The sequence below is a fragment of the Dipteris shenzhenensis genome, chromosome 1 (genome assembly GCF_047967505.1).
Source record: "Dipteris shenzhenensis isolate YYH24624 ecotype China chromosome 1, Dip_SZ_1.0, whole genome shotgun sequence".
In the NCBI taxonomy this organism is placed as follows: domain Eukaryota; kingdom Viridiplantae; phylum Streptophyta; class Polypodiopsida; order Gleicheniales; family Dipteridaceae; genus Dipteris; species Dipteris shenzhenensis.
In genome coordinates this window covers 54,975,827-55,047,915 of record NC_141596.1, presented here as the reverse complement: position 1 = coordinate 55,047,915, position 72,089 = coordinate 54,975,827, and the positions used below count along the sequence as shown (strand labels likewise).

Here is a 72,089-nt window from a genome sequence, read left to right as displayed (position 1 = left end):
CTATAAGTTCTACATGCAATTCCTACATGTAATTCCCACATGCAAGTTGCTACATGCAAGTCCTACATGTAACTCCTAGATGCAACTTCTACATGTGCATCCTAGATGCAAGTTCTACATGTAGAGAGAGAAAGTCCTATAATTCCTACATGCAAAGAAAGAAGCTTTCCAATTTGTATAAATACCCCATGATGGAATGAAGCCCACACTCTTTGGGGCATTGTGTTGAGTTCTATTTTGATGTTGTATGCAATTGCCTCCACTTGTCCATGCTCCCTTGCACTACATGTCCAACGCATGTCCTAACCTTGTCTCCTACAACCTTGCAACTCCTCATCTCCCTCTCCTCCTCTCTTCTTCTCTATCTCCCCCATTCCCCGCTCTTACACCTCCTCTCTCCCACTCCTATGCTTCCCCTAAACCCTTACCCTCTTAAATTAGTTCCTCAACCCTTGACCTCCTTGATATATGAGGGAGACGAGTTCTCTAGCATGTATGCTTTTATGAACCCTGGATTCCTCTTCTAACCTTGATCCCCCTTCTAACCCTGAACTCCCTTTTGAACCCTAAACCTCCTTCTAACCTTGTACCTCCTTTTGAATGCTAAAACTCTTTCTAAACCTTAAAACCCCCACTGGAGACAAAAGCCTCCATTACCCCAACCATGTTGATGAATGCTCCTTTCACACAAGCATGCTCGATGTGTGCTTCCCACACTTGAGCCTACATCTCTCATCGGAATATAGCCCAAGGTCCTAAGCTACACTTATACTACAAATGACGACACCAATATATCTATAGGTGACAAAAAGCCTCAGAACCCTGCACACACTGCTCATCCTGCAGAAGTGGTGGGATAGAGTAAACAACCATAAGGAAGTGGCATGGAGCTAAGATCTAGTGCTTGAGTTACATGAAGAATTTTTTTGTCACAAGTTCATCTACCATCTCGCAACTAACCTCAATTGGCAAAGTGTCTCTAAGGGTAAGTATTCCAGAACATGAACCAATAGAGGTGAGCATAGGTCACCCCAAATGTGGCTATCCATCTCCGGCAATGCCATCTCACCCTACAATAGATGCCACCTTCTCTTCAAAGTCTTCTCCATATTGCAATGATACCTATTTTTAACTCAATTGAACCTCTAGTGATCCAAGCTACTGATAGACTCAAATGGACCTCTGGGATCCAAGCTACTCACTCAACTAATAGATCTTGACCACAATGAACATACAAGCACCAACACTATTCACCACTACTCTAACAAAAGGCACCAAAGCTTTTGCATCGATTGAAGCTCCCCAATGGACAAGCTAGAACACAGAGGCAGTGATTAACTCTCTTGATCCCTCACACAATGGTCCCCATAGATTATTAAGAGCCTAACAATGTCATCATTCCATCTTATTAAACTCATCCTAACAAGGTTCTCATCAAGGTCATCAAGTCATCCTTACAAGGTCATTGGATGTGCCCTAAAATTATACCCTTTAGCAAGTCACATCAAGTCATTATAACAAGGTTGTCATTCAAGGGGGTATTGGTATTGGGAGTGATGAGTTCATCTAACCATCTGGAGCTCCATAGAAAGATGATGCAACTTAGTTCCTAATTGCTACCACAAGAGCCACCACAAATCGACACTAAGAAGCGAATACATGAGATAGCCACAACCCATATGGAATTGACACGAGCCACCACAAGTTGACACTAGGAAGAAAATGCAAGTGATAGCCACAATCCATATGGAATTAACAAATGGACCAGAGAATTCACCTACACAAGAAACACAAGTCGACAATGTCGTTGACCTTGCTATTCCATTGACACATCTACAAACAACTCTAGTGGTAGTCAAGATAAAACCTGGGTGTAGGGGACCAAATTGTAACCAATACAAACAAGGAAATCCCACATTTCAAATCATACAGCATCAAAGTCTACAAGTTCTACAATTGTCCAAACTATTTGCTATTATGGCAGTAGAAGAGTAGCAATATGAAATAGAAAAGCACACGATTCCATCAATCCAAACAAGGATGTATGAAGCAGAGAAAGAGATTCAAAGGTTCAAAGAAAGCATGATAGAGAAGATGCAGCCACAAATCCTTTTACAAAATTAGTAGACATCGATGCCAACTATACCGAAATTGCTAGGTAACAAGGACAGTAACAAACTCCAATTGCATAATCAAGTATAGCCCAAGTACGGGTAATCAAATTGGTCTGGGGGATTCGTTGACCCTATGGCAACAAGGGCCAAAGCACAGTCTAGAGCAACCAAGATGAGATCATTGTGTTTGTGGAGTAATGACAAAGTTTTGCTTATAATATCTTGAGCATGTGTGTGGAGTAGCAACAAAGTTTTATTTGTAATATCTTGAGTTTGAAGGTAGATTTGGTGGATCTAAGAGATGGGAATAGCCAAAGGACTCTCTAGAAAAGATCTAGACATATTTGCAAAATCAAGCCTTCTAGAGAGAGAAATATTAGAATCTACATTTTGTGTTAGAGAGAGACACTCTCACAAGAGAGACAAACTCTCATAGGAGAGAAAAACTCTCACAACTTTGTGTTAGGCATGAAAAATCAAGAACACATGTATATATCTATTAGTGCAAAGAAGCTCTCACTCTTGGGCCTCAGTGTTCAGTTCACTTTTGTGTCATGTGTTTGATCTCGTGGCATCCATGTTCCCTTACACGATCAACATGTTCTAGCATGTTCTCACCCTTGTAACCCAAACTCCTTCATCTTCCTCCTTCCTCCATCCTTCCTCTTCTTCCTCCTCCCTCCTCCTCCCTTGTCTCCTCCTCCCTCCTCCTCCCTTGTCTCCTCCTCCCTCCTCCCTCCTCCTCAACCTTACTCACCCCTTCCTAGCCCTTAAATTTGTGAATCCATGAAGGAGACTAGCTCTCCACTCCTTTACCTTACAACCCTCTCTGGACCTTGAAACCCTAGATAGATTGGTCAACCCTATCCTCCTTCTAAACCCTGCAAACCTTGTGTAAACCCTTGAACCCTCCTTGTAAACCCTACAAACCTTGCGTAAACCCTTGGAACCCAAAGGATGTGAGAACCCTTATCAAATTTTCTGATCAACACCTCTTTTTCACCTCATAACCTAGAAATTCTTTCCACACTTTAGCCTACACCTCTCACTAGAATGTGACTTAAGGACATGTGGTACATTTGTGAACACCTATGCTACAATAGGCAATGACATAAATATAGGTCACTGACACCCTCAAAATTGGAAAGAAGATAGAAAATGATAATATTTTCTCTCACAGAGGAGAGAAACTCTCAAAGGACAGAAACTCTTACAAGAAAGAGAAACTCATATAAGAGAGAGAAACTCTCACAGGAGAGACAAAATCTCACAACTTTGTGTTAGAAATGAAGACTCAAGGACATGTATAAATATCACTTAATGCAAAGAAGCTCTCACTCATTGGGGCTTAGTGTTCTATTCACTTTTGTGTTCACGTGCTTGATCTCCTAGCATCCATTCTCCTTTACTGTATTTAGGTGTTCTTACATGCTTCACCCTTACAAACCAAATTACTCCCTCCTCCTTTCTCCCACCGTCATCATCCCTTCATCCTCCCTCCCTCCTCCTTCTCCCTTCTCCTCCTCCTCCCTCCTTTTCTACCTTTTCACTCCTTCTCAACCCTTAACCTCGTGAATGCATGAAGGAGACTAGCTTACCACTCCTCAACCCTGCAACCCTTTCCCAACCTTAGACCTCTAGATGGGATTTCTCAATGCTATCATCCTTTTAAGCCTGCAAAACTTTTGTAAACCCTTGAACACAAAAGAAGGTGAGAACCTCCATAAAACTTTCTTCACCTAAAAGTAACCCAAAAATGATTTCCACATGTTAGCCTACACCTCTCACTAGAATACGGCCCAAGTACCTATGCTCCATTTGTGAACACCTATGCTACAATGGGCAATGACATAACTATAAGTGATCAACAAATTCAAAATTGGAAATAAGAGAAAAAGTGACAACAAGAGAAACTCTCATAGAGAGAGGGATCTCATAGGAGAGAGAAGCTCTCAGAAGAGAGAGAGACTCTCACAGGAGAGGGAAACTCTATAGGAGAGAGAAACTATCACAAGAGAGAGAAACCCTAATAGGGGAGAGAAACTCTCACAACTTTGAGTTAGAGATGAAAAATCATGAACATTATAAATATCTCTTAATGCAAATAATCTCTCACTCTTTGGGGCTTAGTTCACTTTTGTGTTCTTGAGCTCGATCTCTTGGCATCCATGCTTCCTTACATTATTAGCATATTCTAGCATGCTCTCACCTTTGCAATCCAAACTCCTCCATCCTCATCCTTCCTATCCCCCTCCTCCTAAATCCTCCCCCCTTTCTCCTCCTCCTTCCCTCTTCTCCTCCTCATCCCTCCTCAAATTCATTCACTCCTTCTCAACCCTTAACCTCGTGAGTCTATGAAGGAGACTAGCTCTCCACTCCTCAAACCTATAATCCTCTCTCAACCTTCAAACTGTAGATATATTTTTCAACCCTATCCTCCTTCTAAACCCTATAGACCTTTTGTAAACCATTGAACCTAAAGGAGGTGGGAACCTCTATCAAACTTAGTGATCACTAGCTCTTTCTTCACCTAAGCATAACCCAAAAATGATTTCTACACTTTAGCCTACACCTCTCACTAGAATACGACTTGAGGACCTATGCTACATTTGTAAACACATATGCTACAATGGGCAACAACATAATTGGAGGTGACCAACACCCTTGGAATTGGACATGAGAGAAAAAGTGACAACAGTTAGTGAAGAGGTACATTTTAGGTTTTATAGAAACGTTACAACTTAGGTTTGAATGCACAAAAGCATAGAAGGCTTACTTAAATGGTCGTGCATGCTTCACAAGATCTAAGAGAGCCATCTGTGGACTTTGGTTAAGGCCACATAAGCGTCATCTAAACAAGATGTGATCAATATTATAATGTTGAAAATAGATAGGAAGAGTACACCACAAGTAGACAACATGAAGTAATAGCATGTCTTCAAGCAACATAAAGTTATGTACATAGAGCCTAGGGCTGATCATTAGAGATGCCTTGGAGCAAGCTAGAGTGCCCAAGAAAACGAAAGGTAGTTAGAGTTGCAAGAGCTTTTTCCAGAAAGTTTGTGAATAAAATGGTAGAAACATTTCCAATGCCTTTAAACCTTGCTAAAGGTTTAAAGAGAATTTGAGTTGTTCTTGGCAATGAGTGTTTGAAGTTAGGGGCACATGCTTATTTTAGTGCTCTATGTCTTTGGTGTGTGTCAGTGGGTAGGTGTATGTGTCTAGTTGTGGTTGGTCTTGTTATATGTGTTTCTTTCTAATTGGTTGCCTAAAATTGTTCATTTCATGCATTCATTTTTATTGCCTTGTCTATGTAGGTGGTCTTTGGCTTTCGTTCCTAGTTCATTTTGTGTGTGTCGTGTCTTTGTTTCATTGATTGAGAGGTTTTTTTGGTGTCTATTTCTCTATGTTTCTCCTTGCATATTCATGTGATGGATCTAGTTTGTGACCCTCCTTTTTTGCTGGGTCTTTCTGAGTTTGGTGAGGTCGAGGCTGTGCGGTCTAGTTTGTGTTCATGATCTGGATGTTTCTTGTGAGGCCGGTGGTGATTTGGTTATGTGTTTGGTAGAGGATAATACTATTGTGAAGAAGAATGTGTCTAGCAGCTTGGGTGGTATTGCATGTACCATGGAGGAGGATTTTCATGATCGAGGAGGTATTTATGTATTTTTGTAGTTGTTTTTCTTTGTGCATGTATTGTTTTTCATTGCTGTTGCTGATGTTCTTGCATTTTTAGGTGCAAAGGCAATTTTTTCAGGTGATGTAGGATCTTTTGTTTGCTTTATTTCCCTTGGATGTGTCTTTGGAGAGAGAATTTGAGGGGGGCGGTATTATTTTTCATTGCTACTGTTGATGTTGTTATTGTGTTTTTAGGAATAAAGGCTATTTGTTCTAGTGATGTGGGATCTGTTGTCGATTTTATTCCCTTAGATGTGTCTTTGCAGAGAGAACTTGAGGGGGGTGATGCTAATCACAGTAGTGATAAGAATAACTAGGCCATGATAAGGTTTCATGCATCATGTGGTAAGGAGGGTTTGGATGTTTCTATCTCCATAAAGGAGTTGGATCTAAAGGCTTTTGGTGAGATCTTAAGTTGGTTGATTCTTTAGCTTTGGAAGAGTAGGGTGAGGGAGTCTTGTATCGATTGGTGACTCTTGTTGCCTTGTTTAAGAGTTTCAACAGAATGATTCATAGGTTGCAATTTGCCTTTTCATCGATTGAATGAAGCCATTCAGGATTAGAATTTTCAATTCAAAACTCGGAAAGACTGTCATGTTGCTTCTATGGGCATTGTGAGGGCTACTTTTGACATCTTTAAGAGCCGTTTGTTTGCAAAAGCTCACTCTTCTATGATGAGTGCCATGAGTCATTTTGTGTGGGTGGATGGTTTAATGCCTATGATAAAGAATGATGTAGTTGGGTTGAAGGATGATATATTGGTTTTGAATGATGTTGATTCTACTACCTTTCATGCTCATGGGCTACATAAGAGGTTTGCTTTCTCCTTGCTTTTCTGTTTTGCTATGAGAAGTAGGAGTGAGATATATGAGATTCAATGTGGGCAGTTGGTGCAAGGTTGATATGTTTCTGGTGAAGATTGCAATAAGTATTGTTTTTGTTTTCTGAGGTGTAGTTGTTTGTTTTGTTTGTAGTGTTATTGACATGTTTTCATTGTTTTGTAGGTTTGATGAGCGGTTTACTAAGAACCATGCTATGAGTATCATATTCCTAGTGCAGTTGCTGGTGATGACAATCTTCTTTACACATTTCTTCATTCGATAGATAATCCTCATAGTCTGGTATGTATTGTTGTTTTTGTTGTTTGTCTTGTTTTTTTAATTTTGTTGATTTGTGTGGTTCTATTTTGAGCTTGTTTTTTACTTGGTCTCAATGTGGTGCAACTAAAATCAAGTGGTTGTAAAGACTCTGAAGGGTCTTGTATGTTGCATGGTCGATACTGTGGGTGGTGATAAGAAGGGCAAGTACACAAACAAGAGGCTGCAGTCGACTACATTTAGCAAACTTGCCTTCATTGGAGTGCCAACAAAGGTTTTAACAAAGTTTTTAGGTCATCATTGTGTCATCATTTCAAATCTATGATGCAAGATTTTGAGGTTCTCTGCCTAGAGTAGTACTCCAAAAAGAATGTGTTATGTAAATCACCTCTAGTCACCATATGATGTATCCAAGCTATCATCATATATATTTGCATAGGAAACATAGTTTGGGATTTGGAACTGACTTCCTAGTAATGTGGATGGTGGTTGTGGACTTTTGAAGTTTTATCGTAGAAGCTTGTCTAATGGTGTGCATTCTTTTGGTTCTACCAATGGAGGTTCATTGTGTTCTGATGGTGTTGTTTCAAATAGATTTGCTGGTAGTTTTGTTGGTGGAGCTTTGTTGTGTTCTAATGGTGCTATTTGGATGCGTCTAGTTCTATTTTTGGTGGCTATTAGGTGTGTTCCTATTGGTGGTTCAACAATTGGTGGCTATTTGTTCAAGAGTTCTATTTTAGTTGGTGTTTCTTCGATTGTAGCAGTTTGTGCTAGCTCACCAGCCATAGGTGTTCCACTTGTGAAGATTTTTAAGGATGTACTAGATTTTGGCAAAGCACTCGAGGACGACGATGATTTTTTGAAAGATATGATTCTGGGTTTTGTCCTTATGGTTTTGATTCTATTGTTAATGGTATTCGTGGAGGTCGTGATTTGTTGAGCTATAGTGTAGCCAGTTCCTTCAAGGGTGTGTGTGTGTATTCAACTTTTACAGTGGTTTAGCGGTGATGGTAGCTTTAATAAGAGGTTATACGAATATGCAACTAGATTTGGAGACTATATTTTGGTGATGGAATTTAGTGGGTTTTTTTAAGAACTGGCCTTTAGGCCTTTGATTTTAATGTAACCTACTATTGTAGGTTAGGTTTTGTTTAGGGGGTAAGAAACTAAGAACTTTACACATGTTACTGTATTATTGGTTAGTTTTTTAAGGGAATATACGGTGTCAATTGGAGGTTCATTCTCCCAACTTTTTTCTTATAGGAATGTGTTACATGTCACTGTGTACTTGTTTTGATATTTGGCAATGCACTAGGGTTTGTTGTGATAATTAATTCTATAAAATAATGTGATTTGATCCGATGGTTGAGATATTTTTATCACCAACCTTGGACTTTGACAAAGTTGGCATACCATTTCCTTTGTCCAAAAGAAAGCTTATCCTAGGAAACATACTAGAATGAGGAACTCTTTGTCTTGTCCTGCATGACCACCCCCTAGACTCATCCTCGGATTCATCCAAGTTAAGCTCCTGTGTGACCTCACTTTCCTCCCTATGAATCCTCTCGATGGTGGCCCCTCACTCTCTTCATCCATGCTCAATCTCCATACATTCTCTAACAACTCCTCACCAATTTAATACCAATCTTAAATGCTTGTGTCATGGCTCACATGGCTGATGGATGCTTTAAATGTGAGTGCATCTCTCTTAATCATGAACAGAGTTGGGATAGTGTGCTCATGGCTAACCTGCTTGTGTCATGGCTCACATGGCTGATGGATGCTTCAAATGTGAGCGCATCTCTCTTAATCATGAACAGAGTTGGGATAGTGTGCTCATGGCTAGCCCGTTGGAACATATTGACACCACATTACTGGTCCTTCCTAACATGTACCTCATAAGCTTGTGAAGGATTTTGAAGCTTGATACCAATGTAACAGACAAGAAAACTCCCTTATCCTCCCACAAGTCTACCCAGCCATTAAATTGCACGTGGAAATATAATTGAACGGGAATGACATAACATATTCTTTTCACTCCTTCAAAACTTGTTCTAACCGTGTAGATGTCAATCTTAATGTGAAGTTCATCTAGGATTGCTTCTTAGAGTTTGTGGAAGAGGGTTCTGAAAGTAGTATACATAACTCATTGAAAGGTTGCTAGTGCATGGCATCATCTTGGATCTTACCACCCTTTCTAACATTGTTTCTAATCATGATAAGGGATAATGAAATTTGATTGTGGTGGAATTTACGTCTTTTATGTTTAAACATATTTGAAGCTTCTGGCCTTTTGTGGCACTTCATAGACTAAAGTTCCATCCTTTGGATTGCTCTTTGATTGGATAGTATGCACAATACTTGAAGTGATATTCCTTTCATTTACTTGTAAGACTATGCTAGGGAATCTTTATGTGCCATTTATATATTCCTCATTATTTTCCTTCATCTTAGGTTAATAAATAACTGGTGGATTCCAGCTCTTCCTCCTCATTTTCTCGTCCAAGATTCATCTTTCTAGCTTTGCTTAACTGTCATAGATTGGCGGTTCTCTTTGGTGACCTATCTCTTCCACATTTGACTCTTGGATAGTTTGGGTATTGCAATTAGCATGCTACTAGATGTGAAGTTCTTTAAGTAAATACCCTCAAATCTTCCTCAATGTGAGATGTGTTGGCTACTCATTGGCTACATATTCTTTCTTTTAGGATTGCCCTTGTCTAAGGGACTTTTAGTATGAGTATTTGAAGGTTGGATTTCCCTTTTTTGGATTCCCTTATTCCTTCTTCATTTTAGTATGAGTATTTGAAGGTTGGGATTTCTCTTCTTTTAGATTCCCTTCTTCCTTCATCACTTTAGTATGAGTATTTGAATTTTGGGGTTTTTTTTTGGGGATTCCCTTGTTCCTTATTTGTTTTCATAGTTGGATTGAACTTTAGCAAAATATTCCTCTCTTTGGATTTATTGCTATTAGCATTGTATGTTGGAGGATATTCGATGAGAGGTTCATGTGCAATGCAAACTTTGCCTCAAGGCCCTATACATCCCATTCAAGTATGGTCAATTCTAGGTTTGGAGTTGGTCGTTGACACATCTACAATTCTATCGTTCATTATTGCAGGCACTTGAATCATTAAAATGCTCTACAATAGCCTCATTGGGTGTCCTCCATCTCTTGTTTTTTTGAACCTTTTGCTACTATTACTTGGAATCTAAGCTTGGAAATTCTACTACCATGAGCGCTTGTAGGATGGCCAGATCATTTTCCCATACTTGTCCTTACAACTAGACATTATTGTTTTTTATTTTTGGATCCCATATCACATATGTTCTATATAATTCTATGATGGCCTCCTCTGGGTCAATGTCCCATTCAACTTTCTTCATGAGTGTTAAAACTATGTTGACAATAATAATCAAAAGCACAACCAAGGGCAATCAACATGAGAACATTGTGTGTGTGGGGAGGAGTAGTGGCAAAGATTTTCTTTTAATATCTTGAGCTTATAAACATATTTAATAGATCTAATAGGGACCTAATGGACAATATAGTCTCTAGGAAAATTTGGCCATACTTGTAATGATCATGTCTAGAGAGAGAAATACTTGAATTATGAGAGAAAGATGCTTACTTTGAGACTAGTAGAAAAAGGATGAGGGCACTGTAACAATGACTCTATTTCCACATATGTGGAATGGAGCATGAATTTTACATCAAGATCTTGGATTTCAACACCAATCACATTGTAAAGCTAGAGAGAAAAAGACTAAGATGAGAGAGAGAGAGACAAAATCTTTGATACATGAATTATGTAACGATAGAAAATTCTTGATTCATGATTCATGTAGGGATTGAAAATCCTTGATATATGATTTGTGTATAGATAGAAAATCCTTGATACATGATATAGAAATTCAAGAAGATGTTTAAATATCTCTTAATGAAATGCAGCTCCCATTGTTTGGGTACTACTTATGCATTCTCACTCTTAGTGTCCATGCTCCCTCAACCCTATTAATGTGTGATAGCATGCTCTAACATTTCCATCTCCCATCCTCTCCCTCTCTTTCTTCCATCCTTGGAGTCTCCTACTCTCACTTGATCCCTCCCTTCTCTTACTTTCTCATATCTAATCTTCATCCCTTCTCTTACTTTCTCACTTAACCCCTTCTCTTACTTTCTCATAGCTACTCTTGCTCTTACCTCCAAAGCTAATTCTACTTTCACAATTCCTCTTTCCACTCTCAGTCTATGCTTGCAATCATTAAACTCCTGGATTAGACTTCTTAAAACTGAGCACCTTTGATCCTTAAAGAAGACAAGCTCTCTACTCCTCATCCCTATGCTCATTGTAAACCCTGAAACATTTTCTTGACCTTACAACTCCTTAAACTTAAAACTCTTAAAGGAACTAAAAACGTCCATTAGCCTTCATGAACAACCATTCAACTAATCTAATATGAGAACTACTTTCCATGCTTAAGCCTAAATATCCAACATAATATGACATGAGGACCTATGCTACAACTATGATCAACCTACAAAACTTGGAAAGAAGATCAAAAGTGACAACATTTTGGCACCATTGTCGGGAAGACTATTTCCTTGAGAGGATGAGTTAATATTAAGCTTGCATGAGGATGAAACCCCTAAGAAAAAAAATCCATCGATGAACTAGTCAAGGTAAGGAGATGAAAATGCTTTCAAATTTAGTTGAATTCTAGCATAAACTCTTCTAGTGTCTTTGTTTTACCATACTCTTATTGTAATTAATATATTTAGGCCAAGTTATGTAAATAACATGGAAGAGCTTATAATTCTAAGAATGTATCTATTTTATTGCTAATCATTCTAATATAGCCTTTTAAGTTATTATGGCATTAAGAAACATCTCTACAAATCAAACTTTTCAAGTACAACAAAGTTGCATAAGAATGATATTCTATTAGAGGTAGCATAAGGCACCCAACAAACTCCAATAGTGCATTTGGACAATTGATAAGTGAAAATAGGAAGCTGCTAAGAGTGCAATGGGTGTCATCAATAACAAATCAACATATGAAGTACTTACAGGTGGTTCAAAGCATACCAAGGTCAGAACAATGGGTTCAAAGACTATTCATGCAAGCCCTAAGCCTCATCATGGACAACCACATCCTTATCTCTCTAACAAACATACCTCTCATCAAACACTGGAATCTCCTTGCTCTAAAATAAACATAATATATCAAGTAACAAAAAGTTTTAATGAGACAAAACTGATCCCAAGCAAGAAAAATTAAGTGTAATGCTTATCAAGATGAGAACATGTTAGTTATAGAAGATGGAGAAAAGAGTGTAAAACTCATTATCAACATGAAAAACCTTGTATACACAAAATTCAATGCTCTCAAGATTGAGTACACAACATTGTGCCACATTGCCAACCCAAAAATCTTTTTAGTGCAATCAACAAGATATGAGGGACTGTGGAAGCATTCAACAAATGGCAAGGAATATTGACAAACCCTCATAATTGTAGAACTCCATATTAAGCACAAGGTGAGAATACTTACAAATTAAAGCACCAAATATCTAGGGATGGGTAGTCAAATCAATCTAGTAAAGTTGTTAACCTTGTGTTGACAAGGGTTAAAACATAGTCAAGAGTAGTTAACATGAGAATTTTGTGTGTGTGTGTGCGTGCGCATGCATGTGTGTGTGTGCGCACATCAATAGAAAAGCTCTTCTTGTAATATATTGAGCCTAAAAACATATCAATAGATATAACATGATAGGTATAACCAAAAAACTCTTTAAAAAAGAGCTATACATACTTGCACAATCATGATATAGAGAGAGAAATACTAGAATTAGTAAGAGAAAGATGCTCACTGGGTGACCAGTAGAAAAAGCAGGAGAATACTCTAACCATGACTCTATTTCCACTTATGTGTAATGGAGGATCCATTTTGCATCAAGAACCAGGACTCCAAATCCAATTTCATTTTGAGGCTAGAGAGAGGAAGATGAGAGAAAGACTAGATCCTTAATACATGAATTATGGAGGGATAGAAATTCCTTCATACTTGATTTGTGTAGAGATAGAAATCCTTGATTCATGATTTCTATAGAGATAGAAATACTTGATATATGATTTGCGTAGAGATAAAAATCCTTGATACTTGATTTGTGTAGAGATAAAAATCCTTGTTACATGATTTGTGTACATAGAGAAACTCAAGAGCATGTATAAATATCTCTTAATGAAATGAAATTCACTCTTTGGGTAGTGTGCACTCCACTTTTGTTTTCCTGTGCATTCTTACTCTTAGTGTCCATGCTCCCTCAAACTATCAATGTGTGATAAAATGCTCTAACCGCATAATCTCACATTCTCCCTCCTCTCCCCTTTCATGCTTGAAGTCACCCACTCTCTCTCCCTCTCTCAGATTTGCTCTTCCCCTTAACTCCATACCTCATTCTACTTTCACAGTCCTCTGCCACACTTGCTCTAAACTAATAGATTAGGACTCCCAATCCTTGGACCCTTAGCCATACCTGATCTAAACTCCTGGATTAGAACTCTCAACCCCTAGCCCCACAACCCCTAGTTTCTCTCACATGCAGGTTTAGCCTCTACATCAAAACCCCTTCTTTTGCATTTTAAGCCTCTTAAACCCTATCACATTAAAATGAACATAGAAAAAGAAATGATTTATTGCTTTTCTTCACTTCGATGGTTGGTTTAGCATAGATTAGATTGCCTTAGAGGAGAAACAATTCTCCAAGTTGCCAATCGAAGCCATGCCCAAATTTTTTCAACTAGTTCCTAATCATTGTCAGTCCCTTTGCTCACATGTAGTTTCACACTCGTAACATGCTATTAAATAAGACCTTTCACCATTTACCAAGAAGTTTATCAGTGGGCATATTGCATGAGCAGATAGCAGATATCAGTGGACAGATTACATGTCATGGGGCATATTGGAGCTTGATAAAGGAATATAGCCCCAATGGCTTTGTTAGGTGGACTCGATATCACATGGGAAGAAGAGCTTGGTTTCTTGATCAAAAGGAAAAGAGACTCTTTCTACTTATGTCAAAAAGGGAGTTCAATGATGGTGATGATCCATGGGATGTTACATTCTCTAAGAAAGATATGACTTCGAGCCTTGTAGTAGGCATAACGATAGAGCCAAAACAGAATTTTATGGACATTTTCACAAAGAGTTTAGATCCTGAGGTTGGTGGTCTTCATTTTGTTGTGTCAAGGAGAGACTCAAAGACCTTTGTGATGCCTCCTCAACCATCAAAGTTCCAGAGCTGCAAAGTGCATTGGAGGCTCTTGCATATACTTGGGAGCGATTTTCGAGTGTGGGTGCAAAAAGGATGCATGCAAAGATTATGTTTGAGTACTTTTAGGATGCACAATATGCACCTTAGATTCAAGGATCTTCACATGAAGGAGATCAAGCACAGACTTCGATGCAGGGGCAAGAAGAACATGCACACCGTCATGAACGTGTAGAACATGAGCGCCAACTTCTAGAGCAAGAAATGGTGGATGTCACTAAGGATGATGACATGGATCTAAAACTTTTAACCTGTATATTTTGTTCTTTCTTTCTATGATTGCATTTTATTGAGGTTGTTTGCACATGTGAATCCTTTATTTCTTTTGGAGAAATAAATTGTTTTTATATGTTATATGATTTACATTGTTGTTCCAAAAAATCAACCTTTGAAGAGGTGCAGATGTTAAGCAGGAGTTTTGTTCCAAGAACTCATAATAGGTACAAAATAAGAGAGACTCTTCCTAATTGTAGTAAGAAAAATAGAATCTGTTTTCTACTCATTCTAATTCTTCTTTGACTTGATTGAAGCAAGGCACTGACCCTCCTAGGCATGGGATTTTTGAACTTTAGGTTTATGGGCCTCCATCTCTTTAAATAGCTGATCATGAGCTCCATTATAGTGAGATTGTAGCTCAGCACAACTTGTTCTAGCTTGCACTATTCTTGTTAAACCAATTCATGAAAGAAGCTTCACCGTTAGTAATTAGATGGTTGAATTGAAACTTGTTTATTGATATCCACATATTCCATGGGGCATGAGCTCTAACATATGTCCACACACCCTATTTGACATGTGATGGTTCCCAAGAAAAATTTCCTTCACAACTAATTGGCTCCCTTTAATGCATTTATTTTAATTTCCACACTCTTTTAGCATTGGGACAAGCAACAAAAAGATGATAGATGTCCTCCATTTGATGTGGGCAATGTTTACATTTTCTATATCCCTTTCTAATTCTTGTCCGCCTAGCATTTGTCCAAACTGCCTTGTGAAGAATGAACCATAGAAGAGAGAAACATTTTCTCTAGCATTGATTTAACCCAAATCTTTTCAAATTTGGAAAGCCAACAAATTTTGCTATCTTCCAAATTTCATCTATAATTTAACACTTTGAAGACTAAATCTTTATCATTTGAGGGGGTATGGATGGGAAAAAAGCGGGGAGACTGCACCCAACTAAATTCTTTATTATAGACCAATAAAGAGCCCACTTTTATTATATGCTTCCATACCAAAGATCAATTCTTCCCTTGACTATCTAGGTTCATGATTAGAAAGCCTGAGTTGCCTCATTGTTTCTACCCTTGGTTTCCATTTGACTTGTACTCTATGCCAGAAGTGCCTCTAGATTTTGAGTCCCTTTCTAAACAAAAGATTGGCTGTGGTAATGTCCCCATCTCCAAGAGATGGAGCTTATATGTATGGCAAACACCCAAATAGAATCTAGGCTCATAAAGGTACCCTTCTTAGAGAAAATAATTGCCTCATAGGTAGTCCACAATGGCCTCCAAAGTGTACTACCTTTAGTGCAACAAGGCTTAGGATTGAAGATGGTAGACATGATAGCATAAAATTTCCAATTATGAGCCCTTATTGGACGTACCTATAAGAAGTTTCTTAGCAGTAATAATTTCAATTTAGGGGTGAGTATGGCTTGATATCCAAGAATATGCAAGCTTAGGTACCATTGGCTAGATGCCTATTTACCCTACCACACCTTCTTGCCTAGGAACCTAACCTTGGACATTCTTTTGTTAACATCCCATGGAAAAGACATGCATCTACTTATGAACTTGTCAAGTCCTATTTTAGAGGGGGGTAGAAGATGTTAATCCTCATTCCTACAAGGTTTGCCGAGAACCATCCATTCCAATGTCTAACAAAAGGTCACTTTGATCCTTGTTGAGTGGATCAATATGATTGCTATAGCATTGGTGGTGCTCATTCTGCACAAGCAAAAAGAGAATTGTAACTTGAGTATCTCGACTCCCCATATTTTAATAATCATGATGTAAGGTCTATGTATGTCTTCCCACTATGGAGGCAAATCTCTTAGCATGGGACCACAATAACGATAATGATTATAGAATGAATATGATGTTAATTTAATGGATCATATTTTTCGTAATGAGTATGTGCAGTGGATAACAAAAAATGCTAGATGTTCCAATGAATGGAGGAAACTTTATTGCCTAGAAATTGGCTTTGGTGGCTAGATAAGCCATATCATTTGTGGAAGACATGTCTCCACCACATATAGAAGACTAAATTTCTTCTTAAGAAATGAGTGTTCTTTTGGCATTGTGCTTGGTTAGTGCTCTACTAGTTGGTGTGGTCTTGGCTACAAGGAGTGTTGTGTCCTCGGTTGTCCATCCTACTCAAATCCATGGGAGACTATCATCCACCTCTTTTGGACATGACTTGGGACATGCCCAGTAGCTCATGATTTCCTCTATTGCTTAGTGATGCTACTACATGTCATTTTCTAGGCTTCTCTTTTGGTAGGCAATTCTGGTTGTTTTGAAATTTAATGCAACCTCCAATTAGGCTCACTTCTTTGATTGGGCTAAATTTTGGCCTTATGGACCTTATATCATGCACACAACACCCATTTGTTTGTGCATACCTTAGTTGATGTTAACTCTTTCTTTTGGCATTCCTTACATCAGTCACCACAAGATGCTCACTATCTTGGAGAGCTTCATTGGCCTAGTTGGAGGTGTTCTATTATTGTTTTAAGAGTCTCAGTAGCATGGGGTAGCTATGAATGTACATTACATTTATAGTGAAAGTTCTCAAAATGAGAGCCAAAAGAGGATGCCTTAACCCTAAATACACCAATCCTATAAAAATCTACACACACACACACAAAAAAAAAAGAAAGAAAGAGAAAGAGGGAGAAAAGTTTGGAGATCACATGCCACCTATTTATTTTTGAAATTAAGAAAAACAAATGTGGGTTTTTTAGCTTCTTAGAGCGTCACCTTTACTTAGTCCTCCCCTTCAGGTAGGCCAAAAACTAAATTCATTAATTAGTATTGGGTATCGAATAAGAATGTAAAAGTGAGGGGAATAAGAATGTAAAAGTGAGGGGTGTAAAGGCTCGTAGAGCTTTATGTTTTTGTTTTTTGATTTTGAGCTTCATCTTATCATTGTCAATGAAACTCAATAGCATGTGAGACTATGAAACCTTCATTGTGTAGTAGAAGCATGATTTCGTTTGGTACCCCAACTCTTACAATACAATTAATGTATTATTGCATGAGATAATTAATATATCGCATGGGCCTTGCTTAGATGTGATATCTTAAAGACTCTTTATCACATGGAAAAGGTATGTATCATATACATACCTCAAGCCTACATATGGTACTTCTTGCGGCTATGACATCATTTGCAATAGCAGCTATAGGAAAGCCCAAATAGACACTCACAATAAGAGGAAAGATAAGTTCAAATACAAATGGTTGTGTTCATTGTTGGCCTATGTCACCTTGGGTGTGTTTAATATGTTAAGCATATGCATGTATGCACTATAACCCTTAGAGACATGGAGAGTGGTTTGTCCATGATAATGTGTAGTGCCAAGAGAGAAGCTCAAATGGAATTGTCTATTTAAACTTACATATGTAAACCTTTTTTGCTAAAATCCAACAGGCAAGTGTCTAGCCATTACAGTAGTGTGCATGAATATTATCAAAGCACAATGTTCCAAATGATCATAATACAACGGTTGATTGCCTGAGATCAAGAAATATCTAGAAAAGGGTGACATTGCCATCCCCTACCTATGATATATAGGTACATTATGTCATCCATAATCATTCAATTATGTCAAGAGGGGCTAAGACAATTGGATTATTGTTTAATATTGCTTCCTCCATGAGAATCCAAGCAAGAAGCACCAAAGCTAAACACTTTTAAAAAAGGCTTCATATTTGTAGACATGAAAAATAAACAAGACTAATGAATGATTGGAGGAGAAACTTTAATGGAAATAATGGTAATATATTATAGAGTGTATTATATCCACAATTAGTGATAGTTTATGAGCATTCTTCTTGACATGGAAACTAGAGTCCTGGCAATAATAGAATACATTATGAAAATTTCAGCACCAAGAGCCAATAGATGACTAGTTCACCAAATCATCTAGGTTGTTTTCACAATTACCAACAGCATAGCTATTGTATTGTTGAGACCCATAGTGGTCTATCTTTATGTGCATACAATACAAAGTTTTGAAACATGCATGCTCATTACAATGATGTGTACTGATTTGTTTACATGACAAACCAAAGACATACTACGGGAAAAATACACATTTGAATTGTAAATTTTCTAAGTAATTTTCTTGTTTCATTCAACAACTAGCTTTTAATTTTTGCAACCATCACAAAAAAATTTAATATCTATACAAGCCAATATCAATGGTGATGCCATGAGAGCATATGCAACAATGAGGTAAACAACCTAACAAGGAAGGCAATCAACACATTAAAGGCAAAATTTTATTGCTATCCTCATGCTATCTTTGTTGTCAACACACCAAGGTAGAAAAATGTTAGAGAGTCTAGAAAGGAATGATGGCCATTTTTACCACATTACCACATTGAGCATATTCTACCAGAGCATTCATAGATTTGTATTTATTGTTTGTGTTACATTTTAGGCACAACTTAGTAGGTTATTCAATCATGTGTTAAACTTCTACAAACCATCAATTAAGCTCATCACCTTTTTTGTTATTAAAATTTTAGGAAATATTGCAAGCAAGCTAGAGGGAAATACTAGGAAAATGAAGAAAATTCATTCAGTTATTATACTTCTATGAGCCACGACTAAATTCATCACATTTTTGTTATTTGAATACTAGAAAAAGAAGAAAGCAAAAAGAGGATTAGATTCTTCACCACAATAGCATAGCAAAATACAATAATCTTTTACAAAAATTATGTTTTTTGACAAATATGTAACCATAAAAGCAACTCCAAAGATTACCTCTACAAGAACATATTGATGACAAATTAAGACATTTAAATAGTCACAATCTACTAGGACCCAAGCCACAAACCATGGAAACCAAATACATGTTCCAATAAGACAACGATAAGGTGGAAAAACCAATATAAGCCCTGCTTAGAGAGAAAGGAGAGAAGAGAGGGGGAAAAAGGAGTTAGGAGACATGCGTAAGAGGGAAGTTGTTAAAAAACTTATTTTTCTTGGTAGAGACAACCATAACCATAGTGCAAGTGTTACATAGTCAAATAGTAATTCTAGTAATCTAGAATGACATGATAGTATTAAGCTATAGGTAGATGAGAACTACCTAATGCATCGTGTGAAGGAAGACATGTTTGAGAAATTGAATTGTTGAACCTTCTCAACAACTATTTGCATCATATGATAGGGTTCTTGGAAGGACCTTATCATATGGAAGAAATGACAAGCCAAAGAAGCATTTCCATCATTTAATGCTATACTTGAAGCTACATATTTTTTTAACATTTTCACATTTTTAGTAATGCTTTATTCACAAACGTCATGCTCATTCCAAAAAATCATGAAAATAATGTGATCACATTGATAAACTTACAAATCCATCAATGAACAGGATAAATATACCGATGATAATAAACCACAAATATCAATGCTTTTCTGAAGAATACTACTGGTACACTAATAAATACCATTGGTATAGTTACAAATACAAGTGATATCATGTCATGTACCGATGGTATTTTTGACTAGTTTTTCTGCCCATTTTTACCTCTAAAAGACTTGTGAGAGCCGCGAGCGCTCTACATTCAACAAGATTGTAGTCCATAGCTTCTTGATGGCATAAGGTGGCCATGAAATTAATTTTCTTTAAAACTCTTTAATTAAGGAAATTCATTGGATTTACCTATAGCATCCATTGTTGCCTCTATATTCCTAATAGGTGACACATTATTTATAGAAAAACTAGTGACATTTGAGCACTTCCTATCCCCAAGGTGGGTGGAATCAAAATCCTCATTTGAGGTGTGATCACAACCTAGCAAATAATGAGCTTCACAAAAGCACATTAAAATTTCACCAAGTATGCCATCAGTTTGATATGAAGACACCATCAAATATGCCAACTAATTGATAGGAAAAGATAGAGACCTCCCTATAATTACTCTTAATATTGTATGAAGGAATCAAAGTCTCACTGGATTGTATGAAAAGGTTGAAGCCTCCCTAGGGTCAATGGATTTCATGAATCTTATGTCATGTGATGAGATTGAGGGAGATACACCATTTGAATTTAAAGGTAACGGCATATTAGAGGGTCCACAACAATAAAATGGAGACAAAAAAGAACTAGCTCCCGTACATTGCAATAAAAAAAGGTCCACGAACATTGGATTTCATAAAGAGATGACACTAGAAATACTTGACATTATCGTAACCTAGAAAAGATTTGTCGTATTGCCTTAAAACAAGGTCGAAAAGCATGCCTTCACCTAAACCTAAACGTGAAACTCAAAAAAATACTAACGTAGCCCTTTTTTTTTGGGGGTGTCCTTTAAGTCGGTGGTAATTATAAAACATAGATCTTGGATTTCAAAGCATTTATGTACTTTAAATTCATATTATTTATACAAAATAAGACTTGCACTACAAAATTTTATTCTTATTAACTTGATTAATCATCTTAAACACGTGATTTGATGTCCCATTGTGCATTTCTTTGAAACTAAATGTGCTCTCTTGCTCTAACATGTGACAAACTTTGCAAATACTCAACCACAATAAAACACGATGTCCTACAAGAAAAAGAATCTAAATATTCTTGCAATATGCTTTGATAAATTTATGTCTTTCACTGTTTTTCAAATTTCAAGATTTCATTTTTGAGGAGAAATCATAATGCTAGTGCACACAAATCCAATCCTTGAGATTAAATTATCATGTAAGCTAATCTAACCTCGAGAGTTGGATTTGTAGAAATGGATTACATTAACATGTAGCTTGCAAGCCAAACCAATATTGAGGGTTGGATTAGCGCAAATCGATAAAATTAGAATGTGAATTGCAAGCTAGTTTGATTTTGAGAATCATATTTGTAGGCATTGCACAAATCTAATCACAATACTGCAATAGCCAAATGTAGCCTCCATGCTAATCCAATCTTCAAACCATGGTAGAATGCAGGTTGCATGCTAATCCTATAGTGGGGATCAAATTTGTGTGCAAATTTACAAACCTAGTCCTTAGAATAGGATTAGCATGCTAGTTATGGATTAACAAATTGGTGCGTATCATGTTTTTTGTGTTGGAGTTTGTTTGAGAGTTTTCAATTTTGAGGAATTAGCAAGGCTAGCTATGGATTAACATATACGTGTGCATGATGCTTGGTGGATTAATATATATTGGTGTGTATGATTTTTATGGGACTACTTTGGCATGTTTGATGTTTGTTGCATTTGAGTTTGATTAAAAATCCATTTTGAGGTTGATTTGAGTGTTAGGTGCCATTTTGTTTGCTTGAACTCATTGCAAACAAGTAATCTTATACGGAAATCTTCTCCTTATATTTATGATTTAGAATTTTATTATATCTAGTCCTATTTGTTGTCTTTTTCTTCATTCTTTGATTGGTTATTTTTGTTTGCTTTGGTCTTACAAGCCTCCTAAGTTGAAAATTCTAGATAAGAAATCTCCTTAACCATAGTTTGAGAGGCTCTCTTCTCGAATGAAATACATTAAGAAAAAAAGGACAAATTCTAAAGAGAGAGGTAAATGCTCTTTTCCTCTAGTGGCTACCAACTTTTCTTGATTGACCCTTTGAAGCCTTCATAAAATATCATGGCCCATTGAGTAATTCATAGGGCCTCTAACATTGCTCATTTCACACACTAATACTTGGAGTAGGCAACTCCCTTTTTCTCTTTGGGCTAGATAATTTTGTATTTATGTTACTATCAAAAGTTTTATACAATGATGTCACTAGTCAACCAAAAAACTCTCAAAGGAGAAGATCTATAAGTATCAAAAAATCCACCACTGTTGGAGTAAACATAGGGATCATAAGAACTTTGACAACTTGATAAGTAGCAGCAGAGAAAAGCTTAAGGGATCTCTTCCTTGATAGGGAACATGGAGGGAATAACTTGAGCCGTTAGGTTCTATGCTAGTTTGAATGGAAGCATAATTTAGGGCAAATGTGGAAGCATAATCTAGGGCAATTGTGGAAAGGCAATATTAAAGTAAATACGTGCCCCCAACCACATCCAAGGATGTGATGGTCAATTTCCACATGCACATGGAGGATTAAAAAAGAACATATTTTAAACCAATAAAAAAAGAGCTATTTATTTCAAAAGAATTTCCTTTCAATCGAAGGTGGATGTTAATTTCCAATATGGGATGATCAAGCTCCTTTAGAACCTAGGGGAGACCAAGAGAATCTTGATGATCTTTTTCTCTCACCCTAAGTTGACTTTAATCCATGTGCCCCCAAATTGGTGCAGGTGTGTGTTCAACTTAGCAAGCAATGCTTGTTCTTGCAGTCCTAAGATTGCTTTGTTGGGTTTCCTACTCTGCTTGAGGTGCAAAATTAGATGCCAATAATAATAGACTAATAGATGGGATTTGTACTATGTGAGAAAACCCTATGAAGATGGGTGATTGACCAATAAGAGATAGAGATACAATTCAAGTATGGAAGTGGTAATTGTATTAATCCCGAAGAAGTTTGTAATCAATAAAAATGGCTCATGGCCATAGAATCAAAATCACGAGATTCACACACTCAGACTAATACAAGAAGAGCACATTACAACTCACACTCTACTCCTATATACCAAGACACTCTACTTGTACTACTGCGGTGGTCAAGCTAGGTACCTTCCTAGCATCAACCATTCCTTTTAATTAGCCTATAATCACTCCTGACTCTTCACTCTTCATGAATTCTGAAGATGCATTGCTTGCCCATTGGTGTTGACCAAATCACTTTTTCGCTTGCCTACATGATCTTGACTGAGAGCTGGTGCAACCCAGATCCAAGTGACTTGACCAAAATTGCTTGTTAGCAAGAGATTAACAATCACCTTGATAGCTTATGTTGTGTCCTCATAGCTTAGTTTGCACTTGTTCTAGCCTCTGTTAAAAGGTGAGAGGCCCACTAGCAAAACACCATTTGCAAGAACTATATCTACATTATTTGCAAGGTGTACCCTACTCTTGTTGTTGCATCAGCATCAAGGAATGCCTCTTCAAGGTTGATGAAGTAGAAGGTCTATGTAAATCTTTTGATGTGTTGATGAGAAGCATAGGTTGTGCAGGAACCACTATAAGCAACAATGGAAAATTGCTTTGGTTCCATGGGGACAGTCTTCGGATCTACCATGCTTCTTCCCACTCTCTAGTCGACAGGGACTTTGGCAGCCAAGGATAGATTCCCTAGTGGCTTGGCATGAGGGTATCTATACTAAGCATCTATCCAATCTCTCACAAGTTGGCTAACGCATGGAAAAATCCAGTTCATGTCCTATAAAATAAGAACTATACATATAAACTACATTACTAAGTGACATCATCCACTTCTCATGGGAGGGCTGACACATGGCATAATAAGTACCAACCTCAGTCAGGGTAGTACTATGTAATTGCTCCACTAGGCGTAATAACTATGCAAATTCTAAAGGAAACTACTCCATTTTCCGAGAGCAACCTATTTACTAGGTAGTGAGTGATCTTCTCACTTGGCTATAAAAGCCTCCATCTGCTTAGCTGCCTTGTCCAAACTGCCACATTGAATGCATTGGTGGCCCACTCATAAATTGACACCTCTAAAGCCACATTGAATTCTAGATCTAGGATGCTCATGCAAACTAGATAGATTCTGTAGGCCAATGTCCATCTGGTGGCGGTAGTATGTATAAAGGCATAGGGGGGGTGACTCAATAAGTGCCTGCATATGCTCTAAAGATTTTCATTTTTTTGTCAAGTTATCTTGCTCATTTGCAATATCTCTTCCCTACTCGTTTATGCTTTATTCCCTAAAATTTGTGCCTTTGAAGTGTAGCTAATATTTAGTCTCAAAATGGTGAAGGGGTGAAGTCTGCATGCCCTTATTGAAATAACTTACCATGATGAAGTCCCATCCAATGTTTGAATGGAGCTCAAGATCCAAAATAGATAGAGTTTGTGCCATGGTTTGGTCTTCAATATCAACTCCCATTCCAATTGAACATTCTGATTCTCCCACTGAATTGTCTACTCTTGTTATTGGGACTATCGTGGCTATGCTAGATTGATCCATCTACTTTGCCACCTGAGCTGAGCCTCCTTGTCCTATAGTGTTTTCATCATTTTCTAAATCCTTTCACTTTGGAGGACACCTGGGTGCTTTGAAGCTTGGTCAAGTTCCTAAATCAATGCCTATATCTATTTGAGAGTTGCCACCTCCTATCAAAGTGTCTTTTTTTTTCTACTTGCTCTAAAGCAACTCGGCATTGACATTACTCGGAGAATTTAGTCTCTCCTCCTGGTGCACCATGAGTTGCTATTGGGAAGTGCTTTTTTGCTAGGCAATCCTAAGTGGTGCCATGGCCTCATTATATTGATGAAGTAAGGTCTCATGGTTGGTTGCTATCCTGAAAGCATGGTTGAGTTCTCTAGAATAACGGTTGTGCTCTTGTCGCTTGTACAACAAGGCCTGTGGAGGCACCCAATTGGTCACAATATGTTGCCCTATTGGTGCTACCTTGAGCCCTACTTCTCTTAGACATTGCCAATCAACAATGCTTCTTTCTGGGGGCTGCATTATCTTCAAACCAAATAGGGGTTTAATATCCTCACATACTAGCATGCGACATGGAGGAGGCGAATTCAGGGATCTCTCGCACATGAAGTGGGGAAGGACACTAAAAATTCTTCTGCTCTATTGGAGTGCCATCCTCTATATACAATTTCCTAACTGTAGCTTCTTTGTTTAGGTCAGTCACCTAGAACTCCATGCAACAGGATCCTGCTCTGTATCTCACAGGGACACCTGTGTTGTGATCAATTGAACACCTGGGCTTGCTACTTCATTATCAATGCCCTTGCCTTTGTGGTTGACTGCATTATCAATGCCCTTGCCCTTCATTATCAATGCCCTTGCCTTTGTGGTCTCCTCTTTTGATTGCAAAAGCATATGGCCAATGTCAATTTTCACATATTCAGCTATTTGAACTTCTTGCTTGGCCTTAGCAATAATCCTCTTAATTTTGGCCACGGCCTCGCTAACTCTGTAGTGGCCTCCTCTATGGTAGTTGTGGTGATTGTTGGGCCCTCTAGAACAATATCCCCAATCTCTCCCGTGGCCTCTATGTGTTCTTTGAGGGCCATCTGCTTGGTCTCCATATTGTTTCATTCTTCTATATTTTGTAGTGTCTCTCCAGGAGTGCTGACTCATCTTGGCTTTGGTGACTTCTCTACCACTACCCACTTGGTGTCATTGTTACCATGTCTCTGTTTTTCTTAGGTTGCCTCTTAGTGTTAACTCAAGGTGTTTGATCCACACTCCCCATGTTGCTGGTGTCTCCACCTATGGTAGTGTTGGCTCCACTTGCCTTCTCACCTTGTGGCTACTCAACAGCAAGTCGGATGGGTGCGGATAGGTGAGTTTTGGGTTCTAGGGGGAGAGGGCTATGGCTTGGAATAGGGTGAAGAAGTAGTATCATGAGAGACATGAGGTGTTAGAGGAGGTAGGTCAAAGATGATGTTGGGGGGGACACCTTGGCTCAGGAGTGGAGGGAGTAGACTCAAGGGATTTGGGAATAGGTGGGAGGGACTTCTTATGCAACCAAAGGATAGTAGATCAAGCTCGTTGGAAAATTTTACTTAGGAGAGGAGGAGGTGGGAGAGGTTTGGATAGAGATTCCAAATTTTGTATCTTCTTTGAAACATCAGGTTCTTTAGCATTTGAACTCAAGCCTTCAACTGCCCTTAACCCACTAGCTCACTTAGATCCACTTCGTGTGTTAGTCAGTAGGAGTTGGGGTGTGGGACTTCCAATCAAGGTATCTCTAGCCATTTCAAACCAAAGTTTTTAGTGAAGACTTCGAGCCAATTTATTTGTAAATTTGTCTTCATATGCTAAGAGAGTCTTCGCTACATACATCCTTTGGAATATAGCCATGGATCTTCTTTAGTCTAATGTACTCCATAAAAAATCAAAAGAAGGATTGAATTTTGGCATTGAGAGCCTTACTAATCAAGTAACCTTGTGATTGATGGAAAGTCTTGGCTTCAAAAATATTGTCACAGTGTACTACACTCAGCACGGGAGTGCTCCACTACAACTAGCTTGTAAAACTTTTTGAGCAGTAAGCTCACCACCAAACTAACCTCTTGTAGGGCCTGTGTGGGCCTCATTAAGTACTGTAGCTCACCCATGTAGCAAAAACAACCTACATAGGATGCACTAGTCGAGCTGTACTTCCAATCCTTCAAGGTCAACTGCCTACACTTGTCCTTTGGCATGTGCTCAAGAAAAGTCCCTTGAGATAAGTAGTGTAGCATTTCACCATACCTGGGTTTAGTGAAATCAATAAGAAAATAGATGTGCATTTGGCAACTCAATAGCACTCCCTTTACTGGCATCTGAGGTTGGTAACTTGGATACACAATCAACTCCTACATGTGACTTTCTAGGTTTATGAATGATCCTAAAATCAAACTCTTGTAATAACAACAGCCATCTCTCTTCGACTTGGAGATGGTGCAAGAAGAACTCTTTACCATATCTTTACTAATTCAATCACTGTCAGGTTGACCTTCATATTTTATAATATCTCCCATGGTTTTGCTATTTATGGACTTGGGGGTCGGCTCAATTCATCCTCTGACTTACTAGTAGAAGTATCAACTAAGTTATAAATGAAGAGGCAAATCTATAGCTAGCACTTTGCCCTTTAATTCTTGAGATATCCATGTTGTGAATTGGTTTTATGCTTTGACATCTGATGATGAAGGTGGAGGATCCCTTTCACTATCCCATTGGACCTTGTGACCAAGTTACTACATTAGCATCCACAAAGTTTGGGAGTTCTACTAATATGACTTGGCATCTATGATCCACTTTCTGTCTTTCCATATTACGCCACAATGGATAGTTAGTCTTGGTGTCGTTACCATTGCAAAAATAACACCAAATTTGTGAACGACCTTGGTTCTTGTCCTTAGCATTACTACCTTTATCCTTGCCTTGCTTAGGTGGACATCCTTCCTTTGCCTTGGGCTCACTACCTGGTTCACATCTGCAGTCCTTTTCTTTGCGTGCCAATAGTCAGACTCGTCATGACAATATTTGATGCACGTTTCACAATACTTTGTTTTGTAGTCATTCTCTATATGTACTTTCCTAGAACACTTAGTGCACCATTTTTCATTTGAATTTCGTTTCTCATGGATAACGATTTCCTTCAAAGCCTTCTTCAATGTTGACTTCAACTTATCTATTCTTGTGAAGCATCCTCTTCATTACTTCATTCTGTGGGGTTAAAGGTCACTGTGCCTTAACCCCAGTTATGTACAATACTCAAACACATATATATAAATGAATGAAAAAGAAGATTAGGGTGGTTCTGCACCCACCAAACTTGTGTGGCTCTCTGTCTCTCTCTCTCTCCTTCTTCTGTTCTTGCTTCCGTTGAGAGCACTCTCAACTGGTATCAGAGCCCGGGTGATCTAGCTGAGCGTGCGTGAATGCTTGAAGCTCAGTAGCTCTGTGGGAGGAAGGAGAAGCTTTGTGGGAAGCTTTGTGGGTGACTTTACTTGCATCCGAGTGTGCAGAGACCTTGGAGGAACATTTGGAAAAGTCACTTTGGCTTTGCGAAGTGGTTTTGAGAGCCTGTTAAGAGCTTTCAAAGAAAAAGTCGTTTTTTGAGCTTTTCCCTGTTCCGTTCGATGACAGAGACTCCGTATTGACTTGTAGAGGCAACTATTGCTTGCTTTTGGTGTCCACATTACTTCAGGAGCTTGGAAACACCTTCATTCTTGAATCTGGGATCATTTCAGTGGATTTCTGACTCACTGTGTCAATTCCTGCGTTTTTTGCTCGGGTGTTGGAACTCAAGTTTGGAGCAACCATTTGCAGATCTGTTAGTTCCGGTGGATCCAGGAGGTCCTAAAACTTCTATGTTGCTCATCATTCGCACTCCGGTGGAGTTTACAGATAGCTCTGTTTCCAAAAACGTTTTTCAGTCCGTGTGTTGGACCCAGTGATTGAGACCACGGTTTCCAAAACCGTCTGTCCCATTGCGTTCCGGACGCCCAAAAACCCCTACCTGTTAGTTCTTGCACGATTCGGTGGAGGATTTTCAGAGTTATAGATCTCTGTGTATTCGATTTCGTCTCTCTGTTATGCATTTTGCATACTAAGGTTTTGAAACCTTAGATTTATGCCACATGGCAGTGGATAAGTGTTGACTTCCATTTCTCATTCATCGGTTGGGATTTTGGAGTTCTGGCAGAAGAGAGATATTTGTAGATTTTCTTACTGAGTCCGATTATGCAATGGCGCCCATGTTTTGAGGCATCTCAGGTTCTATTTTCAGTAGCGCTCATTAACGTGGGACTATGATTTCTTGAGCATACCTTATGCAGATCACTCTGGTTGCAGTTTGAGCAGTGTGCGCTCATTCGTGGTATGCATTGGGTTGCAGTGGATGATTTAGGATGACGTGTCGGGAGGAAAGTAGCACACTACAATAAAGATAAGTTGGGCATTTGCAGATGGACTCGTATCCATATGTGTCGTGCATGCTCCTCTCTTCGTACCACAAATGAGTGGTGATTTGAAGAGGACAGCTATTCCCGCAGAGCCTTGTACTCCACTATCTCTCCTCAACTCCCTCCTATGAGCTGACTCCCATGTGTATCTTGTCATTGTGGGCAATTGTCACGAGGACGTGAAATTATGGGACTTAGAGAAAGGTATTATGATGCTTGTCATTTATGTTGATGAGTTGATCATCACAGGTGATAGTGATGAAGATATCCTTCATGTGAAAATGCTATTGAGGCAGAAGTTTGAGATGAAGGATTTGGGAGAGCTACGTTATTTCTTGGGCATTGAGGTGATTAGTGTTTTTACACACACACACACACACACACACACATTTCCCATTCTTTTTTATATTCACACACACACACACACACATACACTTCTGATTCACACACATACACACACATATTTCCCCACACACACATACTCACTCACTCACACACACGCACTCTCTCTTTCTCTCTCTCTCTCTCTCTCTTTTGTTCTCTTTCACATACACACACATTTCCCATTCTTTTTTTATATTTTACATTCACACACACTATTAGCTGGAAAAGAAATCAAGACAAGAATGAAGGTTGATGAACCTCTACCTCAGTCAATCCAGGTAAAAGATTTTATCTTTGGATTGAATGATCGGATCAAGATGGAAGTTCGGGCTAAGTATGCGAACACGCTAGATGAAGCAATTGCCATAGCCCTGAACTATGAGGATGCAAAAGGAAACGGACCAAGTGGGTTTGTGCAGGTTGGGACTCGGTATGAGTACCCGAAGAAAATTGGGTTTAAGAAGAAGTGGATTGGTAAAGGGAGTGCCTTACAGCCTAGTGGTCAAACCAAGCAGGCGAAACCAGTTGAGACTCCAAAATCAAGTACCACCATTGGAATGAAAAGAAAAGTAATACCAATGGCAGCCCGGGCTTGGTCGAAGTCTTCTTTGAACCCAGAGCAAAGGGAAAAAGCGAGGAGAGAAGGCTTGTGTTTTGGATGCCTTCAGCCTCATCAATGGAAAGATTGTCCACGAAACAAGGATCGTCGGATGGCTGAGATGGTGATCTCAGAATGCGACGTGGAAATGGAGGGAAGTCCCAGAGCAGAACAGATGCAGATTCAGCTAGCGGGATCTTCTCAAAGGTCAGTACCTTTTTTGTTGTGTGTGTCTGTTGCTAAGTTAGTAACTAGTGCACGTGATAATATCCTGTCAAAGCCCGCAACAACGGGATAGACAGCCTTTAATGATACGGAGTTAATTAAGACGAAAGGGCAAGTAGCTAATCATGATGTCATTGTGTTGTTTGACTCAGCGTCAACGCAAAATGTAATTGACTCCAAGCTTGTAAAGAGGTTGAAACTAAAGACTAGCCCATCTGACTATGCATATACAGTCAGAATGACAGATGGAAGTTCAACTGAAGTATGGGACCAAAGGGTTACCCAGATGGAGCTTCGAATTCAGGACTATGCTGAGAAGCTTGATTTTGAAATGACTAAGCTTGCTCATGCAGACATAGCCCTGGATAAGGCTTGGCATTCTAGAAAGAATCCAGCCATAGATTGGAAAAAGCACATTTATCAATTCAAAATGAATGATGTGCTGTATGTCTTATGAGGTGAAAAGGATATACCTCAAGGACCGTTGGTTTCTGCAATGGAGATTCGAAAATCTCAAGAAGAGTTTTTGTTTCTTTGTACAGCATCGGTAGAGCCGATTGATGATTCTTCGGCTAGCACTGGCTCCTAGTGGGGGTGGGGTACAACGAAGACATGTATCTGCGAGACAAAGGCTAGTAGGCCTAGTAGGTAGTCCATAGTACTTGACTCACCGCCATGTGGGAAACAAGTGAGTCCTCCAGATAATGGCCATCTTTGAAGACCATTATAGATGATCAAGTCATGGACTACCCCCAGCTCAAGTAGATGTCGTCCATATCCTGTCACCAGTGAGACATATAAATCCCTAGCTCAGTTGCATCTAGCTTTGGGAGTATGTGGGCATCTTTGTCATCTGTGAAGTCAAGCAAGACTACCTGTCTATCACCTGTCCATGCATTGCACGTGGTGTAGGCAATATCAGGTTTAGTACCTTCAATGGGATGGATACTTCATCTAAACATGAATTGCAAACATTTGGATGCATTGCGGTCCTTGTTGGATGCGCTGATAGGCCCAAATTGCCTTGTGGGATGCTATTTTTTATGGACGCTTTGCACATGGATGCTATTTTATGCTGAGGGACAGCTCTGACACATTGCGAGTGATGCACTGATAGTGCTATGCTCTCTTGGATGAGACATTATTGATGCATATGCCAGTGGACAGTGTTTATGCTTGAGTCATTTAGCACTTATTGGCATTTTCTTGTGGGCCAGATTTGCTCATATGGATGCATAGTATATGCACATGAGTCAGATGCTTTGAGTTTTGAGTTTTGGTGATATTTCACTCTATTGTGGCATACACATTTGGGTGCACCTGGTATTTGGTGTGATTCTCTCTTGCAGGCACTAGCATTTGGGATTTTGCTTTATTCGCATCATGGCATCCTCTTCCATGTCTGAAAAGGAGTTTTTCAGCATTAAAAAGTTTGATGGGACAAACTTTTCTTTGTGGAAAGAACAAATAAGGGATGTGCTTATTTAAAAGAAGCAGATTAAACCCTTGGCAGGGATTGAAGCTAAGCCTGCAAATATGTCTGAGGATGATTGGAATGAGTTGGATGCATTAGCAAAGTCTACTATTAGACTTCATCTTGCAGAGTCAGTTTATTTCACAGTAGTAAATGAGCAGACTACAGAAGATTTGTGGAAGAAACTGTGTGCCACTTATGAGAAGGAAACTGCCTCTAATAAAGTTTACCTCATGAAGAGGTTGTTTGAGCTGCAAATGAAGGAAGGGGTCTCCATTGCTTCTCACTTGAATGAATTCAATATTATTTTCAGCCAGCTTCAGGCTCAGAAAATGAATTTTGATGTGGAGACTAAGGCAATATTTCTCTTATGTTCATTGCCATCCTCATGGGATACCTTCCGTACAGCTGCCAGTAACTCTGCACCTGGTGGAGTACTGAAATTTGATGATGTTGTGGGTAGCTTGTTGGCCGAGGAGATTAGACGGAAGTCTATGGATGGCAACAAGCAGGATGCAGCCTTAAATGTGCAAAGGGGCAGATCACAGTTCAGGGGGAAGTCCCAAGAAAGAGGGAAGTCTCGTAGCAAATCCAAGGCACGGAACATTGAGTGTTACCATTGTGGCAAGAAGGGCCATATGAAAAAGGATTGCTACAAGCTGAAAAGAGAGCAAAAGGATAAGAAAAAGAATGCAAATTGGGGTGCAAATCATCAAAAGGAAGAGAGTCCAAGGGAGGACAAAGGAAAAGTGAAGATCGAGGAGATCAATGCAGTCACACGTGATAGTGACAATGATGTTCTCTTCATGTCTAGTTTATCTGCAGAGTTGCTTACCACTTCAGATGATGCATATTCCCAGGATTGGATTTTGGATTCTGGTGCTTCATTCCATGTTACTCCCCATAGGGAATGGTTCTCCACTTATGATAGTGGAAAGACAGGTTGTGTGCATCTTGGAAATGACTATGCATGTGACATAGTGGGAGCAGGTGACATAAAGTTTTCTCTTGCAAATGGGTCTGCATTTGTTTTGAAACATGTGAGACATGTGCCTAAGCTGACCAAGAGTCTTATTTCAGTGGGTCAGCTAGATGATGCTGGTTTTCACACCACTTTTGGCTTTCAAAGTTGGAAAATTCAGAAGGGCTCTATGCTTTTGGCCAGGGGTGCCAAGTGTGGGACTTTGTATCCCTTACATGTATCAGGGGTATTTGATCATGTTGTTGCAATAACCGAGCAGCCAAGCACTTCTTTGTGGCATTGCAGGTTGGGGCACATGAGCCAGAATGGAATGAAACTCTTATGCCGTTTGGGTTATGTACCGCATTTGAGTTTCTCTGATTTTGAATTTTGTGAGCACTGTCTCTATGGGAAGCAGACTAAATCAGCCCATAAAAGAAGGGGAAAGAAAGAGTTTGAAATGCTTGATTTGGTGCATTCAGATGTATGTGGTCCCATGCCTACACAGTCATTAGGCGGGGCTGAATACTATGTGACATTCATTGATGATGCAACTAGGAAAGTGTGGGCTTATGCTATAGCTCGGAAGAGTGATGTGTTCCAGGTATTTCAGAAATGGCTGGCCTTGGTTGAGAATCAGTCAGGTAGAATGCTTAAATGCCTACGGACTGACAATGGTGGAGAGTATCTCTCTCATGACTTTCAGCATTTCTATGATACACGTGGGATTAAGAGGGAGCTCACATCCCCTCGTACTCCAGAGCAAAATCCAGTTGCAGAAAAGATGAACCGTACCATTCAAGAAAGGTTGCAATGCATGCTTTCCAATGCAAGTCTTTCTGGTGGTTTTTGGGCTGAGGCAATGAAGACTGCAGTGCATGTGATCAATAGATCACCTAGTAAGAGTTTGGATGGTGGTATTCCTGAAGAGGCATGGAGTGGAAAGAAGCCCTCTTACTCTCATTTGCGTATATTTGGGTGATGCACATGTGCCAAAAGAGCTTCGAAAGAAGCTAGATCCTAAGTCTAGGAAATGCATCTTTCTAGGTTATGGTGAAAGTGGAGAGATGGGCTATCGTCTCTGGGATCCAGAAGCAAAGAAGATCATACGCAGCCATGATGTGGTCTTCAATGAAAAGAAGATGCATAAGGCACCCATGAGGGATGTGGAAATGAGGAGAATCACTTTCTAGGATGTGAATCCACCTGCCTGTGTCGATAGACAGCAAGCTGTCCATGCACCAAATGTGCAAGAAATGGTATCACCAAGTACTCCCACAGGTATACAATCAAGGGTAGATGATGGATCATCTATTGGTGGAAATGATGAGCCAAATGTGGCTGATATGCAAGTGGGACAGCAAGCTGAAATGCCATTGAGAAGATCATCTAGAGTGTCTAGACCGCCTGTGATAGGTTTGTTTCAGGGGTAGACTATGTGATGCTTACTGATTGCGGGGAGCCTTCTTGCTACAAAGAGGCTATGATGCGTGAGGATCAACGCAAGTGGGAGTATGCTATGCAATCAGAGATGAGTTCACTTATGAAGAATAAGACTTGGGACTTGGTTTCTTTGCCACATGGAAAGAAAGCATTGCCATGTAAATGGGTCTACAAAATGAAGATCACAGGTGATGATGTGCCTAGGTACAAGGCCCGTTTGGTTGCTAAAGGGTTCAAGCAAGAGAAGGGTGTGGACTTTGATGAGATATTCTCTCCGGTTGTGAAGATGACCACACTTAGATGCATGCTTGGACTAGTGGCAGTAGAGGATATGGAGCTTATGCAAATGGATGTCAAGACAGCTTTCTTGCATGGGGATTTGCATGAGAAAATTTACATGGTGCAGCCGGAAGGCTTTGAAGAAAAGGGCAAAGAGCATTTAGTTTGCAAGCTGAAAAAGAGTCTCTATGGTCTTAAGCAAGCACCTAGAGAATGTTATCAGAAGTTTGATGCTTTCATTCGGTCCCAGGGTTTCAGAAGGAGTGAAATTGATCACTGCCTCTACACTAAAAGGGCTAAGGATAATAGCCTGATAATCTTGGCACTATATGTGGATGATATGCTATTGGCTAGCAAGAATACTTATGAGCTAGATGCATTAAAGGCCAAGTTGCATGAGGCCTTTGATATGAAGGATTTGGGACTTGCAGGTCATATTCTTGGTATGCGCATCACGCGTGATCGGAGTAGGAAACTCCTTTGGCTTTCACAAAAAGAGTATGTTACAAAAGTATTGCAGCGTTTCAATATGGAGGGGGGGAAGGCAGTGAGTACTCCATTGCCTCCATATATGAAACTGATCATACAGATAGTCTCAAATCAGATGAGGAAAAGGCCATGATGGCCAAGGTTCCTTATGCATCAGCAGTTGGGAGTCTTATGTATGCTATGATAGCTACTAGACCAGACATTGCATTTGCAGTGGGAGTTGTTAGCCGGTATATGGCTAATCCAGGAAAGAGGCATTGGGAGGCAGTTAAGTGCATCATGAGGTACATGAAGGGTACCAAGGAGATGTGCATTTGCTTTGGTAAAGGAGACATGCGTGTACTTGGGTACACAGATTCAGACTATGCAGGGCATGTGGATAGTAGGAGATCCACTTCTGGTTATGTGTTCACCTTTGCAGGTGGTGCAGTGTCGTGGATGTCTCGCGCACAGAAGTGCGTTGCTTTGTCTACCACAGAGGCTGAGTATGTTGCAGCCACAGAGGGTTGCAAGGAGGCTATATGGCTTGATCAGCTAGTGGGAGATTTGGGGATTCATACAGGTGTACTGACATTGCATAGTGATTCCATGAGTGCTATTCAGCTAGCACGGAATCCGGTCTTTCATGCAAAGACCAAACACATTGAGGTCAGGTACCATTTCATCAGGGAGGTACTTGAGGACAAGCGCATAGAGCTTGTCAAGGTTCATACAGATGATAACCCTGCAGATATGCTGACGAAGAGTCTACCTAGTCAGCGGTTTGAGTATTGTCGTGTATTGATGGGCATTGGATAGTATGCTCACTGGTTGTTCTCCCTTAAAGGCACATTGTCCTTTAAGTGGGAGGTTGTGGGGTTAAAGGTCACTGTGCCTTAACCCCAGTTATGTACAATACTCAAACACATATATATAAATGAATGAAAAAGAAGATTAGGGTGGTTCTGCACCCACCAAACTTGTGTGGCTCTCTGTCTCTCTCTCTCTCCTTCTTCTGTTCTTGCTTCCGTTGAGAGCACTCTCACATTCGACCTTCTTCTTGGACCTCTTCTTGGCAGGTCCCCTTTTCTCCAATGCAACATCTCGGTTCAGTAACTCCTCATATGTCTTTTTCAAATTGATGATTTCTAGAGATCTCACATCAATTTGAGTGCAACCTATAATCAATTATGCCCATAGTGACTTGTCATACTGATCTGATTGATGAGAGTTCACATTCTCCAAAAACAAATCCTGCATGGATTCATTCTCCTTCTATTTTAAGTCACTAAGCTTGCTATGGATGTCTTCTTGATTAATCTTCTATCTGAAACGCTTGAGAAAAGCCTCAGACATATGTTGCCGATCTTTGAAGTAACTGATTAGGAACTAGTTAAACTAACATTGTGCTATCTTAATCAACATACAAGGAAGATAATACACATTTTCTTCTTTGGTTATAGTAGTCACAGAAAGCTCAAAAAATGGCTAAATGGATCTCCTCATTCCATTCCCTTGAAATCCTAAAACTTGACTTTGATTGGCATAGCTCACTTTACCTTGACAATTGCAACGTGGCACCTTGGGGTTGCTCTTCGTTAGCATGATGATCTCCTTTGTGATGTGCATCTTCATGTTGGCATTCATCAATGTGAACATGCTTATGGCAATGTGTTTTGACAAGTGGTAGTTGAGGCACCCATTTTTTGACCATTGGGATCTTTGGAACCATTAGACTTGGTCTTTGATGTCGTACATGGCCACATCCAGGTATCATTGTAGGACTTCTTGAGAGTGGTATAGGACTTGACATTCTATTGCTTGGAAGTGGTGCAAGAGGACTAGGTACTCTTTGACACGATGTTGTCCTATGGTGCAAGCTCTTGCTAACTCGACTGTGCCATGACTTGATAGTATAGCAGGATTGGGTGTCATCTGACCCGATGCTATTTTGCGGTGTGAGCTCCTACTGGCTCGGGTGTGTCCATGGCTTGACTCTTGGTCAGAAGCTTGGCCCAAGGCTATGATTTCTTTCTTGCTCTGCCTCAAACTCATGTCAGGCATCCTCAAAATCTAGACTTCTTATAGACGACTTCTCGGATTCTTCTTGCCAAACCTGAAAGTTGCTTCCCTGTTAAAGGCCTTAGGCCATCTTAGATGCAAATTTGGAATTGGCTCACTCCTAGTTTTGGTATGATAGTTAGAAGTGCATATAACCATGTCTTCTTCTCCTTGAGCTCTCCTCTACAAGTGGCTCTTTGCTACCTCATAACCCTCATCTTGGTTCCACACTACTTGAAATTCATTGGAGCCTCTTGGTGGTCACCCAAAATTGGCCAACCTCTTCTATCTCGATGCAGGTGTTCTCTTCACATCAAGTGTGTTTAAGGCATTGTTTAGTGCTTGAACAATGCAAAGGGCCACCTAAGAACAATCCTCAGTCTAGACACTAGTCGTCAGATAAGTCTACAACTCTATGAAATCCTCGAATCGTACTTGGAGGAACCTTTTGAAATAATTTGCCAAACCAAGCAATTGATGTAGCTCTAGTCGGGTCAGCATACACTATTGTTTTAGAATCTGTGCACTCCATTCTACAGACTCCTAATCTCAATCCACTCAATTCCCTACTCAACTTTTGAACATGTCAATCCCTAGTAGTATTACCAAATGTTGATGGTCTTTTTCTATCTCTTGAGGTTGACTATAATCCCTATGCCCAACTCGATGTGGGTGTGTGCTTAGCTAAGCAAGAAGATGCTCACTTTGGCAGTCCTAAGGTTGCTTTGTTGTGCTTCCTACTCTGCTCAGGGTGCAAAAATAGATGCTAACAATAAAATACTAACAAGCGGTGTTTGTGCTGTGTGAGAAAATCGTATGAAGATGGGTGATTGATCACTCAAGTGAAATACGAGTAAGAGACAGAGATATAATTCAATTATGCAAATGTAATTAATCTCAAAGAAGCCTAGAATCATTACAATGGATCATGGCCGTAGAACCAAAATCACTAGACTCATGCACTCACTCCTGCTCGCCTCGGTTGAGACTCATGACTCTATGAGCAGCACAACTTAGAGTCAATCCTCTCTACCCACTACACAACAAGACTAGACTAATACAGAACAAGTTGAATACATTCAAAAGGCTTGCCTTGGAAGCTGAGAGAGAGAAGAAGAAGAAGAAGGAGAAGAAGAAGAAGAAGAAGAGAGAGAGAGAGAGAGAGAGAGAGGGGGGGGGGGAGAAAAAAACGGGGACAAAAATAGAAAGCACCAATTGGATGAGGATAAAAATAGCTGCCCTAGAAGAAGAAGAAGAAGAAGAGAGAGAAAGGGGGAGAAAAAAATGGGGACAAAAATAGCAAGCACCAATTGGATGAGGACAAAATTACAACGCCAAAAATAGCATTTTATCATCTCGACCAAAACCAACCGACCACTATAGCCTTTCCTACGGCCAAGCCAAAAAGTGTGTTACAACTCACACTCTACTCCTATATACCAAGACACTCTACTTGGATTGAGATAGTCGAGCTAGCCGCCTTCCTAACTCATCCCTGTCAATTTGTTGGACCGCTCCTATTGATTGGCTTGCAATTGATCCCGACTCTTCGCCTCTTTATGAAGTCTCGAGGTGCACCACTTGCCCTATGTTGGCCAAACCCTTTTGCCGCTTGCCTACATGGTCTCGACCCAAGAGTTGGCACAACCCGAGTCCTGGTGACGTGATGCCTGTTAACCAGAGGTTAAGTGCGAACTTTGGGAACTTCTTCATTAATGTAGGTACCTCAAAGCCATGATCACTCTTGAGCTTTTCTGCTTTTATCAACCTTCAAAATTCAAAAGAAAATCTTTACACATTGTTGTTTAAGTAGGAGTACAAAGCAAATTAAATGTTGGAGGATGCAATAGAGAGCTTGAGTAAGGAATTGGTGCCATGGCCAATGTGAAGAAGAGCAAGACACTGAATTGGAAAAAGACCAAGAAGCGAATCCAAACCAAGAAGATGAGAAAACCCGTAATGATATTGATGATAAGGACAAGACCTCTTTGGATTAGGAATGCTCAAGCTTTTAAACTTTTTAGGATTTTTTTGGAAGTAGGTTTACATAATAGAATGCAACATTTTGGTTATTTTTAGGGAGGCAAGTTGAAGGTATAATGCATGCAATTGAGAGAGCTATATGGAGAGGTGAAAATGCAAGTTATAAAGATGTAGCAAGCTCTTAGCAACAACAAGTGAGAATTTTTTGTGAACCTAGGAGAAATATGGGTTAGGTTTGAGTGGAACCATTTGATGAGATGGAAGTATTTATTAGCTCTATGACCAACGACGAATAAAGAGTTTGATGGAATCCCAATGGAGTTGATTTTATTCATGTGGAAGTGGAGGATGGATCTCCACTTAGCGAGTGTAAACTCATGACAAGACATTACGTTCCTCTTCAAGAGGTTGATACAAAAGGAGAACATTTTAGAAATCATAAAGAGATTAGGAAAGAGATCCTTAAAAAATTAGAAAAGAGAACGTGCAGGCGCTTGAAAAGGAAACATGGCACAATCGATCTCCTCTATAGCTTATAGTTGCCCCAAATTGCCAAATTGAGGCCATAAAAGGACAAGGGAGACGTAGTTGAAGTTGCAAGGGAGACCTTGCTAAAGATGTGCATTCCTTTGCAAAAGGAAATGGGTACTCACTAAGAGGAACTTGAAGGTGAATTTATCGAGTTGATAATAATCAACTATTACCTAGGGAAGGATGCATAGTAGATGAGGAAGAGTGCACTTAATATTGTAAACATTGCTTTTGAGATGCTTGTTATACCTTTAGGAGATTCAACTATTTGTACCTAGATTACAAAAGAAGAAATGAGGCACAAGCATAAGAGGGAATCCCCACAAATTGGTAATCCACTTCCTTTAGCCTTCTACTCTTTGGCAAGTGACCACTTAGATAACGTTAGGCAAAGCTTGTCAATCTTGTAGTCCCCGTCCCCACATCTAAGGCTAGTTCATCCGATCAAGGCTAGGTGAGTCTACTTCTCTAGACTCTAGGGGGTGCTACAACCCACCCCTAGAAAGATCTCAAATTTTTAAGAACGTTAGTTAAGGATAAAGTTGTGAAGTTGCTCTATGTGGCCTTTCTTGGAAGAAGAATTTTGGTCACATTCTCCAAAATCCACAAGCATAGTTGGCACTATGGGAATAGAATCTCAACACCTTGTCCTAAAAGTTAAAAGAAGAGAGTTTGCTTCTAGCATGTAGAAACAAGCATGTAAAAAGGAGTGATATGTAAATTATATGTCACCTCATCCATTTAAAAGAGAGATGCAAAAGGCTAAATGGTATTCATGCAAAGAACTTGAGTGCAAAGCCTATTTTTACAAGAAAAGGATGAGCAAGATAAAGCCAATTTTCAGCTATAGAAGGAGACTACTAGAGGATGATTCTAATGAGTCAAAGTGGTATCTCAACTATGTCATAGAATGGAAAACCAATTTGTCACACCAATTTGTGCTAGGTGCTTGTACTTGGCCTAAAGAGGAATTTAATCTCAATGATCCAACTTGATGATTTGGGATGCTCCATAGTCTTCCAAAAAGGAAACTGCAAAGATGTGTGACAAAACAAATATTTCATGCGAGGGGCAATTTATAAGAACTACTCAGGAGTGAGGAAACTTTTATAAATGTCACAATTATGCTTAATTTGACAAATGAAGATGTTTGGCACCATGACCTTGGCCATATCAACTATATGAAGGCATTTTAAATTGCAACAAAGTGAGGTGCTAAAAGGAAGTGATAGTTGCAAATTTGACAATGACGGCACTTGTAGGGTTTGCATGGAAGATGAAAAGGCCGGAAACTCTTTACAAGAGAAACAAAAACACACAAAGCATTTGCAATTGGAGCTCTCAAAATTTGCAATTTGCTACATGTCCATAAGTATAAAAGATCGACTGCAATATATCATAACACTCATTCATGATTTTAGATGCAAGCTATTTTTGTATCTACTTCAAACAAAGTGCACAAGTTTCCATGGGCACTACCACCTAATGTAGTGGTGTCGCTAAAAGGCAATTTCAGCCTAAAGGTAAAAGCTTTGTAGAATGATCTCCATAAAAAGTACCCCAACTTAGTCAACTTTTTTAAAAATTTACTAAATTCACAAAGGAGAATCAAATTCTCCACTATAATTCTACCTCTAATGAGGTAGAGGTAAAAAATACAAGCCCTTAAAGACTTCAAGAGCATAGCCAAAAAATAATAGGTATATTATCGCATTATAATGTAATCAAGGTAGACAATATTGTCTGTAAGAAGTTAAAGGAAGCTTACATATCTCAAGAGAATGGGGTGACAATAAAACCCTATCAACTATGTCAAGATGAATCAGCTATAGACTAGCTAAAGGAGATTAGTCATCTATGCAAAAGAATTCTCATCTTTCCAAATGTGTGTACTCCATAGGAGAATGCTAGCTTAACAAACCGTTATTAGGGGGGATGGTGACCACAACTATTGACATTATTAAATTTTGTACAACCAAAAGCAAAAAGAATATGTGACTAGGGGAAATGTGGATTGCGCAATATCTCCTTTGAATGCAAAGCTAGGCATGCATGATGAATGGACATCTAAATTTGAACCAAAGGTGCAATATTTTGTTCCTCTTTAGGTGGATTGTTTGTATTAGCTCCTTTTTCTCAAGTTAGTGTTAATGTGTGTACTCCAATTTTCTAATGTAAGGCTCTTTTCTTTGTTATTAAAAAATACATCTTGCTCAAGAACTACCAAGTAGATAAGACTCGTCAAGATAAATGGAAGGCAACAAACATCCACAACAGTAACTATATTCAAAAAAATGCAATGAGCACCTAGCTGGCAAGTTGGCAATTGTGGAACTTGCTACCTCACTTTGAAGAAAGCCACGCAAGTCCAGGGACTAGTCAAGTAGCAATCAAAAGAACTGGTGGCACCGAATAAAATGTAAAAGGCACTGCTCGAGTCACAACTTCAGCTTGAGAAAAAACATGCTTATGTTGAAGGACAATTTGAAACATCACCCACGCTAATAAAATGTCTTCCTCTATTCTTACATGCTAAAAGTGACTGAGGTGAACTTTATTGGTCTCCCAAAAACATAATCTCCATAATACACGTCTCCTCTTTCCCCAAAGTCCTTACCACACACACTACACCATTTCACTTCTGTCTCTCTCATGGCCATACACGACAGAATGTGAGCCACTCCAGTCAATGAGAGAATCCAGCTAGGAAAACAGGTTTCCTGCTTCTAACTCCAAAATTTCACCATTCACTTTCGTCATTTATACCCAAGGTGCATGCTATGCTTCAACAAGTCTCTTTTATGGCGTGCTATTGATCTTGCAATCCTATTTCTTTCAAGCTTTCCATTTTTCTTCTTTCTCCCCTCTCCCAAGAGAATTTTAAAAAATATGTAGCTAGAAGCAAGGTTCAAATCGTTTGCAAAATTTGTTGACCTAAAAATCACATAGTCAAGAAGCTTTGATCAAAAAATAATTGTACCTCACCATTCGTCTTCATTTCCATTTCTCAGCTTCTAACACTGTACACTAGAACTGGTAACCTGTGAGGCCTGGAATGGCGAATCCCAAAGCCATGCTACTCGTTGGATGTGGGCCACATTTCAGTAAACCTGCACCAAGGAGGTTGTTACAATCGCAAAATTCTATGAACCCTTCTGTGAAAAGCCATACACAAAGGAATTGGTGTTGAAAGCTCAACAAGACCACATATGATAATCATGATTGCTGTATCTGCATCGGCTCTGCTGAACCATTATTATCAATTACGGGCTTTGTTACTCCCATCTCTTGTTCAGTTGTTACTTTCTCTCCATTAACAATTTTCTGGTCTTCTGAAATCGACTTATATTCTTCAGATGGGGCCTTCAGTTCATCCTCTATGGTACTTTGCAAATCATCGATCTGCAATTAGTAAACATTTACACTGCGGTCATTCCAATGATAACAAGTGTATTTTATTTCATAAAAAAGTCAAGATCAACAGGTTGCCCTTTACATGCTAAGGAGTAAATGTTAAGATATCTTACCACGTGCAAAAGGAGAGCAAATTGCTTTTTGCGGAGTTCCAAGGTCTTTGAAGCAGCCATGTTCTCAGACTCCAAAGCAGAGAGCTCCCTTGCAAGCTCATCCAAAACTCTCTGTGTTTCTGATCGGGGCGGTTGTGCCCCGATCAACCTTCTAATAGCCTCACATTCCTCCTTATGTTGTCGTTCAACCTTGCTCTCCTCCAACTGTACTTTTAAGTCTTCAATGTCTGCTTGAGCCTATATTGTGGCACCAACATGTCTAGTTTTAGAAAGCAGGCCATAATATCTCGAGCCATTGTTTAAAAGAAACAAGTTCTTAAGAAAAAACTCAGTAGCAGTCCGTCGGAAGACCAAGAAACACGTTCTTCCCATACCTTGATCGCCAAACCTGGAATATTGACTAGCACAAAATTTAGTCAAGAGGCTGATTCCAAACTCTAACGATGTGAGGGGTGTGATATAACACAGCACATATATACTGGTATAGCAACACTCATGTCAAGACTCAACAATGGATCCATATGACAGCACTCCACGAATGGCAGATTCTCTGTACTATTTCCTCACAACAAATCAGATCTAACTCTTGAACTAGGGATCAATCTTGCCTTTGAATAACTTTTGGTTAAATAAAACACTGAAGTTCAGAATTTTTACAAGCCCAAGTTTCCAAAAGATTCAAAACCAGTAAGTAAACAATGAAACTGGAGTAACATTTCAAAGAAAATGTGAATTAAGCACAATCACAAGGTTAAGCACAGAGAAAATAATGAAACATGAAACTTAAAAAGAGAAGTAAAAAGCTACATCTGAGTTTTCACAGATTCCAGAATGTAGTCAGGATGTCACTGCTGGTCTTTCATCATATATATCTGGCTTCTCAAAATCTCTCTCTTTTGATTTTGCCTCGTAAATCTTTGCAACAATTTGATTGAGTGCCATTTGCTCTCTTTCTCTTCCAAGAAAAACTACCTTCTGTTATATATTTTGAAAGCGATACAAAATTAGCTATCCATGAGGCGCTGATAAGAGAAGGAAAAGCTAGCTGCTTATAGATGAATCCAGGAACATGCCCAAACTCATCCTCTACACATAGTGCAGTTTCAATCTCATGATAGTCACTCGTAAGGTTGAAAACCATAACTCCATCACCCATAGCAAGGACTAGCTATTATGACATCCCCACTAACGTCATCAGCTCCCAATAGTCCACAGTATTAACATGTGCTCCCACACATACAAATCCACACACCCACACATACTTGAGCATCCATATATACAAAGGTCTTTGCAGCGATGTTCTATTGGCACTACGAAGGTGAAGGGAAGACTTAGCCGTGACAAAGGCTAGCACTACAGGAAAAGGCTAATCAAGTAGTCCATATTCTCTTCATTCAAGCTACAACTGCTTGTGAAGACGATACAATTGAGCATTTAAGCAAAAAAAAAGGCTTCGACAATCTAGCTGATAGGGCAAAGCACTACTTAAGATAGAAAGAATTTATTGCAATTTCGGCAAGCGGCAACATGGACAAAAACTTCACAAAGCAAGCGGCGACATGGACAAAAATTTCACAAGGTGAAGTTTGCATGTCTGCTATTATGGTAGAAGCATATATCTACAATGTACATGAATCCAGGAACATGCCCAAACTCATCCTCTAAAAACAAAACACATAGATTTAAATCTCATGATTACTTACAACACGCCTATTATTTAACTGACGAGTAGACTAAAATTTACGACTCTTACAATCCCCTCCTCCTTAGAAGAGTTTTATCCTCAAAATGGACACAAATAGCACAAGCAAGTAGGAAAGGGGATGTATATGCAGCCAGATGTGGATGTAGAGAGATCCAACTCGGCTCAACAGATAAGGAAACTCCTGCACTATACTCTTAGGCTGCCACAATGAGTCATGTCTCCTCCTCAACCCCTTTCATTTAATGTAGTATTCAACCAGGCTTTGTTCCTGAGGAGTTTTATCTCTATATCCCAAAATCTTTTCTGATATATATATACTCTATTTGCCCCGATTCATCCATGTGAGGTGATTCTGTAGCAACTGGACGATCTGTTTTTTGAGAAAAGACACATGGAATACATTGTGAATGCTATACCAAAAATGCCTCAATATTCTTCCAGCCACTTATTTACCCTCATCAGATTGAGGATGGTACGCTGTACTAGGGCCAACTTAGTACCCATTTCAAGAAATAACTCCTTCCACAACATAACCATAGATTTAGTATCTATATCACTTAAAGGAGGCCATGCAACATAAATATTTCCCCTTAGAGAGCTTCTAATCAAAGATCAATTTATTAATTTCATCCCTGAGATTAAACTAAGTTATCGACCCCCAAATTAGTAAGATTGAAGCAATGCCAAAATTTATTGGCCCGCCCTCCGCTTCATCACTAATTTGCTACCGCATCGCTTTCTAGCCCCTTCTGCCACCTTCTGGTTCTCGCACCTCCTCCTTCCATTTCTTCTTCCTTCCCGATCGCTCCCTCCGCCGTGATCGCTCCCTCCCTGCCCTTCTTCCTTTCATTCTTTCATTTGTCCTTGCTCTCCACTCCTCCTTTCATTTTTTCATTTCTCGTGCATGCATCCATTCCTGTTAATCTGTCATCATGTTGAGACAAGGGGGGAGGCATCGCTATGAGGGAGAGGGAGACAACAAGAGAGGGGGAATTGAGCGATGGGAGAGAGGGGGAGGGAGGGGGAGACAGCGAGAGAGGAGTGAGGGGCTGAGCACAGTGTGGATGGACAAACATATAAGTGTTGCTTCTATATTTGTCTTTGAGCATAGTCTATTTTCTGGCTTGCACTCGCATGAATGGTTGTGAACTACACGCACGTTGATGAAGCTTGATTCCATAGTGAAAGACTTCCACGTGTAATTCTTGGGCTCGTCTTTCAATCTTCCGTTGCGGGATACCCTCTGGTGGGATTTCATTTTTCAACATGAATTGGAGCCAGAGATACTTGAAGGGGGTGATCAAGAAGAAGCAGAGAGCTCTTATGGGTATAAGGCTCAATTAGAAGAGGATCCATGACCTCTTGAAGAAGAAGATAAGCAGGTGGTTTATATTTCCAACTAGAAAGAAGATCGTTTGAATGTGACACCTTTTACCGCAAAAACAGGTTGCCTGTCGCATTTTGAGTTTTCGACTGGGCCACAACTTCTTCTACAAAGTCGTAAAGCTCGATCTCAGCTTCGCAACGATAACAAATACTCCTAATCCAAGTTATTCATCAACTGTTATCACAAAAATAGTGATTGCTGCTTTTTTTTGGGAGGTGTGACTTCTTTTTTTATCTGCATGCTCTTTACCCACGCCTCCATTGACCTATCTACCACTAGTTCCGCAATAAACAATCAGTTTCCATCTTCATGCAAATAAACATCTAGTCCTAGCATGCACAACATGACCTAAGATATACAATGGTATCAGTTCCACCTAGTTCCTATCACTAGCTATTTAAAATCGGGGTCCTCGACATCTGCCTATCATTTTTGCCCACCCCTCACCTACGGATGTTCATGTCCAGTAGTCTCCTTTTGCTTTGCCTAGGTCGAAAGGAAATAAACCCTTCCTTTTGTACCAGTCACATTGCCTTGAACCACCTACATCCAAGTATATTTGAGTCTCTTGTCCCTGTGTCTTCAAAGGCTGCATCCCATGTTTTAATTTCTCCAATATGCATGCCATCTTCAAATCCAAATTTTCAATTGATTCCTCAAAACCCCAGCCAAGAAAGTCCCGATTGCTAGTGGCTTGTGCATACACATCTCTATTCGGGAACTCTCCATAAGATGCATCATGCATAGAGTCATGTGGCAAAACATCACGTGCTGCCTTTACCTGGTCATCCAAGATTCCTTCATTGCACATGATCTGAAAAGATATATTTCTATCAAAGGCATGCAACTCACAGGCTGTACATCCATAGCATCAAAAGGCATATCCCTCTGAGAACCTTCAGCCCACTGCTCCTGCATTGGAGTTGCTAGAACAGGCTCTGCTACATCATATTGACATAAAACATCATGGCCCAAAAAAGGATAAGCTTTTTTTTTTTTTTTTTTTTTTGTGCAAAAAGTAGTGCTAGTTATATTGCTTGAAAACGAGAGTATAAGAGGGCCTAAAGGCCAGCGGGCTGCAATCGCAAGCTGCAATCGCAAGACGGATACAGCCCGAGGTAACAAAATACTAATTACAAGTCTCTCAGGGCATAATCATCGGAGTGTGGACAAACAGCCACGATGGGGGGGAGTAGTGCCGCTGAAAACTCTGAGTAGAGTGCTGGAAGAACAGCTCTCGATGGTCCCAGTCGCGAAGGAAGCACCGTCTCTTCTCCTTCCCTGCTTGCCTGGGACTCCCCCTGAATCTGATCCCACTGACCCTTGAGCGTGTGAATGATCGTGCTCCACATGTCCGCTAGGGTCTGGGTAGCAGAAGAAGCCTGATCTCCTAAGGTCTGCGCGTATCTGGAAGTCCAGATATGCCAGCCTGCAATACTCCCTATGATCTCCCAAACTGGGTGCCGAGTCATCGCTCCTGCATCTGTCTCTGTCAGATGCCAAGGGAAGCTGTCCATGTATGCCCAGGTGGCCTGCGTGATGAAGAAAACTGGATCCTGCCTAGAGAACTCATAAGCCAAGTGATGTCCCATCTCGGTGCTGCACCAGCAAACGGCTCCCCAAGTGACCGGTCCTAGCTCGGGTGCAGCCCTCACTAAGATCCCCATGACTCCCTTCCACACTGTCTGAGCATGCGAGCAGCTCCAAAGGCAGTGCTTCAGGGACGACTCCTCCTGAAAACACATCTGGCAGTGCCCCTCCTGCCCCATCTGCCTCAGCCAGCTGCCAACTGGTAGCCCCTTGTGGGCCACCATCCAAAGAAAGTAAGAGATCTTTCCAGAGTCTCCAGTCCTGGTCCTGCATAATCAGGGGGTCTATATGCCATGTTTTCCCTTGCAGCCCTATGATGCGAAGGCGCTACCAGGGAAGCTGGGGGTCGATCACGGCCTCTTTGCTTTGGAGACGGCTATCATCGACGACGGAGAAGAAGTGAATCGAGGAGTCCGAGAAAAGGCCTGCAACCACCAAAGGAATGCCACGGGGTGTGAACTGCCCTAGCCAAGGATAAGCAAAGGTATAAAGAGAAGCAAAATGGTTTTTGTGTCAAACACATCAGCATCATAGAGTAAGAAGGCCTCACTGCTCTCGTGCTCTTCATTATCATCCTCATTGTCCTCACACCTTGTTTGCAGTGGCACTACCTCTTCATCAATATGGCGTTGATATGGCACTCGTCTATCTTCAGCTCAGCTTATGTGGAGGCTTCTTGTAAATTGGCCATCATTGTCTTTGCCTCATGGACTAGCAGCACAAATGCATCCCAAGCCTCTACCTCTACATATGTTGAGCATCAGCGGAGGAAGTTTGTGAATGCCTTGGGATTGGAAGAAAGGTGGTGCTCCTACTTTGCACCATTCTTCCTTGTGTATGAGAACCTCGTTTGATCTTTGTTCTTGTTTGAAATTAAAAGTGTGGGTTGTAGAAGTCATGATTGCTACAAGGTGTGTTGATGAAATATATGAGTTGCCGGCCGTTTCCTAGTGTTTGGTGTATGCTTGTGTTAGAGGCCTATCATAAAGGTCACCCACGGTCCTCTGGTTTTTCTCAACAGCAAGTTAGAACTTGACTCATGCTTGCACATATATAAAAAATAACATCAATGAAAGGTGTGTACGAGCACAATATAAAGATTTTTTGGAATGAAGCTTTGCCCCCAAATAGGGCAAGCAATGTAGAAGCCATTATGGCAAAACTACGCAGGCCCATCCCGGCTGTCACTTTCAGAACATTTTCAACCAGCTACCATGCTGTACCCATTCTTGTTTCCATATGAAAAGCACACCTTTCCAGATAGGCGTAGTCATCTAGACTAGACCATTTTGTTGACATAAAGAGCTTTTAGAACAAATTATGATATCCTAGGGTTTCATCAGTTTCCCATAACTGCAATTTTAAAAATTATGCCTTAGATGAGCTATATACCAGTGCCTTTGGCTATTTTCCACGCAACGGAAATAGTAAATGGATAAGGTGTGCGCAAGGGAAGATTAATAGAGAGGAGAAGAAAATACTGTAATTCCAAACTCCAACTTATGTGTCCACAAGATAGTGCTCACATTGCACTAACACCAAACTCAGGAGATAGATAACAGTAGAGTAGTTCAAAAATGCCTCAGAATATATTGCACAAATCTGAGTCAAACACTTTTACAGAAATCTTCCCAGAGATCCCAAAACATGCAGCAGTCCGCTGCCCTGGATGCCCTATGGTGAGCACAAACTCTGCTCCTATTACTGCCCTTGCACTCATTTGGTTGCATGCTCCGTGAGCTTCAGCAACCTTTCATAGTGCACGCAGCCAGCTTGGTCTGTGGCTTTGCCAACCTGCTGTTGGCTTTATCTGCTGGCCTATAAGGCATCTTCTGCAGGCACCTTTTGTTTGTTATCTGCAAGTCCACCTGCCACTTACCAAAGCCTGTTCTTCTACTGTGCCTACCTCTGCCAGCCGGCTTCTTTTGCAGCAGCCTTGTTCCAGCCTGCACATCTCCAGGCACGCTCTAAAAAAACGCTGTAGAAAAGGGGGTAGGGGCAGTAGGAAGAGGATAGAAGAGCAAAAGGGAGAAAGAATGGGGGGGAGAAGGAAGGAGAAGGGATAGGAGAGAGGGAGAGAGAGAGAGAGAGAGAGAGAGAGAGAGAAAGACGTACTAACGTCTGCAAGAGGCCTCACAGGCCTATGAGACAAAGTGCAAATTCAAAAGATACCTCATACAAGCCACTGTGAGGGCTGGAGTAAAGGGTTCACTAAGACCCTTGCTGAAAACTGAAAACTAAAGTGCTAAACTAGTGAAAAAAATACTACAGTAGCAAAGTAACAGAAGAGTGTCAGGTGCTCAGGGCTAGCACTCCTAGTACATGCATCTCAAGCAGGTAGAGCCCCATATGCTGTCACTGGTGCATCTGCATCTACCGACTACCTCACGATCCCCAGCTCTGCTGCATCCATCTCCAGTACTATGAGGGAATCCTCATCGAAACCTAACAGGCCCACTTGTCTGTTCCCAATACGTGCATTGAAGTCACCAAGGAGGAAAGTGTCCCCATGTCTAGAGAACTCTGTGATATCATCATGAATAGTCTCATATGGGATGTGTCCGTCAGTGGTGACCTCTTGCGCATAAGATGATGTGTTTGGGGAAAAGTAACATATTTCAATGAAGGTCAGCTGTGTGTCTAGTAACTGAACACGAATCCACATGTGTTGTGCATGCTCCTCCCTTCGTATCACAAAGAGTGGCCTCAGATGTGATCTGAAGAGAACATCCACACCTCCGGATCGTCGTACCCTAGTGTCCCTCCTCAACTCCCTCCTATGGGCAAACTCCCATGTGTATCCTGTCACTGTGGGCAGCCCTCTCTCTGGACTCTCATGTGTCTCGGTGTAGAAGATCACATCTCTGTTATGATATGTCTCCAAGAACCTATTAAAATGGCAGCGGAAGATGCAAACAAACTGAAATTATAGAGCCACACAGAGAACACTAGAGATAACAAAATGCAGTAAATCAGCCCTTAAACCAGGGCAGCAACTGAAATACAAGATATCTTGAATAAGATAGAAAACAGGAGCTGCTGGTGAGGCTGAACTGAAGCAGAGAAAAAGGGGGGAACACAAGAAAGCTGAAGCCTGAGAGCACGGAGGCAGGAGAAGCCTGAAACGAAGAGGCAGAGGCCTGGAGCGGGGAGGCAAGGGCCCTGAAGAGGCAAGATCTGCTGCGGGAGTGTGGGCAGCCAACTGAGCAGCTGAGAGGGGGCTCTGAGGGGATGGTCAGGAGCAGGCTGTATGCTGTAGCCTTGAGGAGCTGCAAGAAGTGATGGAGGAAATGAAGGGAAGGAGGCCCTTTTATAGGGCAGGCCAGGGGGGGGTAGTCGGCCAGTCTGGCTGGACCGACCAGCCTGGTCGGTCAGGCCAACTGGGCCGACCAGCTGGTCGGCCAGCCTACCCCCTCTGGCCCCCCTTGCTGCATGGGGGCTGGTCGGCTGGCCACGCCTGGAGATGCGGAATCTCAACACCCCCTCTCAGCTCCAGGGTGTGGCACAAGACCCAGAGAGCTGGTATGACGTTGGAGAAGGGGAGGAGAAACAGATTTGGTAAATATGTCGGCGACGTTGTCGGAAGTGGTGCTGAAGAGGAGCACAATGGTACCGTCAAGAACCTTCTCTCGCGTGTAGTGGTACTGAATTTCAATGTGTTTTGTCCGAGCATGAAAAACCGGATTGCGAGCAAGGGCAATATAGCTTTGATTGTCACAAAAAAGTGTGGTAGAAGTGGATTGCTGAAAACCACAATCGAGAAGAAGGCGCCGAAGCCACACAGCCTCACAGGTGGCACTACACATAGCCCGATACTCAGCCTCGGTGGAAGATAGGGCGACCGTGGGTTGGCGTTTACTGGACCAGGAGATAGCCGCAGAGCCAAAGGAGAAAACATAGCCCGTGGTAGAGCGGCGAGAATCGGGGTCGCCAGCCCAATCGGAGTCACTCCAACCTCGGAGAGTGAGCGGGGAAGGAGAGGAACCACCGGCAGCATAAAAGAGCCCGAAAGTAGAGGTCCCCTGAAGATAGCGGAGGAGACGTCGAGCAGCTTGCCAATGAGAAAGCGAAGGGGTTTGCATGAAGGTACTGAGGGTGCCGACAGAGAAGCCGAGATCCAGTCGAGTGTTAAGTAGCCAAAGAAGAGATCCAACAAGCTGGCGGTAGAGGGAGGCATCAGGATAAGCAGTGGACCCAGAAGCAGAGAGTTTAGCGTTGGGATCCATGGGAGAGGTGATGGGCCGACAGTCAGCCATGTGGAAAGTTTCGAGGAGCTCTTGAACATAGCGTTGCTGAGAGACAAAATACCCCCTCTTAGTCTGCCAAATCTCAAGACCCAAGAAAAAATGGAGAAGGCCCATATCCGTCATCTCAAATTCAGTTTGAAGAGCAACTTTAATGGCAAGGATATGATTGGTATGACTCCCGGTGAGGATTAAATCATCCACATAAAGAATGATGAAGGTATGAAGCTGTCCTTCATGAAAAAGATAAAGATTGGGATCAGCCAGAGAGCGAAGAAGTCCTTGGCGGCAGAAGAAGGTATCAATACGCTGATTCCAGGCCCGAGGAGCTTGCTTGAGACCGTAGAGAGCCTTGCGAAGGCGACAGACCATGAAAGGAGAACGAGAATCAATGAAGCCGGGCGGCTGATCCACATATACCTCTTCATGAAGATCACCATTCAAAAATGCAGATTTGACGTCCATTTGAAAGATGGGCCACTGATGGTGGGCGGCAAGAGCGAGGATCGTGCGGATGGTGCTCATCCGAGCGGTAGGTGCAAAGGTCTCCCCATAGTCGATGCCGGGTCGTTGGGCATAGCCTTTAGCCACCAGCCGAGCTTTATACTTGTCGACAGAACCATCAGAGGCGTATTTTGTTTTGAAAATCCACCGGACACCAATGACGGAACGATGTGAGGGACGAGGGACAAGGTCCCAGGTGTGGTTCCGAAGAAGAGCATGAATTTCCGCTTCCATAGCCTGTTTCCAATGAGGCTGGGCCAGAGCCTGAGGAACGGTAGTGGGCTCACGAGTGGCGAGGATGCGAGACATAAGGGCATAATTGACATGAAGGGGATCAGAAGAGGACGGTGGGAGATGGCGATGAGAGCGACGAGGCCCATCATCAGGGGGTGGTTCGAAGTAGGGATCCTCAAGACCGGAGGAGCGGAGAGTATCAATGAGCCATCGCGAAACACGTACCGAGCGGGGTTCCAAAGGAGGAGCAGACGAGGGTGGAGCCGGAGAAGGAGGCGGAGGAGAGAGAATAGGAGGTGATGTACCGGGGGACGAGGCAGGTGGAGGGAGAGAGGGCTCCGGGGCATCGGACGGATCTCCAAGAATAGGAGGAGAGTCGGAGGATGTCGGAAGGACCTGCTCGTCGAAAAGAACATCCCTGCTCACGGAGATAATGCGGCGGCGAGGATCATAGAGGCGATAGCCAGTGGAGACGGAGTTGTAGCCTACGAACAAGAGCTTGTGGGACTTAGGATTAAGCTTTCCACGATCAGATTTAGGAATATGAACATAAGCATCACAGCCAAATACTCGAAAATGGGAAACATCGGGCTTAGATCCATAGTAAGCTTGATAAGGGGTCATGCCTGGGACTGTTGATGTCGGAGAGCGGTTAAGAGTATGGATGGCGGTCATCATGGCCTCGGCCCAAAGAGACTGAGGGAGTTGACTGTGAGTGAGCATGGTCCGAGCCATTTCAACACCGGTACGATGTTTACGTTCAACCACACCATTATCAGAAGGGGTACCTGTGTTGGCAAATTCCCGTTTGACACCATGACTACTCAAGAACCGATCAAACTCGAGAGAGGTGAATTCACCACCTTTATCAGCATGAAGAATTTTGAGGGAGTGATTGGATTCTTTTTCCACCATGGCTAGCCAGGTCTGGAAACGACTGAAAGCCAGATCCTTGTGGGAAAGAAAATAGATCCAAGAGTAGCGACTGAAATCATCAACAAAGAGCATGTAGTACGAGGCTCCCCCAAGGGACATAATCTGCATAGGGCCACATAGGTCGAGGTGAACAAGACCAAGCGGAACAGTGGCACGGCGAGAGGCATGATGAGCGAACGGCTCGCGATGTTGTTTGCCCAATATGCAAGAGGGACAGAGACCTTGGCGAGTGCCGACGTTAGGGAGGCCGAGGACAAGCTGATCACGGAAAGCACGATGAAGAGCATCAATGTGTAAATGACCAAACCGATAATGCCAAAGGTCGCCAAGAGAGGTTCCTGTAAGGGAGGGAAGGGCAACAAGCTTGTAGATACCATTAGTAGAATGGCCGCTCCAAACCGGCTGTCCGGTGGCACGATCGCGGATGGTGACAGAGGCTGCTTCAAACTCAACTTTCATATTGTTTTGACAAATCTGATGAACCGAAAGGAGATGAAAGCCGAGAGACGGAACATAAAGAACACGAGAAGAGTGTTTACCCCCTTTGCCATCAGGAATAATATCAAGAGAGCCCTCTGAATGAACAGGAATAGAGTGCTTATCGCCGATGCAGACACGACCAGAATGAGGAGTGAGATCCTGGAGCAGTGAGGAGGAGGGGGTCATATGCCGAGAGGCCCCACTATCAACAATCCATTCACGAGCATCGGAGCTATGGAGAGCCAATGACTCTGCTGCAGGAAGGGGGACCGAATTCAAGAGCTCAAGGTGAACAAATGCAGGAGTAGGGGTAAGGGAAGCATCAGCCGCAGCGGCCAGAGGTGCGTCAGCTCGTTTGTGTTTGCGGTATGGACAATTGCGCCAATAATGGCCAGGAGTGCCACAGTGATTGCAATTACCTTTGGGAGCAGGACGGTCACTGGAGGGATCTGAAGGAGATGAGTTATTGGCAGAGGACGGGGCATTCTTGGATCGTGATTTGGGACGATGGGCCACAAGAGCCTCAGAAGAACCATCAGAGGTTTTAGTGAACTGTTCTTCCTGATCCATCATCATGGGGACAAGTTCCTCCCAAGTGATGGTGCTGAGGCGGCCAGAGGTAATAAGAGAAGAATAGAATGCGGGATGTCCTGATGCATGCTCTGCATTTTGTTGATGTGGTCCCGTATGGAAGGAGAAGTAGTTGGATCGAGGCGACGAAGCTGAACTTCCAAGGAAATACGTTTCATGGGAGTGACGCGAAGATACATGCCATCAAGAAATTCCCAAATAGCACGTGCAGAAGTAAGATGCTTGATATGATTGAGAACCCCTGGTTGACAATTGAGAAAGATGAACGAGCGTACACGAGCATTCAATTTATCCCAGATAAGAGAAGCATGTGGCTCCTCCTCAGGTGACGGACGAGGGATCCCGGGATCAACAAACTCAGCAAGATCATAAGATTCCAATACAGACGCCATCTGAATTTTCCAAAGAGAATAATTGGTCCCATCTAACTGCCGAGCATCTGGAAATGTAGGAAGAGTGGGAATACGTATAGGCTTGTCAGACTCTTGAAAGAAACTGGACATAGGGGATACGCGAAGATCCGGAGTAGAATCCTTTGTTTCATCAGCCATAACTGAAAACAGGGAATGGACAGCAACAAGGGGCTGAAGAGAACGGGGCTGGTGAAAAGATCAAGGTCTAGAACAGGGCCAATCTCAACAATCGAACCCAAAGATCAAGAGCCAATAAGTTCTGCCAAAAAAACCCCTGAATAAAGTCGTACGGGTGAAGACGGGAGCCGACCCGATGCGCGATGAAGGAAGGGGGGGAGAGGCTCTTGATGAAGCAATAGGCTGCTATTGATAGCCCGGGGTACGGGAAGGAAAAATAAAAAATATATATATTAGGGAGGGGAGAAGGGAGGGGAGAAGAAAGCTCTGTAGTCAGTGGAGGACAAACTTCTTCAACTTCATCAATATAGAAGTTCCCAGATCAGAGAGTAACCTGGTGCTCTGATACCATATTAAAATGGCAGCGGAAGATGCAAACAAACTGAAATTATAGAGCCACACAGAGAACACTAGAGATAACAAAATGTACCACCACTGATCTGCTGTAAATCAGCCCTTAAACCAGGGCAGCAACTGAAATACAAGATATCTTGAATAAGATAGAAAACAGGAGCTGCTGGTGAGGCTGAACTGAAGCAGAGAAAAAGGGGGGAACACAAGAAAGCTGAAGCCTGAGAGCACGGAGGCAAGAGAAGCCTGAAACGAAGAGGCAGAGGCCTGGAGCGGGGAGGCAAGGGCCCTGAAGAGGCAAGATCTGCTGCGGGAGTGTGGGCAGCCAACTGAGCAGCTGAGAGGGGGCTCTGAGGGGATGGTCAGGAGCAGGCTGTATGCTGGAGCCTTGAGGAGCTGCAAGAAGTGATGGAGGAAATGAAGGGAAGGAGGCCCTTTTATAGGGCAGGCCAGGGGGGGTAGTCGGCCAGTCTGGCTGGACCGACCAGCCTGGTCGGTCAGGCCAACTGGGCCGACCAGCTGGTCGGCCAGCCTACCCCCTCTGGCCCCCCTTGCTGCATGGGGGCTGGTCGGCTGGCCACGCCTGGAGATGCGGAATCTCAACAGAACCCCCTTGGGTCAGACTATAGGGTGCCATTACAATTCCACACTCCCATTCTCAATTTGTTTTGCATACTCGCCCCATCGTTCAGACGCCGTCATGTGCTGTCCCCTTCTCCTGCATCTCGTGCTTCTTTTTCTTCCCTCTCTCGAATGATCACCCTACCATCTCTGTAAACTGCCCATTTCCCCTCTTGTCTTGCAGCCATCACCCGTACCATTCCTTCCCTTCTATGCTCCTACTGTAGGAGTGTAAGATCTTCATCTAGAAAAATATTGGTCCCCCTTCAATGCTGCCCGTGTACGCATAAGGATGGATCTATCTGTGGTTGTTCTTAACATTACAACCAAAGGCCTCATCGGTGCATCTACTTTACCCACTCTCCAGGCTAATTCACAAGTGAGCTTTACTCCCATCTTGTCAAAAAGGATTTTGGCATCTGACATGGAGCTATCACCTACTGTTAGGCCTCTATAAACCTAGATGAATCCAGGAACATTCCCAAACTCATCCTCTACAAACACAACATAGTGCAGTTTCAATCTCATGATAGTCACTCACAAGGTTGAAAACCATAAACTCCATCATGCATAGCAAGGACTAGCTACTATGACATCCCCACTGACGTCATCAGCACCCAACAATGGGTGTAGACCATAGTATAAAAATATGCTCTCACACATACAAATCCACACCCCTTGAGCATCCATTTATACAAAGTCTTCGTACTAAGTTTCTATCGGCACTCCGGAGGTGAAGGGCAAACTCAGCCATGACGAAGGCTAGCACTAAAGGAGAAGGCTAATCAAAAGGTAGTCCAAAATCTCTTCAATCAAGCTACAATTGCTTGTGAAGTCTAAACGTTTTCATTTTAGTCTCTCCCCAACGAGCATCTAAATCTAAATCTAGCTGATGGGGCAATGCACCATTTAAGATAAAAAGAATTATCACAATACCTACTGTTAGGCCTCTGGCCAGCACATTCAAAATCTTACTACCCCGTTGTTTTTCTTCCTCAAGTGTTTCAGCAATGAGCTCCCTTTTCGTTGGTGTTGTGTCTTTCTTTAGTACATCTTTCCATGCAAGCATATCTGCTTTCCCCTTCGTGATTTGTTGTATGAACTCAGCATGTTTCCCTTGTACCATTGTTTGCAAAGTTGAAATTTCCTTTTTGAGCTGTTCATTCTTTGATTTCAGCACATCAATGATCTTGCACCCTTCCTCTGACGTCCCCTTTGCATTTTTGAGCTGTTGCATTTGTTCTTTAATGGTGTTCAGCTCCTTGTTTAAAGGTGGCTGAAACTCCCCTTCCTCCCAATGTGCACTTGCCTTCAGTTTGTCATTCTCATCTTGAGGGGCAGCAACATGGGCTCCCAATGTCTCAATTTTAGAGGTCAAATTACTGGTTTTTTTACCTAGAACACAAGTCATGTCCTACAGCATTTTACCTTCTTCACATGTCCATTTGGTTTGCATCTCCTCTTGCCATTTCTTCATTTCATCTTGCATTTGGGCTCGGAGGTTTGAGAGCTCATCTTCTCTAGTCTCTCTCAGCTTCTTGCATAGGCATTCAATTTCTGTGTCTTGCATCTTACATATTTCCTTGAGTGTTAATATGCAAGCCTTGGCACTCGGATCTTCTATTTTCTCCGCCTTCGTCCAGATGAGGCTATACTTCAGATCCTTCTCACCCCTTGTTATTCTGGTTTGGTGAGCTCTCTTTTGTCTCCATAATGGCAGCCTTTCTTGATCCTTTCTTGAGTTGTCTGATAGTCTTCTTGCAAGTACAGGTTCGATGTATATTGAGAGGGCTGAGGAGATGGTAAGCGGGCCTTGAGGTCTTGAGGGGGCTGGCCAAGGTCAGCCTTGATGTCTAGCAGCCGAGAGAGAGAGAGAGAGAGAGAGATTAACGTCCATGGAAAGCCTCATGGGCCTATGGACAATGTGCAAAACACACCAAAAAGGGGAAATAACTCATACAAGCCACAAAGGGCGTGCTAAGGGCTGGAGAGAGAGAGATTGGGGGGGAGAAAGAAAGAAAGAAAGAAAATTTATTAAAGTCTTTGAAAGACCAATGGGTCTATGAGACTGTGAAAAATCTTGATACAAACAAGCTGTGTAGGTTGGAAGTAGGAGGAAGGAGAAGGGAGAGTAGATAGGATTAGATGTCACATCAAAAGTACATAGCACATGAGGGGAGGGTACTTATATAGTACCTCCGTATCCCCTTTGACCTTTCTAATTTCCAAAAAACCCCAAGTACTAATAATCCTAACCGCCACTAACTTAACCAGCTTTTGGCCTTCATTACAACCATCCCTACTCAATATAATTTTGTCCTCAAAATTGCAAGTGATGATTAAATTCCAAAACTCCCTGTTGTAGATTAAACATGCTCCAGCATGCAGGCCACCTGGGTCAAAAGGAAAAGTATGATAGTTCTTTGCCCTAGATGTTGTGGCTGTTGGAAAGGTCACCTCCCCATTTGTAAGCCCCCATATGAGGAGACATTGGGGGGGGGGGGGCAGGGGGGGGGGGTGAAACTGGGTCCTAAGGGATGGCCACATGGGCAGCAGCTTGTTTGGAGCAAGCACCAAATGGCGGCATTGCTTGTGGGCAGGTATATGACCTGCAACATAGCTTGGAAGTGGCACATCAGAGATGGCAGGTGGAGAAGGCCTGACTACACAGGCTGGTTGGGCTGGATACAGCCAGCCAACCAAGCCTGGTTGAAGGGCCAAATGAAGGCTGGAACCTGCATGACGAAATGGGGAAGTCAGCCCCAGTTTTGGAGCCCTTAAAGGGCTGATTTTGCAGCACACTGGTCGGTGGCCTGTTTGGGTCAGCCAGAATGATGCTGCTGGTCAGTTCCCTTGAAGGGCCTATAAAAGGAGGGCCTCCAGCCCTCATTTATTATCTTCTGGAGCAGCAAAAGACAAGCATTCAGGAGCAGCAGGAGACCTACTCTTGGAGGCTATTCCTGGAGGACCAAGAGAGAAGGAAGAGCTGCAGACTGAGCTTGGAGGGCTGCCTACCTAGGCTGACACACAGAGCAGCAAGGTTGAGAAGATCATTCTAGACAAAAAGTCTACAGACGCTCAAGGTGGAGCATGCGGGCTCGAGTCTAGAGATAGCTGGCAGATAGGAGGAGTACCTTGTGGTAAGATCAGAGGACCACACCATTGGTGGGACTCTGGATCTCTCTCTTTTGTATTGTGTCCATAGCTTTTGGACAGAAATATATGATTTTGGTGGTTTCTCTATCTGGCTGGTTCATTGTCTATTGATGAGTCTACACATCTATTCTATGCACATAAGTTTAAGAAGTTTGTGATTCCACACCCCACACCACACTGTGTGAGCTCCTGGGTTATTCTATCAGTCTTCCGCTGTCCGTACCCTTTGTTGGGTAATTTCTAACAGTGGCACCTCCTGAGTCAAGCAAGCATTGATCCCACCTAGCATGCTCATCATCAAGACACTCCACAATTACATAGCCATTACTTGTCTCCATGGAGTCCGCTTTGCACACCTCTTTATGCCTTGCTGTCCCCTTTTGCCTACATTGGGAGCATTCATTGTTTTTCCATATACTCACTGCATCTCTGGCTATGTTGTCTTGCCCAAATGCAATAAACTGAAAATCATCTTCATTATAGCTGCTATATTTAGGCTCAAACAATTCCAGAAATTCTTGTGCTTCCTCAACATTCTAGGGATCTTCAGTCCTCACATATAAGGCCTTCAACCCTGGGCTGTACCACTGTAATTTCCTTCTAACCATGACACCCATGAGGTCTTTGAAATCTGCCCATGTGCAGGGCTTCCAATACGAAATCCTCATCTTCAGCCAAGTGTGGGCATGGTGCATGCCATCATAAAGAATCTTGCTATCCTTCCCAAGCTGAGAGCCATTCTTCCCACTTATTGGGATTCTTGGTTTCTCCTTCGAATCTGTGGTCTGTCAAAATATCGGTTAAGTGTCTACCACACTCTTGTCCAACCAGGCCCCTAGCATAGTGTAAGAAAGACAAGTTATCCCTGACCATAGATAATAGGACCACATAGACATGGTGCTGATTTGACTAGGCAACAACAATGTCCCAATCAGCCCACAAACTCATGCACATATTGGGCATATGGCATCCTTCCACATAAATCTGTCCAGGCTGCATTTGCTGTCCAGGCTGCATTTGAGGTGGTCTGGACTCTATGTAGAGCCTCCTATTTGATTGAGATCGGCACCAACTCCTCTTGCATGCATTGTGCTGAAATAGAGCAGAGAGGGACAGGCTCTCCCAAAAGCATCCAGATGAGGTTGGGATGTGCCAAATGGCGGTAGTGAATACCGGCCTCTATCCCTTGTAGATAACTCGAGGATATCACCCATTGGGTGTCACTGATGGGAGTCTCTGGCTGAAGTTCCCCATGGGCAAGATCATAGTAGGCTGCTCACTAATAAACTTTCCAAAGATGGAAGGCTCCGGCTGGTTGTGTAATAAATACTCGGCCTATTGCCCAAAATGTATCTTGTGTGGGGTTGCAGTAAAATCCCCATGCATTAGTATACCTTGGTGCTCTCCTGACAAGGATGTAGCATTATCATGCCCTATGAGATCACCACCTTTGCAAAGAAGCTGATTGCCTTTGCCTTTTGTGATCCTCAACTTTTGTTGTGACAAGTTTGCCTCATCCCCAACTATGGACTTACCTTGGTCTCCTACAATAGCACTTCGATGTGCAGCTTTTCCATCAGGTCGCATATCTGGATTCTGCATTATTTTGGTGCTATGCAGTATAATACTGCAGGGGATGGTAACTGTTTAGACCAATGTGGTTGTGCAAGGGCTGCTCGCCATCATGTCCATTTTCTCAAGTGTCATAACAGCCATCGTCATTTTGCTGTCCATTGTCTTCAAAATTTTGGCTGCCATTTTCAGGTTTTTATACCTAGATGAATCCAGGAACATTCCCAAACTCATCCTCTAAAAACACAACATAGTGCAGTTTCAATCTCATGATAGTCACTCACAAGGTTGAAAACCATAAACTCCATCATGCATAGCAGGGACTAGCTACTATGACATCCCCACTGACGTCATCAGCGCCCAAAAGTGGGTGTAGACCATAGTATAAAAATATGCTCTCACACATACAAATCCACACACCCACACATACTTGAGCATCCATTTAAACAAAGTCTTCGTACTGAGTTTCTGTCGGCACTCCGGAGGTGAAGGGCAGACTCAGCCATGATGAAGGCTAGCACTAAAGGAGAAGGCTAATCAAAAGGTAGTCCAAAATCTCTTCATTCAAGCTACAACTGCTTGTGAAGTCTAAACATTTTCATTTTAGTCTCTCCCCAACGAGCATCTAAATCTAAAAATGTCATTTTCAGGTTTTACTGTAAAAATGTCATAACAGCCATCTTCCTTTTTGGGGACCATACAATGTTAGATACTCACCTCCACCTCTAAATGCCTAAAAGTATCAAGTGTAAGCGCATCCAAGTCCTTACCTTGCTGGTCAACATCTCCATCTTGATTTCCATCATATATGAGCTCATCATTGCTAGGCTCATCATCTATCTTTTCACCCATCAGGTCTGCTTCATTGTCACTGACTATGTAGGCTTGTTCCATCACCTGGCATATAGGTATTTCTCCCATTAGTATGCTGAGCTGCCGGGGCCTCATCTGGAGCAATGTATTGCTTCTACAAACTGATATAACAGCCCTTCTCTTGCTCTCCATTTTTGCTTCCATCAAGTGGGATGCTGTTTTTTTGAGCAGCTATCCCCACAAAACCCTTTTGCATTTGTAGCTGTAATCGCTTGAACATAACTAGATTCTTGTCCTGCATACAGAGGCATCTTCAATGGCTTTGAAACATGATTTGGCTGCGTACTACAGGGAGGCGTGGCATGGCTGGGCTGCATTACCAGCATTGGCAAATTAGATATAGGGGCTAGGAGAGCAGAAGGGAGCGAGAATAAGGGGGAGAAGGAAAGAGAAGGGAGAGAGAGAGAGAGAGAGAGAGAGAGGTGAAGGAGACAAAGAAAGAGAGATTGGGGGAGTGTGTGTGTGTGTAGGCTGAAGTAGGAGCGAGGAGGGAGAGTAGACAGGATTAGATGTCACATCAAAAGTACAATGCACATGAAAGGAGGGTACTTATATAGTATCTCCTTATCGCCTTTGACCTTTCTATCTTCCAAACAACCCCGAGTCCTAATAATCCTAACCCCCTACTAACTTGACCAGCTTTTGGCTTTCATTACAAACAGGCTTTTGGATGCTCCAAGAAGTCCTGCAAATGTTGCTGTACTTCACGCCCTGCATGCTGCTCACAGGTTTGCTCTCTTCCACTATAACAGTGGACTATGTGGCAGCCTATATTGGTGCCCACGTGGCTGTATTGTGGAAGATTCCCTCCACATACCTAATGCTCGCACAATAGACTCTCATGCTCCCCAATTCTATATTTGCACCATGTCCCTGTGCTCTCCTCATATGGGGCATTGCGAGTGGGACAATGGACCCTAAATTTCCAACATTGAAGAGATTAACTACTACGAGATCCCCACAAACACCATCAGCTCCAAAAGGGTGGTTATATGATACAAGTAGCGTGTGCTCCCACACAGACTCTTATGCACACACCCATGCACACATGAGCATACATTTATACAACAGTTTAAATGTGCACTATGGATGTGAACGGCAGACTCATCCGTGACTAAGGCTAGCACTAGAAAGGACGTATGTAACGACCTATAACATAAGCCCCAAACAGGTGATAGAGTTAAGAAAACATACACTGCAACTGTTTGATGTACCTCATTTTCACGAAATATAGTTTATATATACCTTCATAAGATATCCAATCTTACAAATCAATTTTTTGGTAAAACGAGCCAAAGAACAAAGGAGAGAAAGAAGAGCAGGGATGTAAAAGAGACATGAAGAGTAAAAGAGAAATATTTAATTTTTAAAAACTTAGTAAGCAAGTCTAAGCTTATATTCTCATCGTTACCCATTTTGTCATTTTGGAACGTAAGTTTACATGCTTTTACTTTTCTCTAGAATGCAGGATAATTCTCTTTCTATGAGAAATGCACTAACGCTATTAGAGCCTGAGAAAGCTGGTTTTCGCTCGTGGAAAGGCATGAGCGTTAACAAAAAAAAACAATTTTGACAAGGCAATATAGTTCTGCCGCTAATCCGAATTACACTGACATTCTCTCCGCAAGTGCTGGGATACCTGTACAATTTGTTGAGAAAGTTCCGCTTGCAACTCTTTGAAGCATTCTTGCTCCCGCCGATTGGCATCAATCACTACCTTAGTTTTCAGCAGAGGAAGCTCAAACGTACTCAGTTCCTGCAAAAATGATCTGTACAGCTTCTCACAATCTGCAAAATTATCAGCGTCCTTCTCCACTTCGCTTGCAAACGCAACAAACTTCTTGAGCAACTTCTTCAGAGGAGGCTCCCCTCTAGTGGTGGTGGTGCGAGTAAGCAGGCGCTGCCTGATCACCGCATCGTCTTCAGTAGGGCTGATGGCGTAGTGGGCAGAGACTTCTTCTCTGGCGGTGGTAACCTTTCTGCGCTTGGGTGCAGACTGATTATTAGCTGCATAAGAAGGGATAAACAAAGATGAGCAAAGTGGTTGGAAGCGATGCAAAACAAAATATATCAAAAGGGAAGGAGAAAGAATTGAATGGAAGTGAAAATGGCTATGAGAAGGGTGAAGGAGGGTCTTACAAGGACGGGAAGCAGAATCAGGGGCGATGGTTGGAGGTCTGGAAGATGGAGGCTGGGGTTGTGCAGCTGCTGCAGCATCCATCACCATGGCCGAGGAGAACAAGCTCCACAACCAGAAGAAGCAAATGGAGTTCAATGTGGGTATTGGAGCTCTTATTAAGAGTGTTCACATGGAGATCAATGTGGTTATCGGAGCTCTTCTTAAGAGTGTTCCAACTTCATATACTACACCCGTCCATCTTCGCCCATGGTACATTGAATGCATCTGCTCCACCTCCTTAGACTGGACTTCGGCACGCAATCTTGCCAACCACTGGTGGTCTCGTCTATAACCACACCTACTTTGGGCGCCCGTGCGTGCGAAAGCAGCCTCGGTTGACTAATCGATCACACCATGATTTGATGCAAATGCAAAGCTCGTCCAACACCCCCAAGCCCCAGCCCCCCCCACGGATGAATGTCTTTCATGGGAGTGCAAAAGCTAGTATCTTCCCATGACAAATCTAATCAAACGTCCGCTGCATTTATGATGACTGCTGGGCTAAGGACATTGGTGTGAACACGAGAGGCAGTAGCCAAGCCTGATTTTGAGAGGCTGAGCGACTAAATCGAGCATTTGTCTGTTATGGAGTTTTGATGTGGTTAGCTCCAGGCCCCGGAGCCTGAGGCAAGTCCCGCAAGCCTCAGCCGTCAGGGCCTTGGCATCTTCCTACTCCCTCCTTGTTTATTGGCACAAGTGGTCCACACTTGAGGTGACGTTGAATACACAAGGTGGGGGAAAAGACTAAGACTTCTCCATGAAAATACCGGTGGGTGTAAGTGCCACATACAAAAAAGTCGGCTCTTGAAACAAGAACAAATGGAATGAACCCTCCTCACTAAGTGATATCTTGTCTCACAAAAGCCTCCAGACTCTTCTTAATCATTCTTATTCAACCTTACGAGTATACAGACTATCATGGCGCTCAAGGCAAGTCATCCCTTATGGTCTAATGACATGGAAAAGGGGGATGAAAAGGATGGGAGAGTGCATTTTAAATCTAATGGCTTCTTCACAAGCGTGGAGGAGATCCAGGAGGTTCGAGGTTGCGGGGCTAATTTTGGCTTTTGATGGATCCTGAGAGGAAGATGATGAGATACCTAGGCTAGCAAGTAGGCATTGACATTTTGGTAGAGCATTAGTTTTGCCTGATCCCAGACAGTGTTAGGTGGAATCTCTTGTACTAGAGCTCTGCCAAACTCTCGCTAGTGGGACGAGCACTAGTGGTGAACTTGGTACTCCTAGCCACGGCCTGGTACATTGACTCATGTTGGTGTTTTCATTGAGGTTGCACGCCGCTTAGTACGGAACTTCCTCTGGTCGAGATTAAATGGCATGTGTAACACTACAGCCAGGGTGGCCTAGTAAACAATGATTTTTTCCAAGGCGCAGGGTGGACTAGGTATTATAGAACCAGAGATGGAGAGTAGATCCTTTTGGGCAAGTTGAAAGTGAGAAGCCTCACCCAGGAGCAGAACCCTAGAAGCTCCTACTCTAGCGGGGGATTCTTGGAAATATTTTGTGCACAGGTGGGTAGTGGGAATAGTCCTACAGGCTCCTTGCTCGTGCACTGTTTGGATTTTGCTACCCCTGTGCTACGTACCCTTTGTAGCTCCCCTTCTACTTCAACGGTCCTTCCACCTATAGCATGGACTCATAGGTCCCTTAAACCTTTACCTTTATTTTTAGTTACCTTCATTTATTAATTATTTCTTCCCCCCCTCCTCCCCCCCCCCCCCTTCTCCCACCACCCACACATGCTCTTTCATTTTCCTCACAAACTTTGAATTGTTACTTCAAGCTCCTCTCTACTTTATCCCATTCACTTCCCCTTTTTCCTTCCCCCCTCTAATTAATCAATCCCCTAAACCATTTTTTCTATCAAGCACCCCTTCTCAAATCTCTCTCTCTCTCCCCCTACCTCTCCCTCCCTCTCTCTCTCTCTCTCTCTCTCTCTCTCTCTCTTCCCTCACACACCTCTTTTTCCTCTCTCTCTCTCTCTCTCTCTCTCTCTCTCTCTCAGTTCTCTTCTATCGTTTCCCCCTTTATTTTATCAATCTTTCCCTTGTCTAAAATTTAAATTATTCTCATTAATAAAGACCCAATTCCTCACTCTTCCTATACCCCTTGATTTTTCCCTCTTTACATCAGCTCACACAAACAAATCCCCTTTGCTTCATTTGTCTTTGTTGTTATTACCTTCCCCTCCCCTATAAAAATGTGTTACCGTCCCCCACTTTGTTTCTTTAATGATTATTTCCCAAAATATTATTTAAACCTTTCCTATATACTTTTCCTACCCATCCTTTCTAATTATTAGCTTATTTCATTCAAGGTTTTTTCCTCCACCCAAGACTTATTTTTTCCTTAAAATTTTCCTCATCTTTCCCTTCCCCCCCCCCACTTGTTTATAAGTCCCTTACAGTAGATTACTATTTCTAAATTAATCCTTTTCTCACACTATAATTTTTTATCATCAAGCAAGTTAAGTGTAAGGCAAAGCTTCTAATTTATTGTGACCCTGATAACAAGGGAGGGGTGTCCATGACAACTGTCTTCCCAACCAAACTTAAGGTGGTTCTTATCATGTTTGCTTGTTGGATGGTGACAAGTATGCAAATTCTCCTCTTCAATAAAAGACATGCTTGTCAGGAGTTCACCGGCTTTAATTTTGTTTGCAAATATTTATTGTTGGCATTCCTTGTCAATACTTTTTTATGCATTCTCGTAGGTTTTTTACCTAGTCACTCAAGCACTTCCTTTTCTCCATGATATTCTCTTTTTTCTCTTCCCTAACTCCTTTGTCTTTTAACTATGCAAAAGGGGTTGTTGTCTTATCTACCACACACACACACACACACACACACACACACACACACACACACATGCACACATGCATAAACACATGCATGCATGCACATACATACATGCACACTTGTGTGTGTGTGCGTGCAATGCATCAATTTCATAGTTTACCCCAATCTTTTCATTGATTGAACTTTGATGGGGATTTGGAAAACCCAAGATATATTGAGAGGATCCTCATGTAAGGGGAAAATGCTGATCGAATAAAACCTTGACTTATGGGATTTTTTCCTTCATTGGACAAAGAGGAGATATACATTCTCTTTTAACAACACTTATTATACCTTCCTTTCCTAGGACGTAGTGGGTAGAGTGTTCCCTATTAAGGCATTGCTACCAGAACATGGCCTTGCATGTGCATAATGATCTAGAGGTAAATCTACACCTACATCAGTATGCATGCATGATCATAATGCCATTTTGAAGATGCACACTGATAGGCGACAACCTATATGAATGGGTGCTTTCAACATCAAAATCCATCTTGCGTGTCTAAGTATTAATAGAAGTTTTTGTTGATGGTGACAATACTAGGACTACTATTTTCTCCCCCTACATTTGCTACTAGTGTTGCCATCTACATCAGCTACTCAAGTACTCCTTGCATTGCAAATCATAGTTGGCCAAGACAGGGATAAACCTTGCCCCTCAGGAGCATTAAATCTATAGTGTCTTTTACGTATAAATTGTTCCCCTATATTTTGTACATTTGGCTTACATTAGTGTTCTAATGTAATCTACTTAGCTAGTTATGAAATTTTGGTTTTAATCCCATAGCTCTCTACCTAGCCTAGATATATGCTTGTACTAAGCTTATAACATTTAGAAAGTGAGGATACTAAGAGATGCTTTAACATGTCATGGACTATAGTACATGTTTGAGTTCCCTACTTTTCTAACACATGGTATCAATTGTAGTCACTTAAAGGTAGTATATTGGGCACATGTGCTTAGTGTTTAATGGGACATAGAGTAATGTCAATGTCAACATAAATCCTTGCTATTGTAACTATGGATACTTGGTTGATAAACTCTTATGACTTCGCTTAATTCTCTTGCAACATCCTTTCTAGTATGGATACCATGACTTGGTTCAGATGTGAGGACTTTTGATTAGTTGTTTAGAACCTACATATTTGCATCATGAGTTTTAAGAGGACAAGGTACACATGATGGTTCTGATAAAGCTAGAGAAGTATTTTGGTGGTACCTTTTGCAAGGGAATGGGGTATGGGACAAAAATGTTTCTTGTAATGTATGGTATTATTACATTATCAAAGGACATGAAGATAGTGTTTTCTACTAGTCTTTCTTTAGGTCCCCTGTACTCCTCTCCCTCTCACCCTCATGGTGGGTGCAAATTCTTATGCATCAAAAATGTGATTTTTTTCAGAAGATTAAAAAATATATTATCCTATTGTGATTATACTTGTATAGAAACACTTGGTATTGTTAAAGTTTATTTAAAGTATTAGTTCTCACTTTTAGTCTCCTGAAGATAGTTTTAAGTGGAATAAGGAGCCAAGAGGGATGCTACACCTATGGAAAGAGGAAAATATTTTTTTCTCTCTCATCAATATTGAAATTGAAGAGATGGCAAAAAATTATGTTTGTTGCATGGAAATTTTCTTTACAACCCTCTCCATATCAATGATGACTTGGGGTCTTGACAAATTCTTCCACTAGATATGAGTGCTTGTCACACAATCACTAGATATGAGTGCTTGTCATAGTCACTAGATATGAGTGCTTGTCATAGTCACTCCTCTCATCATGTGGCAAAAAAGGAGACATCTAACAAAGTTTCTTTTATAAGAGTTGTAAGTCACTTCTTTGCAAGATGAGCTCATATGCTAATTTTATGTTGTGAGAATCCTAGTTGCCCTTTGTACTCAAGAAATTTTAAATTCTATTTCTCATTTTATGCTCTACATCACATCCTCATTGGAAGTCTACATACTTTCTTTCCTCCTGTCTCCTCTTTTGATCTCTCTGTAATGTGCTATACATACTCTTGCAAATGATGGCCAAAGCTTGATTTTTCAATACAATTAAAGCCTAAACTACCTCTTTTCCTATTCCTTAAAGAGCTTTAGGGCAACTTGAATTGGATCCATTCTTAAATTCATGCATATCCAACAACAGTATGGGATGAGTCAGGTCTAAGGACATTCCTATAAGCTCCATATTCAAACATACTAGTTCCTCCTCTTTAAAGATCATTTAAAAATGCTTTGATCTATTCTTATAATAGAATCTATTAATGAAATGTCAGATTGCTTATGATTCCTATTTACATCAAGGTGATAGTTGTTATGAAGTCTAAAGGACATGCAAACCTATCTTGATCCCTGTAAATCGACTGCGACATGGATTGTCATTGGTGATACAGTAAAAGTAGAGATACAAATGATTGAAAATGGTGGTTTTTGGGGTCTTACTATTTGGTAGAGTTGAAATTTTAAAACAAAACTCTGTTTTGTATGTTAGTTTGTTGTAGAATTTCATTGGCTATGTTATGCAAATGTGTCATTGGAATAGTAGGCTCAATGACTCTATTTTGTATGTTAGTTTGTTGCAGAATTTCATTGGCTATGTTATGCAAATGTGTCATTGGAATAGCAGGCTCAATGACATTATTGACTTGATCACCTTGACTGGATGTAGTGTTTACTCCACTAGCTCTGTAGCGATCCTAAACTGAGTTGCATTATTTTTCTTTGAAGCTTAAGAACCCATGTTATATTTTGAGTTTATGCATACATCAGAGTGGAAGACTTAAGGAGGCCAAGAAGAGATAATTCGACAATCTAGTAGTTGCATAAAACATGAGATGCACCCCCATGTCTCCGCAAGGGACAATACCACCAGGAGCAATGGCAAGCAACCGAGGAAGGGATAATTCAAACTTAGGTCGAGGAAGAGCCTTCATAAAAAGATCTGCCAAGTTGTCTTCCATGGTGGGAATATAAGACAATTCAATATCACATGCTTTGTGTGAGCATGGAAATTTGGATTCCGTGCAATAGCCAAAGCACTCTGACGATCAATAAAGATAACGGTAGTAGCTATCTAACATGCATTAAGATCTGCAAGTAACTTTGGGAGCCAAACATACTCCACAGTAGCTATAAAAGCTGCTCTGTACTTAGCCTCACATCTAGAACTAATTGTAGTATGCTTCTTGCCGAACCAAGAGATGCATGAAGTACCAAGCATGAAATAGTTGCCACTACGTGACACACGGGTGTCAAAACAGCTTGCCCAATCACTATCAATGACTCCATGCACGACAAGTGAACAATTGTCCTAATGGTGTGTAGAGGGGCTGTGCATATATTTACTCAACTGTGAGACAAGATATTGATGATCGTGTTTGGTATGGCATAAGTAAATCAAACAATCAGTTGTCTCTGCTGATAGAGAGTAACATCACATGCACCATTGCCATCCTCAAATGAGAAGTGAAAACTAGGCTCTAATGTTGTGGATACTGGCTTGCAATCCTCAAACTGAAAGTTGTCCAATATACTTGGATTGTGACATCAAAATAGCCCCCTCACTTCTAGCAAATTGAATGTCCAGATGATAATGCAAAAGGCCAAGATCAGACATAGCAAATGTCTTCCGCAAGTCAATCTTAAAAGCTGCAATTTGCTTAGCATGTGTCCCAGTCACAAGCATGTCATCCACATAGAGTACTAAAATCAGCAAATCTTTCCCACTCTTATGGATGTAAAGGATAGCCTCTGTAGGGTTGTTCTGAAAGCCAAGACTAAGTAAATGAGCATGTATCCTAGAATACCAAGCCCAGGGTGCCTGTTTCATTCCATAGAGGGATTTCTTTAACTAGCATACCTTCCTTTCAGAACCTTCAACCTCAAAACCAGGAGGTTGGGTAACATAGACTTCCTCTTGCACATGCCCATGAAGAAAAGCTTTCTTAATATCAAGCTGATGTACCTTCTAATGAAAGTGGGCAACAAAGACAATAACAATCATGATAGTAGCGATCTTGGAAGTGGGGGGAAAAGTCTCCTCAAAGTCAATGCCTTGTTACTTTGCATAGCCCTTAGCAACAAGAATGGGCTTTGTAATAACAGTTCACTGAACCATCAACTTTCTGTTTAATCTTGTGTACCCACTTAGTCCCAATAACATTCTTGCCAAAAGGCAAGTCACACAAATCCCTAGATATTCTAATGGATGGAATCCAATTCAGCTCGCTGGCCTGCAACCAACATTCATTTTCAAAGGCATCCTTATGGCATAATGGCTTTTCATTGTTGCTATAGCAACCAATGCCGAAGCAACCAAATTAGCATGTTCTTTCTGACAACTACGGGCTGCTGGCAGAGTAGCATCTTGTTTGTTGTCTTTTAGGGTGTTAAGCGGGGAAGCCTTTTGGGCTAGCTATCAAAGATATTCGTGGCATTAACAATGTGCTATTTTTGACAGTCCAACGAAGGCATAGATGAAGATTCATCAAACAGAACTTGTAGCCCTTACTTTATGAGCTATACCCAATGAAAATGCATTGAACAGCTTTATCATCCAATTTTGTGCGTGTTTGAGAAGGCACACGTGCAGATGCCAAGCATCAAAAGCCCTCGTGTGAGAAATATCGAGCTTATGACCTATCCAAGCCTCATAAGGTGTGATGGTTTTCAATGCCTTTGTGGGACATCTGTTCAAAATATAGTTTGCACACATAACGGCATCCAATCACAATTTGTTAGGCAAGTGCTTGCCTTTCAACATACACATGGTGATCTCCATGATTGATCTATTCTTTCTCTCAGCCAACGGGATTCTATTGAGGAGTATAAGGCTCAATGGATTGATGATATATAGCCACATGAGGTCATAAAATTAGCAAATTCCTTTGACATATATTCACCCCCCTATCTGTATTAAAGTGGGCAATTTTCAGACCGCTTTCATTCTCTACCAAGGCAATGAAATGTTTGAAACATGCATTCAAGGCAAAATCCAAGTATATCTGGTGTAGTCATCAATGAAGGTGACAAAATAATAAAATCCCCAATTTCTACCACCCACATGAGCCCACAAACATCATTGTGAATCAAATACAGCTTGCGAGATGCACCTACTCTCCCATCCTTGGGAAATGCAAAGCGATGTATTTTTCCAAGCAAGCATGCTCCATAGACCTGCTTTGAAGGCATATGCATTTTAGAAAGATCAAGAACCATTATCATCTTTATGTAACTTCACCAAAGCTCCAAAGTTAAGGTGTCCAAACCTCTCATGCCACAAATGAGTATCTACCAA

At 41.5% G+C, this 72,089-nt stretch overlaps 1 protein-coding gene across 1 annotated transcript; it reads right to left on the bottom strand.

Moving 5' to 3' along the window:
- Positions 1 to 41,876: 41,876 nt before the first annotated feature.
- Positions 41,877 to 64,059, bottom strand: LOC147906054 (THO complex subunit 7A-like). The gene is made up of 4 exons (XM_087382885.1): positions 63,890 to 64,059; positions 63,390 to 63,757; positions 42,917 to 43,153; positions 41,877 to 42,791 (listed from the first exon to the last, which is right to left on the bottom strand). Exons 1-4 carry the CDS (start codon positions 63,975 to 63,977, stop codon positions 42,606 to 42,608), a joined length of 879 nt encoding a protein of 292 aa, XP_087239011.1. The 5' UTR covers positions 63,978 to 64,059; the 3' UTR covers positions 41,877 to 42,605.
- Between the last annotated feature and the right edge of the window lie 8,030 nt (positions 64,060 to 72,089).

Coding starts and splice junctions, on each gene's coding strand:
- LOC147906054 (XM_087382885.1), bottom strand. CDS start 63,977: ATGGTGATGGATGCTGCAGCAGCTGCACAACCCCAGCCTCCATCTTCC. Junction 63,758..63,889: donor TGATTCTGCTTCCCGTCCTT/GTAAGACCCTCC, acceptor CTTCTTATGCAG/CTAATAATCAGTCTGCACCC. Junction 42,792..42,916: donor TTGCTCTCCTTTTGCACGTG/GTAAGATATCTT, acceptor TACTAATTGCAG/ATCGATGATTTGCAAAGTAC.